General features: G+C 47.3%; 1 protein-coding gene across 2 annotated transcripts; it reads left to right on the top strand.

The window, feature by feature from the left end:
• Positions 1-16,422: 16,422 nt before the first annotated feature.
• GATA4 (GATA binding protein 4) lies at positions 16,423-69,509 on the top strand. Of its 2 annotated transcripts, none has more exons than XM_080797569.1 (7): positions 16,423-16,547; positions 20,280-21,391; positions 59,238-59,404; positions 60,606-60,731; positions 64,465-64,552; positions 66,087-66,235; positions 67,651-69,509. In XM_080797569.1, exons 2-7 carry the CDS (start codon positions 20,776-20,778, stop codon positions 67,831-67,833), a joined length of 1,329 nt encoding a protein of 442 aa, XP_080653695.1. In that variant the 5' UTR covers positions 16,423-16,547; positions 20,280-20,775; the 3' UTR covers positions 67,834-69,509. The 2 variants fall into 2 exon arrangements, with proteins under 2 accessions (XP_080653695.1, XP_080653694.1); XM_080797568.1 differs by having other exon boundaries at positions 59,235-59,404.
• Positions 69,510-70,991: the final 1,482 nt, after the last annotated feature.

The raw sequence follows: 70,991 nt of genomic DNA, 5'->3' as shown, positions 1-70,991 counted from the left end.
GCCTACCAAGCCCATTTTTATGGCTTATTTTAAGCAGGTTAATAAGTATACCAGACATAGCTTTAAACCCAACTGAGTAAATGCTGACACTAGTTTATAGATTTAGCAGATAAGTAGCAATAAGGAATTATTCATCTCTCATTTATCATCCAGCCTCTCCAAGGTGCAAGGTATAAAGTGAAGCAAATAGCACTTTAAGAGCCCCCACACACGTGAGATCAAAACAGTAAAAAATAAAGTGGTTTACAAAGCCATACGTTTACAATGTGGCTGTGCCTGAAATGTGGGGAAAAAAAAGAAAGAAATTGAGGCAAATTTTTGCATTTCACAAATAGGCAATTTCTTATATAGAACTCCAGATTCGGACTCTAGATTTCCTCAAGTATTAATTCCTTCCTTAAGCATGTACTGAGCACCTACTATGTGCAGGGCATTGTGGGAGATCTGGAGAATTACTATATACTATTCCAGCCATCAAGGACTTCTTAAGCTTAATGAAGTGACAAAATAAAGCACACACACACATATACACACGCACTTGAATTTCGAAGGGAAGAGTCGGTGGGTGTAAGGGGAATGTTTATATGGGAAAAGGAGGAAAGGGGAGACTGCTGACTGCTGGGGTAGCCACAACAAGGAGCACACTGAGGTGGCCTTGCCACAATCTTGTCCCCAACACCATTTCTTTATCATGAAAATGGGGTTGTGAAACGTCATGGGCAAGGAAAAAAAACAAAAAACAAAATATGAGACAGTGAATTGACTACCCCAATTAAGAACCAAATCAGAAAATCCTGTCTCTTCCCTTTAGCTGGATATTAAATACAAACAAACTGGTGGGGAGATGGAAGGAGGACTCACAGGGAGCCAAGAGCAATTATAATATTTGTAACATATGCCAAAAATAAATGAAATTAACATGATTTGTTCATTCGGGAAGTGAGCTCTAGTGAATTCTCACAAATTATTCAGAAGAGCTGGTTTATTTTATTATTTTTAGTCAATCCCAGTTTGTGGGAATGGTGAACCTGAAGCCCAAAGTTCAATGTCAACAACAGCAATCACCAATCCATACGTGACTTTGCTCTCAGCTGCCCAGACAAAAGAAGCTACAAGGGTTCTCTTGAGCTCCACATTCCTACAGTTGAAGCATTTTCCAGTGAAAAGAAAACAAAAGATATTTACTCAAAACCCTTTACTTTGTAGATGGGGAACTGAGGCTCAGAGAGTTCAAGTGACAAATTGATTATGCGTGCTACTAATAATTGCTCAGGATAGCAGGCATAAACTGGAACATAGGATCACTCTGTGAAATGATGAGACTCAAAACTTGATCGTTGGATCAAGTCCAGAACCCTGCCCATTACATGGCCTCCAACATTGCTGTCTTATTTTCTTTATTGTGAAGCCTGGAATATTTGTAAGTCCACAGGATATTTGGAAGATACTTAGTTTGGAAATGTAATATGTATTGAGTGCCCCTTTTGTCTTGGTTTATCCTCAGTCAAAAAGAGGCTTGGAATGACTGTAGTTTGAATGTCTATGATTCCTTGAGACCCTGGACCACATCCTCACATCCCCTCCTCTCCCCACTGGGGCTGGGCCAGACTCACTCCCCCTTCCTGCAAAGGGCAGACCCAGCAGTGCTACCCCAGAGCTCAGGGCTGCCTTATCGCTAATCCTCTCACCCACGTGATTATATCAGGATGAGGAAAGTGTGGCCTTCGGGTTCAGATTTATAGAAAGGGGAGATAGCAATTTCTACAGCAGCATGTTGAAATGGAAGAACAGGGCACACGACCTGCGTCTCAGAACTCCTGTTTCCAGCCCTGCCATGAAATAGCTGTGTGACTTTGGATGAGTCTGTAGCCCTTTCTGAGTCCTTACTGCCTCATATATTGAATGAGTGGTTTGGACCAGAATCCCTGAGGTCCCTTGCAACTCCAGCACACCACCTCAATGTCAGTGTCAGAGAGAGGCTGTCCTGTGACCAATAAGTGAGCCAAAGATACACATGTGGAGCCATAGTCATCCCACCAACAGGTACACCGGGCATCTCCTGCACTTTTCTATGCTTGCACTCAGTTGCTCTTCTTCGGTCATAAAGGAGAAGGATTTTACACTACGGAACAGCAAGTTGAAACTCCAATTCTCCCAGTTTAACTCAACAAACCTCTTAAAACATCAACTACCTGTTAGGAACTATGGAAAATACAAAGATATCAAATATAGGCTTTCTGTCCTCAAGGAGAGTGAAATTCGGGGGAGAGGGGGATGTGGAGGCAGACCAACATGTGGAGATAGTAAACTGAAATGCAGTGTGTTAAAGGTTGTGAAACCAGAGGGAAGAAAGGATTGATTCTGGGAATAGACGTTTAAACTACTTAGAAAAAAATTTTAAGAAGGATATATAAGGAGAAAGCCCTTGCTTTTTCCCTTCTGTGTCTCTCATAGTACCAGTGCCTTGTTCATGTTGACGGTGTTTGGATTCTGAAGGCAAATTACTTGCCTGTGAATCTTGGCTCTATTACCTATCAAGCTGGATGAATTAATAGCTTTGTGCCTCAGTTTCTTCATCTATAAAATGGGGGAAATAGAGTGATTGTGTGGGTAAAAGAGCTAATCAATCCATGCAACAGACTTGGCACCATGCCTGACATATAGTAACAGCCCAGTGTTAGCTGTTACTCAATAAATGTTTGCCTAGTAAATGGATTGAAGTTTTCCTCTGCAGTCCAAGTCTTTTATCATACACACTCAGACGGGTCTCATATTTTGGGTTCCTCACTCAACACGCTCATTATCTGTGGCTAAGATTAGGTTTAGCCTTAGAGGCCTGGCATACTCACCCTTCTCCTGTGCAGGATCAGGAATGAGCCTCTTGGTATCAAATCTTTGGGGGACACAGAAGGGCATGTTTTGGTGATCTCTACTTCAGGAGCCCCTTATGTTACAAATGTTGATGTAGGAAGGGCTTCAATCTCTTCATCTTACAGACAGGAAATTAAAGCTTGGACGAGTTATGTGATTTGCCTGCAGTCTGGCTGCTCACTGGGTGGCAGTTGCCCAATTTGAACCCAAGCCTCAGGACTCCCAGATCAATGAGCTTCCACTACCTGCTGCCTCGACCTTGCTTGACCTTCTTGGCCTAAGGGGCATACTCCACTGAGTTTTTTGGGCCACATCAACCTCTGCTCTCTCTACTGTCCCGCAGAGAAAAGACTACCAGTTTTCCAGTTCTTAGGTCACATCTAATCTAGAATTCGGGCCATTTACCTGTCAGGCTAGTCCCTGCCAAAAGTGGGGAAGACAACAACATGTGCCCCTTAGTTCTTCAGGTTAAGTTGTCTCCAGTGTTGACTTACTTTAATTCTCATTAGCTAATTAATTAGCTTTAATTCTCAAAGCTCAAGGTGCTTCGCAGGTAGCCTGTCCATGATCCTCACCTTCCTGTACCGACAGAGAAGGCGGCCTTGGGCGCTTTCACTGGAAGGCAGAGGGGCTAGGGCAACCTGCCCCTGTTCTGCAGCCTGTCAGGCGCCCACCCAAGAGCCGGGCAACCTTTCTTCTCGTTCTGAAAGGGCAGTGGGAAGAAAAGGAGGCAGAGCAAGACGGAATAAGGAGGAACTGGGAGAAATTAAGCTGTTGGCCTGAGAATGAACTAAGCTCCGTGGTATCACAAGGAGAGCCAGGGAAATGTCTTTGCTATTGTAAAAGAATACTTGCTCAATTAGAAAATAAGTGTACAAACATGGAGGGGGTGCCATGTGGGAACCTTACCATCTTTACATGTAGATGTACTTACTTTTATTTATCTCCGTATCTTCTTATCTATCACTGTATGAATGTCTAATGAACTCATGGAATGTTCGCCGGCGTCCTGACTTCTCTCCTCCCACGCACGGCTTCATTGCCATGAAACTGACTACTCGCCTCCTAAATTGTGTCGCCTTTGAGACGTGTGGCGGCGGCCGAGTCCCGCCTCGCTGGGCGCGGCCCCTCCGTTTAGGGAAAGCACTCCTCTCCCCCGGCCGCGCCGGCGGTAACCGCGGCCTCGAACGCCTGCACCGGCCTCGCCGCCCGGGGTAAGAGCGGAGGTCCGGGCGCGGGCCGGGCGGGAGAGGGGGCCCCGCCCGGGAGGTGCCGGCTCCCCGACGAGGCTGCGGCCGCGGCCCCGAGGGCAGGCGCGCGGGAGAGCAGGGGGCGGGAAGCGAGGCGACCGCGGGGAGGAAGCGGGCCCCGCGCACCGGGGCGCCAGGCCCCGGGAGGCGCTTCCGCACCCGCCGCCCCCTCCGCGGAGCCGGACCGGGGCGCGCCGGAGGGGCGGGCGCGGCCGGCCGGGGGCTGACCCCGAGCGCCGCCGAGTCTGCGGCCGCCGGCCGCCCCGCGCTCGCCTCCTGCCGCCTCGGGTTACGCGGCGGCCGTCAGCGCGCACCTCATCAATAAGGCCTGACAGGCCGCCGGCTCCGCGGCCATCCATCACGCCGGCCCCGCGCGGGCTGCGCGGGCGGAGGCGCAGGGCACCCCGCGCAGGGGGAGGAGGCGGGGAGGCGGTGCGCGGGGCCCGGGAGCTGGCGACCCCCTCGAAAGAGCGAGACCCGGGAGAAGCCTGCGTTCACCAGGGGGCCGGGTGACTCTGTGTGCGCCCCCGAACAGCCCCGCGTGGCTCGGAGGAAGCATTTTTCTATCAATCAACAAATATTTGACTTTATTCCACCTCTTAATCCTAGTGTTTTTTAAGGATGTGTTCATTTGTTTTTAAAGAGCCGCAAGGGAGCTTAGAAATGATCTAGCACAACATAGGACATTTCACAGATGAGGAAACCGAGAACCAGATGGGAAGTGTGGTGGTGGGGCTGGGCATGTCTGAGGTCACACTACCAGGTGGTGATGGAACCTAGAGCCCACATCTTGTGACCCCCGACTCCCAGCCCTTGCGCTGGGGACACTGGCACGGTGCAGGAACCATGTCGATACGCATGTTTGACGTCAAATGTATGGAATGGGTGAAGTCGTGCACCTTGGAAGTTTTGGATGTGCCTGTCAGTGCATGAACTGTGCTGGGTCCCCATAATTCCTACTCCCAATTTAGGCCACCGCGTCCCTAGGTCTGGGAAGACAATAGTTAATAAGGAAAAGTATGGGGGGGGAGGGGGGAGACACCTACACAGACAAATAATACAGCTCCTTGATTCATTCACTTCCTCCTCCCACCTCCTTTCCTCCCACCTACAAGGAGTTTACATGATTTCTCTTCATGCACTTATCTGTTTCAGAACTTTCTCCCTGTTGCCTGTTTGCTGGACTGTTTCTCACTGATCTGAATAGTTCGAATATAGAGGCTTGTGTTCATCCTTACATCTCTCCAAACTTCGCAGGGTGCCTGGCACAGTAAGTATTCAATAAATGTTTGCTCTATGAATTGCAACATTTGTAAGAAAATTCAAATAATTCAGGTTCAAAGACATCCAGGCTGAATGCACTATCAGATCATAGTGTCCAATTTCATTTCATAAGAGGAAGACTGTGACCCACAACCCTGTCCTTGATTTACCCAAGGCTTCCTAGGGGGTAAGGTCAGATCCTTGGTGGTCCCCAGGGTTCCTTTCCTTGTTTCCCAGGATGTTGCCTGCCCTCATGCTCTTCTAGTTGTGATCCCTGCATCCATTTCACATCTTTCTTTCCCTTCCCACCTTTTGGTTCTTCCACTGATTAATTAGCAAGCTCTGCAAGGATGGGGATGAAAGTAACAGGGTAATCGACAAAGCCAAACTGCTTTGTTTCTAACAGGAAACACAGTATTTTGTGGGGTTTTGTTCTGTTTTTGTTTATGATGGTATTTTGTTAGTGTTGGTATTTTGGTTTTTTAATTCAAGTGAAACGGATAAGATTAAAGCTAATGACCAATGGGTGCCTGTTAACCTTAACATTCATTTTCCTTCCATGACCATAGTGGTTTGGGAGTTAGAAACAATGATATTATCAACAACTCTGGGAAAGGGTAGAAATCAACACACACACACACACACACACACACACACACACACACACTCTTTCTCTCTGTCTCTGTCTCTGTCTCTGTCTCTCTCTCTCTTATATTGAGCAGGAAAGGTAGCAGAGCCATCCTATGGCCCAGGCAATCAGTGGCTTTTGGGATCCCCTGTGATGTTCACTAGACTATGATTTCTATAAAATACATGTCCAAAGTGTGGTTTTATCTGCTACAGGCCACACTGTCTTCCCATTACCACCCACTCAATGGTTGCCCATCCCTGTGCACTTCCTAAACTGCAGCTGGGTGTAATGACAATGGATGTAAGAATCAGAGTCAGTATCACTTACTCCGCAGAACTGTTGTGTGGGTTGGGTAGAATCGTGTACCAGAAAGGCCATGTTTCAGCAAATACTTTTCCTTTAGTCCATTCAGAAATATAGTCCTACTCTCAGGGGTAAATTCATTTTTTTCCAAGGCCATGCCTTGGCTTATTCTTGCCTCATGGGAACAGCTGGACAAAACCCAGTCTCCCTAGAAAGACTGAGTTCTGGCCAGCTGGGTCTTTTGCTCTCCATCCTCCACCGTCTGCAGGTTCCCCGGGGAATGGTGGTGTTGCTGAAAGTGACTTAGCAGTTTCTGAGCTTCTGATACCTAGCTCCAGGACTCTCCAGATGAGAGAACAGAATAACCCTCCCTCACATATCACCCTCCCTGCAGCCCATGGTGAAACATGAATGCTCGCGTGGGACATGTGTGAAACAGGCCCCAGAGCTGTGTCCAGGAGAGACTGCTGTAGAATTTCCTGCTGGCCTCCAGGAAGGATGAGCAATAGGGAGGACCAGCCTTGGAAACTGGATCCTTCTGAAAAAGATGCAAAGCTGTCTTTTGTATATAAATCACTCTTCTGAAGTATTTTATGTGGGAGTTGAACATGTACCAGGGATGCAGAGTCTTGCCAAGGACTGGGAATGGGTGCATGCACAAGGGTGGGGGTGGGGGGAGAGAGTATAGGGCTGAACAATCTTATCCTACCCCAGCAATACTCAATTTTGCCCCTGCTTTTGAAAAATCTGATTTATTGAGATGAACTTTCCTTACAGTAAATTCACCCTTTTTAGTGTACAGTTCCTTGAGTTTTGACAAACACGCAAATGATGTAACTACCACAACAATCCAAATACAGAATAGCTCCAGCATGCCCCCAAATTCCCTCCTCCTCCTTTGTAGTCACCCTTCCCCCCACCCTGCCCCTGGCAACAACCTCTGATCTGTTTTCCGTCCCTATGGTTTTACCTTTGTGGCAATGTCATATAAATAGATTCATTTAGTCTTTTGAGTCTGATCTCTTTTGCATAGCCCTAGTGTGTTTGAGATTCATGTGTGTTGCTATGTGCATTGGCATTTCATTATCTTCTGTTCCTGAGTAGTAATCTATTTCCCAGTTGAGGATTGAAGGTCCTGAGATCAGTCTCATATTTCCCAGTTGAGAATCGTTTGTGTGGTTTCAAGTTTGGGTCAGTTTTTGTAGGTTTTGAAGATACCAGCAATCCTCTTTTATAGATTAAAACACAACTTATGTTGAGCTTTTCTTATCTTGAAGAAAACTGCAAGGAATACATCTGCCGAGCAGCCACATTCAAAGGGTTTGGGGTGAAGATGTCGGAGTCCCTGACAACAGTCGTATATGGAGGTGTGAGGGGGGGGAGAGGAAAAAAAAGGTATGAATGAATGAATCTAGGGAAGAATGACTGTGTACTAGCTGCTGAACCAGAGAGGGTTGGAGAGAGAGAAAGGGGGGGGGGAGGAAATGATAACTTAGGGCTTTTGAAGTGGAGTAAAGACACTTCTCACATAGGGATTGAGAAATTGATCACTTTTGACTGATGAGGCTCTGTCTTATACTATCTGCTTTCAGCCCTCCAAGCAGAGTGTGGACTTCTCTGCAGACTTTCTGGAGGGTGAGTGGGAGATTCTTCCCCTCCCCAGGGAAAGGCTCCAGTTCTGGAGGCGAGGTGGCATGAGGTGGGCGGAGGGAGGGTAGGAGAAGGTTAGCAGAAACTCCTGGAGTTAGCTCTGCACCTCCAGGAGCGAAAAGCTCCCCTTTATCTAGGTGCTGATTATTCATTACATTTCATTCAGACCTTGGCTTCTTGCTTTGTCTCCCAGTACTTCCTTGCCCTGTGGCAATTTGCTGTTTATTAGCACCTCTGCAGAAGAGGCCCTGGGGTTGTGGAAGAAAGCAAACTTTAAAGGTAGAGCATCCCTGTCTTTCAAACACACAGATACCCAGCTGAAGGCGCAGGAAAGTTGAAACTGGTGGGAAAGAAATGGAATGCCAGGGATTTTTCGTTCTTCTTATTCTCTCAGGTCAGGGTTTAGAACATACCCTTGGAGAGAAATACGCCCGTCTAGTTGTTGCAAGCTCCATGCCCCCCTTTCCTTCAGTTGGTTCAAGAAACCAATTATTCCCAAACAATAAATACCTCCAAGCGGGGATGGGTGTTAGAATGAACAGGCCTGCTCTATGGGCACCTGCTACAACTGTGAGGTGTTGGCGTGTGAAGCGAACTTTCGTCTGTTACAGGGAAACCCAGGCCTGTGTGGAGTGGGTCCTCACAGGCGTTAAGGAACTCAAGGCCTCCAGCCGCCAGCACCCCTTGCCGTCCCTGCCCCCTCCCGGCACCCGCCCCCCTCCCCGCGCTGTTTTCGCACTTGGGCTTCTGCTTCCTTGACACTTTCCTGTCTCTCGCTCTGCCGCGCCAGGTCGCGGCGCCTGCCTGGGCGTCTTCTCCAGCTCCGGGTCACCTCGGGCTCCGTGGCCAGGGGAAGGGTGCCGGGGCTGGCGGAGGAGGGGGCAGCCTGGGCGGAAACGCGCGGAGCTGGCGATGGGAACATCATGTGTTCTGGTGGCCCCACAAGTCCCCCGATATGTGTATCGGGGTCTGACGACTGGAAGCGCTCCAGCCTCTGGTGTCCTCGTCACCACCACTGCCCGCCCCGGGAGCTGGGCGGGGTGGGGGTGGGGGAGCCCTCGACTCCGGATTGACCTCGTCCCTATCTGCTACCCCCCCCCCCACCTCCGATCGAGCTCTGGCGCTTTCCTTCCCTTTTCTCTTGCTGGCTTTCTCCTCTCCCTGGGGGTCTCGATCTCCTTCTGTTTCTGTTGCCACGTCTCCTGACTCCTATCCTGATTCTTTCTCTGAATTTGTGTTTTTCTCTCCTATCTTCCCCTCTCTCTTTTCTCTGGTCTCCGTCCCTAATTTCTCTCTCTGCATGTCCATTCCCTGCTGTGTTTTTCCCGTAAGACTTCACCATTTAACACTACAGATTTGACTTTTTTATTGTCTGGCTTCCTCTTATAGAATGTAAGCTCCTGGAGACAGAATTTTCTCTGTTTTGTTCCATGCCAAATCCAAGCTCCTGGAAAGTTCAGGGGCGCAGAGTAGGTGTTCAATAAATAGAGAAGGAACGAAGGAAGGAACACATGAATGATTCCGTCCCTCTCCGGCTTTCTCAGGCCTGTCTCACTCTCTACTTGCTCCTGAGGTTTTTCTCTCTCCTCCTTTCTGCCTGCCTTCCTCTGTCTCTCCCTTCTTCCCCTCCTTCCTCTTGTTTCTATCTCCTTCGTTTTTTCTCAGTCCTAGTGTTTGGCTGGCTTCCTCCATCTTTTCAGAATTTATGGGTCTGGGCTTTCCGTGCCTCGGGAGACGCCGCACCTGGCGTTCTTTGTCAGTCCTTGGTCTCTGTTCTGGGGAGCCCCGTGTCTCCCTTGCCAGCTGCCGCGGTCTCAGCGCCTAATCCGTGTTGTCTAGGCCAATTTAACTTCCAAAATCCTGACTGCATGCCCGCTCCCGGAAATCCCTTCTTCTGCACACTCCAGAGTCCAGGGACTCCGGGGTCTCCTTAGAGGTAACCTAGATTTGGTCAGGAGATTTGCAGTCCGCCACGGTGGGGCTGAGCCGTGCAGATAAACGCTCTCGAGTGGCCCAAATCTTGGTGTCTAGCCTGGGCCTCCGTGTCCTGGTGGTGACCCTGGGCACCTACTGTGTGCCAGGAGACATATTCCTCTTGGAGGGGAGTGTTCCATTCTCCCACTCCCCTCAGCCCTGAGAAATGCCGTTAGCAATCCCTTTTGTAATTTTAATCCTTCAACAAACATTTATTGAGTATCTACTAAGTGCCAGCCACAGTTGCTGCCCTTCTGGAGCTCACCTTCTGGGGTGTGTGTAGGGAGTGAAGTGTATAACCAACCACAGATAAACGAATTTATAATTCCAGGGAACATAAGGACTATGGATAAAGCAAATTAACATTTTATGGATGCCCAGAACATTTATGGAGTTCTTGCTCTAAACCCAGCATGGACAGAGCTGCAACTTCTAAAAGTCCCTGACAGGGAAGGAGGAGGGAGGACCCGAGTGAACATACTCGTCCCGAGTCACCAAGAGATATCCCCGAGGTGACAGTTTTCATCCCCAAAGAGTAGGTGCTCTCCTGACAGCTCAGAGAGTCTGCAGGCCAGGAGTTGGTCTCCCCACAGCTTGGAGAGCGGCGGCAGGAAGCTCCCGTTTGCTGCAGTTTTCTCAAGGTTCTTGGGTGAGGAGGGAGAGAGAGAGCCAGGCTGGGAAGGGGGAAAGGGGAATGCACGAGAGTGTCAGTATGGCCACAGCAAGCTGAAGTTTCCCTGCTCTGTACCCGCTGGCCCAAGTGCCCGGACTTGCGGGCGCCGGGCGCCGAGGCTGGGTTTCAGTTCTGTCCTCTGCTGCCCCGGGACTGAGCAACGCCCTCCCCATTTAAAAAGCCTCTGGCATCTTTCCCAAATTTAATGAAAATGTGGGGCCTTCTTTTCGCTTTTCTTTCCTTTCTCTTGGGCTCTTAGATTATGAGACACGACCTGCTTTATTTTAAATGGATTTTAATTTTTTTTTTAAATGGGGAACAGAATAGCTTTGGGATGTATGGGTTGTTTTTTTTTTTTTAAAGATTTTATTTATTTATTTGACAGAGAGAGATCCCAAGTAGGCAGAGAGGCAGGCAGAGAGAGAGGGAGAAGGAGGCTCCCTGCCTAGCAGAGAGCCCGATGCAGAGCTCCATCCCAGGACCCTGAGATCATGACCTGAGCCAAAGGCAGAGGCTTAAACCACGGAGCCACCCCGGCATCCCATGTACGGGCTTTAAAAAAAAAAAAAAGATTTTATTTATTTATTTGACAGAGAGAGAGACAACGAAAGACGGAACACTAGCAGTTCTGTCGGGCATCCTCATTAAAGGAAATTTAGAGATATTTGAAAAACAAAAGGCAGGTTTAAAAAAGTGTTTCGGGGGCACCTGGGTGGCTCAGTTGGTTAAGCTCTTGATCTCAGCTCAGGTCTTGCTGTCAAAGTCCTGAGTTCAAGCCTCTCATTGGGCTCCATGCTAGGCATGGAACCTACTTTTTTTTTTTTTTTTTAAGATTTTATTTATTTATTTGACAGACAGAGATCCCAAGTAGGTAAAGAGGCAGGCAGAGAGGCAGGCAGAGAGAGAAGGGGAAGCAGGCTCCCCGCTGAGCAGAGAGCCCGATACCGGGGCACGATCCCAGGACCCGAGATCATGACGTGAGCTGAAGGCAGATGCTTTAACTCACTGAGCCAGCTAGGCACCCCAGAACCTACTTTTAAAAAAATTAGAGAGGTGCCTGTGTGGCTCAGCCATTAAGCTTCTGCCTTTGGCTCAGTTCATGATCTCAGGGTCTTGGGATCCAGCCCCGAATCAGGCTCCCTGTCCCACTCTTCCTACTTGTGTTCCGGCTCTCACCATCTCTTTCTATGTCAAATAAATAAATAAAATCTTTAAAACAAAATAAAATTTAAAAAATAGAAAAGCATTTCATTATAGAAACTCAATATTAAATAAGAATGGAAAAAAGAACTAAGGCTCGGGTATCTAAATCTGAGACCTACTGTCCAATGCACTGGCTTTGCCACCTCAGAAAATTCTCTTAACCTCTCTGGGTCTCTCTGAATTCTTGTTCCTATGAGATGGTAACACCGTCTCTTCCTTCTTCTAGCTCCCCAATGTTGTTGTTTCCTCCAAAAAAATAAAATAAAATAAAATGTAGTTTGAGAGTGTCTGGTAATTTGGAAATGACTATAAAATATTAAGGGGTGTGCCAAAAACTCGGATCCTTAGGGCCAGAAGCACCGAGGAGGCTTTGAAGGAGGTCTGTGAGCAAGACTTTGGCTTCACTTTGCAACACCGAATAGTATTTTTAAATTATTTTATTTTATTTTTAGAGAGGGGGAGGGGCAGAGGGACGGGGAGCAAGAGAATCTTTAGTAGGCTCCGCGCCCAGCCCGAAGCGGAAGAGGACTCAATCCCAGGACCCCGTGATCAAGACCTGAGCCGAAATCAAGAGGCCCAGGCTTAACCAACTGAGCCCTATGGAATAGCATTTTTAAAAACAAGACAGAATAAAAAAGCGTTACTGCCTTCTCTCCTCACATCTGCCAGCGGGAAGCTGATAATCACTTCCTGGGGTGCTGAGCTCGTTTAGGTGGTAGGGGGAGGGTGTCTCTATGTCCTCGACACCCCCAACCCCACCCCACATAGAATTCTGGGTGTTGAAACGCCAGGCATAATGAGGGAAAAAAGGTCTACGTAGTCTAGCCGCTTAATTCATTCTCCAACTTTGCGTCAGCTGGGACTAGCCCGGCTCCGCAATTTGGTTCTCCCAGCTCCGCCCAAGGCGGGGGGTGGCACAGGGGGCAGGCTGGGTCACGCCAGTGAGGATTAGGAGTCGCAGAGAAGGAAATCTCGGGCCCGGTGGGGGAATTCAAGGGCCGTGTGGGGACCAGACCCAGCCTACGTTCAGCACGGGTCACTCTGCATGTCTGTCATGAGCCCTTGCGCCCAAGTCCGCAGAGAAGCGTCTACATCTCGGAGAATTCGTTACGAAAGATTTCCTAGTCCCTAGGAGGGTCTTCCTAGTCCCCTCTCTGGTTCTCTCTCTCTCTCTCTGGGGGTCTCTTGTTCCGATTATAAGACTTTGCGAGCCCCGTGTTTTTCCAGGCGTGGTTGGCTTTCTTAAGGCGGCCACGGAGGCTGATTTCCGCATGGTGCTGAATGGCTTTACCAACCCAAATCTGAGATTCTGACACCTAAGGTTGTGCTGCGTTTACAATAAGTTGGCTCGGGTCCCGCCAGGAAATCCGGTTACCCCGCGAGGGGAGACCCTGGCTGGTGTCTCCGTGGTTTCCATCGTACACAGTTTATTAACTCTTTTGTTCAGGGAACTAGAGTTCAGATTCCTCTGTACACCAAGTCCAGTCTACATTTGCGATTTTCCTATGGTATGGACCAGCTCAAGTCCCCGAGGCCTTAGGGAGCAAGAAAATGCAATTTATTCTTGTATCCTGGGGAGGTTTCTTTAAAAAAGTGTGCAATGCATCTAAGTAATTCTTATTTGTCTGAAATTTCATGCCATGACTCTTCATTAGACCAGGCCCTTAGTAAAAAGAGATCAAAGATTTTTACAGTATTAAATTTTCCCTGTTGACTATGGGAAAGAAAAGAGGAAAGAGGACGTGAGTGGGGTTGGGCCACCATCCCAGGCCAGCCCAGGGACATGTCCTTAAAAATAGCCAAGAATCCGAACCTCAAAGCTCCCCCCCCCCCCACTTCCCAGCGGCCTCCTTGAGAGAGAGAGAAGCCTGGGAACTTAGCGGCAGCCGATAAACCTCCTCCAGCCGGCGGGCCAGGGAGGCCTTGAAATGCTCCGTGCTCCTGGCAACAGCGCGGCAGACGCGGGGGCTACTGCCTTGCCCTAGCGAGGGAGGAGGCCGACAGAAAGACGGAGGGAGGGAGCGAGGAAAAATCAAACACCCGAAAAGAACAGACTGCTCGCCAATCACCTTCTGGACAGTCTTTGAGCTAAACGCTTTGGGAAGAAAGTTGGGGCGCTGGGCCCAGAGAAAAGAGCCACAAGAAAGAGACACAAATTCTCTATCCCAAGCGCATTCCTAGAAGGAGCGAATCTCTCAAGGCTCCCAGGCCTCAGCCCACCTGAACTGCTCCAGAGTGGGGCATGGATAAAAGGGCTCTGTCGGGTCCCTTGCCAGAAGAGGACTCCCGGTGAATCCGGGGTTCCTAGCAAGCGAGCGCGTAGAAAAACCAGGCTCTTCCATCTGGGGTCTCACAACAGCCACTTAGAGCAGGCAGGACCTGTTCTGCGCCCCCCCCTTCCCACCCCCCCTCCACGGAGGAGGAGACTGAAGTTCCGGGAGGCCTTGTGTGGGGGCAGTAGAGGGGGGAAGCTCGTCCCAGGGCACCCAGCTAAAGCGAACCTCAGCACACACGCTCTCGCGCCGCGGGCCATCCGGCACTGCTAGTAGAAGCCCGCCTGGGAGTGGTCTGTGTCCTTGGCTTTGGTGAGGATGCTTGGATGGCGGCTCCATCAGATGCTAAGCCCCAAGCCCTCGGCGTGTTGCTAAGAAAATCCTCAGGGCACAGGCTCAGTTCTGAGGGTCTAGGGTGGAAGGCGGATCTGAGACCTAGGGCTTCGCTGGAGCCACAAATCCCCACCGAAAACAGAGAGGCTAGAACATCTTGCCGCTTGTCCAAGCCCACACGTTTAATTCTCCAGAAAGTCCTCATAGGCCAATGGGGATGTCCTTTTAGACCAAGCAGGGGTCGCGTACCCTTAGCCGCCATTCCTCTGAAAGTGCGCCAGCTGAGTGTCCTCCACAAACCTCTCCAGCCTCCCGGGTCCCCAGGAACCCCTCCCTCTTAAGTTCCCAGACTTCTGGGATCTGCCAGCGCCAAAATCTGCAGAGGCGCTGGCGAGGAGGTGAAGGAAGCTGGAGCAGGGTCCCTAAACAGCCCGTCCCAAGTTTCCGGGGCGCGAAGGGGCCTAGGCGAGCAGGTGCCTGGGGGCCGGGTGGGGGCGGCGAGGGTGCGTCCAGCCCCGACGCAGACCTTCGGCAGCTCTGCGGGGTGCGCCTCAGTTTTCTCTCCTGCCCTCGGGCCCCTCTGATCCTCCTCACATTTCGCTCAGGAAAAAGAACTCCCCGCGCAGCCGCGATCAGTCCTTCCTCCGGGATTTTCCTGAGAATCCCCACGAGTTGGCCACGATCCCTTTGGGGTTTTCCTTCCAATCAGCCCCGCGTCCTAGTCTTGTCCTCTGCGCCCGGGTTGCCCTCGAGCAGGCCAGGAATCCACTGCTGATTACCAAGAGCGGAAGCTGGCGTAACCCCTTACCCTTCCTTCGAAGCGGCACGGGTTTCGTGTAGGGTGGTATCCCGGCCCCCTCCCGACCCCTCTAATCGGGTATGAAAGACCTGCTCTTGAGAGAAAATTCGGCTTTAGGGGAGGGAAAAAAAAGTTTAACCGAAAGCGTGAGAGCCACCGGCCGGCTGTTATCTGGGGCTGAAGGCTGCGGTAATCGATGGGTTATTTTTACGCGGTAATAGGGCCCTGTGATTGCTCTATTAACCTTTAGACCTGTCTGAGGGACTCTCCGGCTCGCAGCCCCGCTGCGCGGGGGCCTCTAGGCACTGACGCTGACTCCAGACTCAGGCCTACCACCCTCCCCGCCCCCAACTCTGGGTGTGTTGGGGCGGGGGGTGGGGGCTGAGCTGCCTGGAAGACTCCTGGTTTCCTGGGGGACTGCCAAGCTCCCCAAGCCCCTGCCACGTTCTTTGGATTGGTGCAGCCGCGCGGCAGGCTGCAGGGAAAACGGAAAGGTCTGAAACTGAGAGGCCGTACGAGATGGGAAGCGTCGACAGGAAAGGGTGCACGTTTTGCATAGATACATAAAATTGAAGGCTGGAGAGGCCGCCTCGCGGACTCCCCAGGCTGCTGAGAAGGCGAAAGGGAAGCTTCCGTCACTGCGTTCTGACTTGAGTGGGCCAGTCCCAGGTTTTGGGTCTTTTCCCCTAGCAGTCCGAGGCTAGCAGGATCCCCGCTGTCCACTACCTCCCGGAGACTCGTAGCCAGCCGGGCTCTCCTGGTGACCCGGTGCTCCACAGCCGATTAGGGGTCTCTCTCGAGAGGTCACCTTTCCTTCTATCAGCCCCGCCCCTTGTCCCGCGAGTCCAGGGCTGCGGCAAGACCCGGACCACCCGGAGGCGCCTGTGGGGGATGGGGTGGAGGGAGGAAGTAGAAGAAGGGAGCTCCTGAATAAAGCTGACCCTGGGCAAAACTGCTAACCGAATCGACCTCAGGCACGGCGGTGGGTGAAGCCCCGCGCCCCGGCAGTGGCGCTTTAGCATTTTCCGAGATCCGTGCGCCTGGACTTTGCCTGCTGGGGGAGTTTTTTGTACAGCCCCGCAGCCCGGCGCCGAGCAGAGGTGCAGCCTCTGCGGCGCACCCCCGCCCCCCGCCCTTGCACGTGACTCCCACAGGCCAGTCAGCGCCCGGGAACGCGAGCGCAGGGGCGAGGGGACCCGCGCTGGGAGCTGGGGGAAGCGGAGGCGGCCGGCACAGTGGCTGCGAGAAGCACCGCTGCTGCCGTAGCTCCCGGGGCGCCCATGGGAGCGCGCGCCCGCCCTCCAGGAAGCTCAAGTCCCGGCAGGTACGGCTTTTTCTTCAGTCGCCATGCTCTCTCCCGCAGTCCGCGAATCCAGGGCTCCTCTGCGCTGTTTGCCTGGGAGTAGAGAGGTAACTGGTGGATGGAAAGGAGACGTTGGTCACCCCCTCCGCCCCCCAGTTGGTCAAAGACTGCTCAACTTCGGGCATTGGCTTAATAGCGTCTTTAAATCAAAATAAGATTTGGAGGGAAAGCGAAGAGGGATATTCGAAGTGCTTTGGGGTGTGTGTGTGTGTGTGTGTGTGTGAACTTGAACGTTTTTAATCCCCGCCCCCGCGTGTATATTCTCCAGCCCTTGTTTCTGCACCTCCCAGCCGGGTCCTGGATGGGAGATGGCCGTGCGAAATCACACTGACCAACCGACCCGGGACAGGCCGCGCGGAGGGGCTCAGACGGAGCTGCGTGGCCCGTCGGGACTCCGGGACTCAAGAGCGGTGGTGGGAGGCAGCGCGACTGGGCCTCGGGCCCCAGGGAGGCGCTTCCAAGTCGGGAACGGCTACTGAGCCCCTGGACCTTTTATGCCCTTCTGGTCAGCCTCCTAGCCCTCCTGACTGGGGTCCGGGGAGTCAGACACCAACCACGAAGCTAACAACCCCACCCACTCACACTACTTCTGGGCGAAAGTAGCCGAGGGCCGGAACCCGGGAGGAAAGCGGTGACGTCCCTCCTCCAGCCACGGCTAGCTGCCGTGTCGCTTGGCTTTGAGCTAGGGGTCAGGGGGTCCTTCAGGGAGAGCAGGATGCCTGGGTGGTAAACTGCCACCAGCCTGAGGGAAAGAAGAGGCCTTTCGGTTGGGAAATGGTGGAGAGGGACCCAAGGCTGGTAGGATTTGGGGCAGCGCGGTGGCCCTGCGGGGAAGGTTGGGGAAGCGCCGCAGGAGAGTATTCCCTGGGTTCCTCAGAAAAGGAGTAGACAGCCAGGAGCAGGTTTCAGGCTTTTAAAGAAAGGTTCCATTGGGATAACCGCCCCCCCCCCCCCAACTTCTGAGTCTCCACCTTCCCCAGCAGTGGCCAATTTTATTATTGCTGGCGAGTGTGGTGCGTTCGTGTGTGACAGTTTTCTGCGCAGCAGGCCGAGAAGCGAGACGCGAGCTGAGCTGGAAGAGCTGGAGTGACTTGTGTATAGACGGGGACATTAGGGCAAGCTTTCAATCCTCCCGCAATCAGAAATAAATCGGAAAAGGGCTGTGAGCTAAATCACTAAGAAAGCATTTCCTGTTTGGTCTGTGAATTTGAGGTGAACTGGAATGCGTGGCATGGAAGGGAAGAAAAACCGGGGAGCAGGCCTGAGCCCCCAAGGCGAGGCCCGACCTGCCATTCTCAGTAGCTCCCGCTGCTACCTCCGCGGATGCCTGAACCGAGGCTTGATAATAGAAACAGGCAGAATGATTTCTTGTCTTTCCAGAAAGGTATTGAGGGGTATTTTCTCCACCTTCTGTTGTTCAGTAATCCAACGCCCAGGTAATGTACCAGCCATTTAAAAAGGCAGAGCATGTAATAAAGACAAATGCTAGATTTATGGCATTTTTAGCATTTACATTTTAAAGCTTGTAAATCAGCGTCTGTATGTATATTGGAAGCTGTCTTACAAAATTATAAATCTTCCTTTCCTGTAGTTATGTGAGAAAAAGGTATGATGTTATGTTTCAGAACTGCAGAAGTTGAATATTAGAGAAAATACAATGAAATAGAAAAACTATTTGATGTAAAAATTAAATACTGAATATTTTATCAAAATAAGCCTATGTGTTTACTTATTGAAGCCCAGAGATTCCTATGAGGTACTATTTTTTTACCTTCATTTTCAAAGAGTGAAGTTAGTGATCTCAGATCAAAATTTTTTTTAACATTTTAATTTTAAGTAATCACTACACCCAACCGTGGGGCTTGAACTCACAACCAGGAGATCAAGAGTCACAAGCTCCACGGACTAAGATGGGTACCCCTCAGATCAAATTTTTTTGTATCCACTGTCTAGCCAGACTTCTTACTGGAGAGAAATGTCCAACAAACCAATAATTTTTCGTGTAGTTTTGAAAGCAAATAACAAACCATCTCGGAGTTAACATGTGACTATAGAATACAGTGCTGTTAACTCCATTATCATTAGTGATGTTGCAAAAATGGTTAAAAACATTATATAGTATGTATTAGAAATTCCACTTTCAGAATTTTTTTACAATAATTAAGATGCCCATTTATTATAGTATGATTATATCTGAGGCACTGTCTTATGGCACACTAGAAATCAGTAATAATAATGGCCAACAATTGTATAGAACTTTGTGCCGTTATAACTTTTATAAAAACCCTGTTATAAGTGCTTTATATATATTAACTTATAATCCTCACAATCCTCAAGTGACTCTACAAGATAGATGTCTTTAACATTTGCATTTTTGCAAATGAGGAAACTGAGACAGAGGTTAAGTAATGTGTCTAAAGTCATCCATTCAGTAAGTGATGGAGCCTGGATTTAGTGTAATAAAGGTCAATTAATATCTTTAATTCTACTATTGCAATGCAAAAGAAACTACTGCTAAAAGTGACTACCTCATCTTAAGGAGAAAAGTGGGAGTGTAGCGGTCGGGCTCAAACCCTGGAGGCCCATAGATTCTGTCCCTCACCCCCCCTTAATTGTATTTTGATCTTTGACAAGTTTCAAAACTTTCCATTGATGCTTCAGTTCTATCTTTCGTAAATGGAGGCAACACACTTTTCCTTAGTGGAGCTGTGACAATAAGGACCTGGAACAAAGCAGGTGCTTCAGAACGTAAAGCCCTTATTTTATCAGAAGAAATGGCCTGGGAAAATAAAAACACAGGATATAAGGATATAACCAAGTCCCATGTATGGTTCTTCCCCCTCAAGCAGTGTCATTGGTGTTCTAATTCCCTACATGGGTGAACCAGAGATTCTATATGGAAAAACCCATTCAGTAAATCCAAATGGCCCAGGGAGTAGTTCTGTAAAGTGAACTTGGACATTCCTTTCACTTTTCTGGTTTTGAAACCCAATCTGCAACATTGCTAAAATATAATTATTTGCAGGAAAAATATCTCATCTGATTTGACTTCCACATGGTAAAGTGTGTGGATGGATAAGAATTTTCACAATCCATTTCACAGAAATTCACCAGACACTGTGCTCATGTATAAACATTTAGACTCTACCTCTACTTAAAAAAAGAAAAAAAAAGATTACAAACAAAATTTTCCTAGGTTGCTGGTTTTTATAGAGTTTGTCTTTGTCTTTCACGGGCACTCTAAAGTTTTTTCACAGCCTGGGACACTTGGGGTTAGGTGGGACAGAGACCAGTGATATTTCTTAGGTCCCAGGCACTGCCCTGGAAACCCGAAACCCTTGAACTTAGAAAATACTGTGACAAGAATATGCTTGAAAAATAAGGTAAAATTAAAGTCGTTCCTGACAAGCAATACAAAAAAAAAAAAAAAGAGCTGGGTCACTACCCATAATTACATGTCCAATAACCGTGAAGCCCCATGTTCTTAAAACTGCCCTCCCTAGGCTTCCACGAAGCAGCCAGACCCCCGGGCCTCCGCACGACAAAGACTGCAGCTTCCTTGGGAGCCGCAGGCTTCTCTTCGAGAGAGAGAGAGAGAGAGTGACGTTTTCTTGGGTTAGCAGTTCGAGAGAAGCAACCTCGAGCATAGAGAGGCTCCTGATGAACTTCCCCTTTTTGTTGTTCCCCTTTTAGGACCTGTAGAAGGACGCAGCCGTTCCCTCTGCATTGGAATCAGCCTATTGCACCCAACGCCGGAGTCTGCGGGTGTCCTGAGGACTGTGCGCGGCGACGGCCGCCGGCGTGACCCGAAGGCCGGTGCCCCACACAGGCGCCCAGGCACCACCCCGCGTCTTCTGCCACTCGTAGGCGCTCGGGACCTCTAGGCCCAGGGGTAGATTCAGCCCCTCCTCCAGCTCCTCCAGGAAGAACCAAAATTTCAATTTGGGATTTTCCTATAAACAAGAGCCTAGAGTCTTTTTTGCTCGATGCTGGATTTAATACGTGTATATTCTTGAGAGATTTGTTTTTCTTTACTTTTGATTTTTGATCTGCGTTTATGTGACAGGCTCTCACCTGTACATTATTATTATTTTTTCTATTATTATTATTATTATTGTTGTTGTCTCTCCCTGCATTGCGCCTTGACTCGCGAGTGACGGGACTCCGAAGCGGAGAGCTCGCGGGGGCGATGTACCAGAGCTTGGCCATGGCAGCCAACCACGGCCCCCCTCCCGGGGCCTACGAGGCGGGCGGCCCCGGCGCCTTCATGCACAGCGCGGGCGCTGCGTCCTCGCCAGTCTACGTGCCCACGCCGCGGGTGCCCTCGTCTGTGCTGGGCCTGTCTTATCTCCAGGGCGGAGGCGGGGGCGCCGCGTCCGGAGCCACCTCTGGCGGCAGCTCCGGTGGGGCCCCGTCGGGTGCCGGGCCCGGAACCCAGCAGGGCAGCCCGGGCTGGAGCCAGGCGGGAGCCGAGGGAGCCGCTTACACCCCCCCGCCGGTGTCGCCGCGCTTCTCCTTCCCGGGAACCACTGGGTCCCTGGCGGCCGCCGCCGCGGCGGCTGCGGCCCGGGAAGCCGCGGCCTACAGCAGTGGTGGCGGAGCGGCGGGTGCGGGCCTGACGGGCCGAGAGCAGTATGGGCGTGCGGGCTTCGCAGGCTCCTACTCCAGCCCCTACCCCGCCTACATGGCCGACGTGGGAGCGTCCTGGGCCGCGGCCGCCGCCGCCTCCGCCGGTCCCTTCGACAGCCCGGTCCTGCACAGCTTGCCCGGCAGGGCCAACCCCGCTGCCCGACACCCCAATCTCGGTGAGTACTGAGCGCAAGCACCCGGGCTGGGTACTGGAGCAGGCTGTCGTGAGCACTGTTGGGGACATTTAATTTTTCACAAGTGTGCGTGTAGGGTGGCCGGCGGTAGGGAACGAGTGAGTTTCCAAGGAAGACAAGCTGGAGGCTCCGACGCTGGCGGCAGTGAAACTCATAGCCCCCGAGAGCCCAGGTTCTGTTAAGCGGGAGCGAGCCTACTCTCTGGTGTTTTCTGAAAAAGAGAGGACTGCAGGGTGGCAGGGTCTGAGTGTGTCCCCGTTAAGCCCCAGACATCGGGTTTGTGTGACCCCGCCATGCCCATCTATAGGTGACTGCGGGAGAGTGACGGGCTCACTGGAGAGCTGGGAGGGGCAGCTCCGGGAGCGCTTGGTGGACCGCGTTAGCGATCACGGGGTTTCTGCCCCCATTTCCTCTCGGCCCTCCCTTGGTGTCCTCCGCAGGGAACTGATTACATTGGCGAGGGCCCAAGATCTTTTGGGCCATTTGGCGGCCCAGTTGGAGGATCCTTCCGAGTGGCAGATGATTCTCCTGTCAGGATTTCACACCTGGTACAAAGGAGGGACTGGAGCAGTGGAGATGGGTTGAACTGGGGCTGGCACCTTGTGGGTGCCCCGGGGCCAGAGCGCACTGCGACCTGCGCGGGTCTGCGGTGGCACGTGTGCGGGGTGTATTGAAAGCGCATACCTGGTCAGCGTTCAGGGGAGGCACGGGAAGCCCAGAGGGCTTCTCTATAATACCTGACTTAAATGGAGATTTTGCAGCAGTTTCCCTAAGTTGAGCGTCCTCTTGTCCTGAGGGCTGAGGTTAGAAATAACAATCCTAATGGGCACCATTGAATATTTCCTGTGAAATGGCAAAACTGGGAACGTATGGCAAACACGCGCACTCTGGCTCGGATTTACAGACTGAACAAAATGAAGTCTGAGAAAGGGTCTGCTTGCTTTGGAAAGGCAAAGTAAAGGAAGTGGGAACCACTAGTTCAAAATGCAGACGACCTATGGCCTGTGGAATTTCAGGAAGGGCCAGGATTGGGTTTGGTTGGAGATGGTTTTTGCCGGGGAGGGGAAGCCCAGACCTGAGAAACAAAGTTAACATTTATTGACTACCTACTAAGTGCTAAATCCTTTCACATTTGTTCTCACTTTGAAGAGTAAAGCTTGTCCCTCCCAGGTTTCCAGTCTTAGGCTGGCTCTGAGAAGGGCCCTGGCTTTGAAGAGCTTTTAAATTATCCTCTGACCCTGGGTGGCCAGGGAAGGTCCCCAGGGGGGTCCAGCCAAATACACATCCCAGGTAAACTGATTAACCATGGAAGTGGCGCCGGGGCTGGGTCTGTGGCTCCTAGTTTCCCCCTCCCCTTCTCAGGGGAGCCAGACGGCACCCCCCAGGGGAGGAGGGGCAACTGGCTCCGGAGCCTCTCCCGGGGCCTGAGCCAGATAGCTTGCTTGAAGCATCTCCATACAATGGCAGCTGGGAGTGGGTAGTTGGGTGTGTGGGGGGGGGGCGGGGCGTGAGCTTTGGCTCTGTTTTCTCAGAACTCTCCGTTGCCTCTAGAACTCTCTCTCTGGACATTATGTTTTAAAATAGGGAGAAATGGCCCTAGAATTCCACTTCTTTTAACTTGTGGTTATTGTGGTGGGAGTGGAAAGGTTGCTTCCTAACCCCTGTAACCTGGAATGAGAATTTGGTGTTTGGTTAGGGAAAAAAAAGTTCAAAGTCCAAAAATGGAGCATATGATTTTCTGGTCATCAGAATTACAACCACAACAATGTTTAAAAAAAAAAAAGTGCTGAGTGAGTGCACACAGTATTTAAATTCTAAAATCTAACCCATACTATTTAGGAGGATGCTGGAGTAAGTAATGTTTCCCAAATTTCAGGGTCAGCAGATGACAAGCTAACCTCCAAGGGGCACCTCCTTGCTGAGAAGTGTGGCCTGTCTTCCCAGTACTCTGCTCTGTTCCACTAGTTCAGGAAGTCCCACCTGGCGTAGTAGCTGGATTATCTCCTCTATACAGAGCCAAGTGTGTTAAATGGTCTTCATGAAAGCTTCCATGTTATCTTTGTGAGAGAACGTGAGACATGTGGAACCTGTTGGCATTCCCATCCTCAGCATGTTGTGTAGGTGGCACTTACCTAAAAGCAAGTTAATTTCAAAAACAGTGCATGTAAATAAATATATATTTTTTAATCTTTTCATCCTATCCCATGATCCCCTCCTATAAATGCCTGCTAACTTTATCAAGGACCAGCCCAGACATATTAGCTGACGCTGAGGGATGGAAACATGATGACAAGTGATTACTGATTCCATGATATTTATTGAGAGCCTGTTTGGAGTTGCCACTGGGCCCCCAGATGGCAAAACAGCATGGTAGTAAGACAGGCAAATGTTCATTCAATCCCGGTAACCCTGTGATCTTGGGCAAATTACTTACCTCTCAGTCTCTGCTCTTTTTCTGTGAAATGGGATAATCCTAACTACTTTCAGTGTTGTCTTATATTAGAAAAATAAGGCAGTGTTTGCGAAGTAGTTGGTTTTGGCCCATAAAAGATGGCTATTTTGTTAAGCAGCTACTCACGATCATGTAGAATGACCTATTTTTTCTGATTTTCTCAGGACTGAGGGGTTTCCCAGGACTTGGGATTTTTAGTGCTAAACCTAGGGTAGTCCCCAATACACAGGGTTGGTTGGTGACCCTAAACAGACATGAAAATGGGTAAATGACCCAGTAGCATGCTGCAGTAATGAGCCAAGAGGAAAAGAGAGAAAACAGAAGTGGTTCTTTCTTCTGTCTAGGAATCTGGAAGTCTTCACCTAAGTGGTGTCATCTGCATTTGGTCTGGAAGGGTAAGTAGCAGGGGTTGGCCAAGAAAAGCATAGCATCTACAATTAAAAAAGAAAGAAAGAAAGAAAAGGACAGGAAAAGTTAAACTCTCATTTGCCATCACATTTTGTGGTACTGTGAAATGGTACAACACAGCTTGGCTTTCGTGTAAATAATATATTTACAGTTATAGGTAAAACCACACAAACTAACACACTCTTCACCTCAGAAACTAGTTTCAATTTCAGTGAGAAGAAAGAAGAGAACAACTTTATTTTTTATGAAGTATTAACTGCTTTGTTTTAACAATAGTTAATATCTTGCCAGAGTTCTTATGTTGGTAATTGGAAAAGACAAAAATCAAAGTATGAGAAGCTAACAAGGGCCTCTGTAAGGCCGTGCACTTAGGTTGGAAGGAGTTATTCCACCTTGACCGCAATGTATATGAACTTAAGTTCATTCCCAGTTCAATATGAGCCTGACCCTGAAACAACCGTTGACATCATTAATTAGGCTGCATTAATGGAATTATGTGACCTTACTGAGGGCAGGTAGAGTCTTAGTCATATTTAAGTGCCAGGCACATGCTGGGCACTTGGCAAATATTTGAGTAGAGATCTAGGAGGTAATTGCCACAGTACTCTGCCCAGGTCAAAACACACAGAGTGGCTGCTTCAGAGGCCCACTGGGGAGCCTGGGGACAGAGGGAGCAGGGTGGGAGAGGGTTCTGGAAGCCTTGAGAAACCACCGAAGTTGTTTTAGGTCAGTTAAGAGGGAGAGAGAGAATGTGTAAAAATAACTGATGGGGCACCTGGGTGTCTCAGTAGGTTAAGCATCCGACTCTTGGTTTTGGCTCAGATCGTGGTATCAGGGTCATGAGATTGAGCCCCATGTCCAGCTCTGAGCTCAGTGGGGCATCTGATGGAAACTCCCTCTTCCTCTCCTTCTGCCCTTCTCTCTCAAATCGATCAATCAATCAATCAATCAATCTTTAAAAAAAAAAATCTGAAAGGCAAAAGCCTACTTCCTTTCAACGTTGTGTTCCTCCAGGTGAGCGAACATTAGGTTTGGCAAGAACGCTTTCTCATACATGATTGTAGTTGTTGAGATGGAATATAGAATATGGCTTCTCTTAATAATAACCTCCTGGGCACTGAGAGTGCTTAAGGGGATATGGGTTACCCTCTGCCTGAGGAGCCGGGCAGGGAATTCTTGCATTTCAAGGGCTAGAGACCATGTTTATATGCGCAGGAGATAGCTAGAGGAGGGTAGGAGAGCTGTGTCTCCTTGTGAAGGAACGAATAGGAGTGGTTACAAAGGTATATCAGTTTGTCAAAATTCATGGAAATGTACTTTTAAAACAGGAGTCTTTGACCGTATGTACGTTATAGCACAATAAAGTTGATTTTTGTTTTAATTAGTGCCTGCAAATACTTAAAGCAGAAAAGGAGGCCGTGGAAATGATGTATACATATGCCATGAAGGAAATAGTATTGTAACAGATGTGACTGGAAAAGCAAAGAAAATATGCTTTATGATGCAATAACAATTCTTGGGTAACAGAGAAACAAGCAATTATAATGCTGTCAAAGGATCTCAAATTTTTAAAATAATTTATAATAATTTAAGGGTTGATTAAAAAATAAACGCAAATACATGTATATTATCTAGTGTCAGCGGGGTGATCTCTTTAAAAGCTTTGCTTCATTCGTGGGGTCATGAGAGTTTGTTTATGGCACAGGTCAGTGGAAAACTCTCTCAAGTGTTTTCTGGATCTTTGGGGAAGTGCTTATCAATGAAGCCGTTTTCTTTCAGAGCCGGTTCATTTATATAGGGAACTTTGCGAGATCAGCTCTGAAGTAGCTTGTTTGGCTAGAGAATGATTTGTCAGTCTCCGAGAAAACCAAAGTTGTTTGACTTTCCGGTTACCACCCTGAGCAGGTCAGTCAGAGCTGGGGCTGGTCTGTGGTGCTAGATTGAGAACCAATGAAGTGGGGCAGGCGTGTGCGGGGTGGCCAGGGGTGTGTCACTGCTTCCAGTGAGATCTGTCACCAGCCCAATTGTGTCCCATCAAAAGGTCAGGCCACATTTGCTAGGCACTTTCTAAGCACTCAGGTAGAATGATGCACAGGAGACAGTTTTAGATAACATTTTCTTCTGTATCCCTTTCCATTTTTTTTTTTTCCCAACTTAAATGAGCTAAGAAAACAAACATACTCTGAGATGTGGGGAAACAGAAACTTTGATACCTGTTGGGGGGAGTGTAAATTATTACAAACTTTACAGACGGCCCTCGGTGATATCCAACAAATTATAAAGTGGCTACCCTTGATCCAGAAATTTAACTTCTAGGAATTAATTCTGGCCCAGTTGTGGCCCAGTTTGTAATAACAAAAATTGGGAATAATCTAAATGTTTATTATCAGGGGACTGTTTGTATACACTTCGGACATACAATAGGATGTCACGTAGGCTTAAAAAAATTGGGAAATTCAGGGGCTTCTGGGGAAATTCAGGGGCTCAGTCTTTAAGCATCTGCCTTCAGCTTAGGTCATGATCACAGGGTCCTGGGAATGAGTCCCTCATCAGGCTCTTTACTAAGTGGGGAGTCTGCTTCTCCCTCTCCCACTCCCCCTGCTTGTGTTCTTTCTGTGTCAAATAAAGAAATAAAATTCTTAGGAAATTCATTATATGATGCTATAGAGTCCTCTCCAAAGATACTTATAAGTACAGGATATGTATATTGCAAGTTACTTGTGTTAAAGGAAAGAAAGAAAGAAAGAAAGAAAGAAAGAAAGAAAGAAAGAAAGAAGAAAAGAAAAGAAAAATGAATGAGCAGGGCACTTGGGTGGCTCATTTGGTTAAGGGTGTGACTCTTGATCTCAGGGTCCCGAGTTCAAGTTCTGTGTTGGGCTGTATGCTGGAGCCTACTTAAAAAAAAAGAAGAAGAAGAAGAGAGAGAAGAGTATAGGTATTTGAAAATATTTAATTTATCTCTGGAAATAACAAGGAATTTGTATTGTCAGTTACCCATGGAGAGGATAACTGGGTAGGTGAGGATAAGGATGGGGAAAACACTTTTACTACATATGCCTTGGAAACTTTTGATTTTTTTTTTTTAAAGATTTATGTATTTTCATTTAGAGGGAGAGCAAACAGTGGGAGGGGCAGAGGCTGAGAGAGAATCTCAAAGGGGAGGGGCAGAGGGAGAGAGATTTCTTTTTTTTAAGATTTTATTTATTTATTTATGTATTTATTTGTCAGAGAGACAGAGAGCACACAAGCAGGCAGAGTGGCCGGCAGAGGCAGAGAGAGAAGCAGGCTCTCTGCCAAGCAAGGAGCCCGATTCGGGACTTGATCCCAGATCTCCGGGATAATGACCTGAGCTGAAGGCAGTGGCTTAACCGACTGAGCCACACAGGTGCCCTGGGAGACAGAATTTCAAGCAGACTTTATGCAGAGCTGGGAGCCTGCTGTGGTGCTTAATCCCATGATCCTGAGATCGTGACCTGAGCCAAAACCAAGAGTCAGACGCTCAACCGCCTATGCCACCCAGGTGGCCCCGTAGAACCTTTTGAATTTTTAAGCAACTCAGCATTTTTAATTTTTATTTTTTAAAAAGACTATTTATGTATTTATTTATTTGAGAGAGAGTGCAAGCACACGAGAGCACAGGCAGAGGAGAGGGAGAAGCAGGCTGCCCATCCAGTAGGGAGTCAGATGCGGGACTCAATCCCAGGACACTGGGATCATGACCCAAGCTGAAGGCAGCTGCTTAACGGACTGAGCCACCGAGGCGCCCCTTAACCATTTTTTCCCCCCTTAACCATTTTTTTAATAGTCACTTCTATGCTTCTTTATTAGCCCATTAAATCATAAAATACTTTTAAAATATAAGGAGGTTAAGGTTAAGTTTTATTCAATTTTACTTTACCATCTTAGCCATTTTTAAGTGTATAGTTCAATAGTGTTAAATATATTCATATCAGGGGCGCCTGGGTGGCTCAGTGGGTTAAGGCCTCTGCCTTTGGCTCAGGTCATGATCCCAGAGTCCTGCTCGGCAGGGAACCTGCTTCCCTTCCTCTCTCTCTGCCTGCCTCTCTGCCTACTTGTGATCTCTGTCTGTCAAATAAATAATAAATAAATATATATATATATTTTAAAGATTTTATGTATATAATATATATAAATCAAATACAATAAATAATAAATAATAATATATAGTATAATAAATAAATAAAATTTAAAAATATATATATTTTTCATATCGTTGTGAAACAGGTTTCCAGAACTTTTCATTTCACAAAACTGAAACTCTATACCGATCAAACAACAGCTCTCTATTTCCTCCTCCCCAACCCGTGGTAACTGCCATTTTAATTTCTGTCTGTGTGAATTTGACTACTTAGGTACCTCGTGTAGGTGAAATTGTATAGTAGTCATCTTTTCGTGACCCGCTTATTTCACTTAGTGTAATGTTCTCAAGGTTCATCCATATGAACCTTGAGGTAATATGTCATATGACTTCCTTCCTTTCTAACACTGAGTATTATTCCATTGTATGTATGTATCGTATTTTTTAAATCCGTGCATCCATCATGAATAGTTGAGTTGTTTCCACCTCTTGTGAATAATGCTGCTGGGAAAATTGGTGTGCAAAGGGAACCTTTTGAAATTTGAACCGTATGAATATATTACCAATTAAAAAAAACATATTACACCAATGAAGTTATTAAAGAGACATACAGCATTCATGAAGTAACTTCCTGAGAGTCTCCCTCCCTCTTTTTGTTTAGAACAGGGCTCTATATTTAGAGTTACGGTTGCAGAGGAAAAGTACTTTTAGTATAAATTGTTGTTTATTGAATTTAGCTTTTGGTTTTTGCTTATTTAACAGGAGATTGCTTTACCAAGGGGACAAAAACCCTTATTATGTGCTCAGTAATGTCTGTGGGTAGCACATCTCAGCAATTGTCAAATTGCTGGCGTTGGGGGCCACAGGTGCCCTTTCCTGGTGTGGCTGTTGTCCCTCAGGTTATACTGGGGCTAGAACCAGAAAAAAAGGCAGTGAAAGGATGATGTTAGAAAAACAAATTATCTTCCGCCAAGGCAAAGTAAGTCTTTTAACCAATTTTTTTCAGCCTGTCCTTTTGTTGTTGTTGTTTTGTTTTTTAAGATTCTATTTATTTATTTGAGAAGAGAGAGTGCGAGCAGGAGCAGTGGGGAGAGGGAGAAGCAGGCTCTCTCCACTGAGCAAGGAGCCCCATGTGGGGCTTAATGTGGGGTTGAATCCTGGGAGGATGAGATCAGGTCCTGAGCCAAAGGCGGCCGCTTAATCGACTGAGCCCCCCAGGAGCCCCTCAGCCTGTCCTTTTAAGGCAATTGAGTTGTACCGAATTTAGAGCTGAAGCCTGTTGCAAATGTGGCAGCTTTTGTTTGCATATGAAAGAGGAAGGACTGCGGGTTTTTCCATTGCCTCGCTCTAGAGGCAATTCTTGGAGGCTCCTGGATGCTGCTGCTTTAAGAACTTGAAGGAGCCTTTTTGCCATCTGAAAGTATTTGTCCGCTGGTGACTTTTTTGATCTGCACATCTTGAATAAGGTGCAAGTGATAAAGCCCTCTCATGGTTTGGGAATAGGTATCACTCCGTTCTACTGACTTTCTATGGTCCATGACATGGTCTCATGTAGCACAGTTCCTGAAGGATAATTGAAACATTTTATTGGCTATCTGTAGAGCTATTTCTTTGTCTCCTTCTAAAACACGTAGGGAAGATAATATGGATGGGATTATAATAGGAGTAACTTCTGATCTGTTTTAGTTTACGCAAAATATATTTACAAGTTTGGATACATTCGTGTTGGGAAACTAGCTAACAACTTTTTAGGGACAGAAGCTTCTATCTTGTGCTGTATATGTGCCTGTATCTTGTTCTCTGTAATGCAATTTATATATAGTAAGCTGGATCCTTTATCAAGGGTCAGTGGGGAAGTTGTCAGGTGATAGGGACTTTTAAGTCCTTCTGGAGAGGCAGATATGATCTCCATTTTGCAGGAGACGTAACTGAGCCTCAGAAAGATTAAGTAGTCTGCCCAAGTTCCCAGTAAGCAACAGCTCTGGCTTAGAACTCAGGTTAAGTTCAATTTCCAGGACTTCCATGCTTTTCTTTCATTTACCTCCTTTTGCCTTTGCCAAGCTTAAGATGAGAACGCTTATCCCTTCAGGACCATAAGGTGCAGGGTGTTTGAAAGACTCAAACTTTAGGATTTTTAAAAAAAATATTTTATTTATTTATTTGACAGACAGAGATCACAAGTAGGCAGAGAGGCAGGCAGAGAGAGAGGGAAGCAGACTCCCCGCTGAGCAGAGATTCCAATGTGGGGCTCCATCCTAGGACCACAAGATCATGACCTGAGCCCAAGGCAGAGGCTTAACCCACTAAGCCACCCAGGTGCCCCTAGGATTTTTTTTTTTTTTATTAAGATTTTATTTACTTGAGAGAGAGCATGGGGGAGAGGCAGAAGGAGAGGGAGAAGCGCACAGCCTGGTGAGCAGGGAGCCTGCTGCTGACTCCATCCCAGGACCTTGGGATCATGACCTGAGCCCAGGGCAGATGCTTAATGACTGAGCCACCCAGGTGCCCCTTAAGCTTTAGGATTTTCTATTACTTGGTCTCCACCTGCTCCTTCTCCCCAGTGTAGTTTTCCTTCTGCGTTCCTACTTCCCACCAATGCTTCTTCGGGTGCCCTATTTTCTCTAGTGGTCTTCCATCTCATTCTGATTTTGCCCTCCCTGCACTCCGTGAGTAGGACATTAGGAATCCCTGCCTTGCTTCAGCTTCCTTTTCAGCCTCCCGATTCTGCTGTGCAGAGAGTTAAAGAGAGGCTTCCAGAATTCAGACCCTCCAAGCTAGAGGATTCTTTCATTCTGGGGGGATTGCTGGCTACAAAAGAAGGGCAAAACCATATGGCTCTATCAAAAAATCCTTTTCCTAAAAGAAACCTAGAACCAGCTTTTCTCTATTCCTTTCCTCTGAAAATTCATATGTATCTGAGGCAGGAGCCTAGAAAGGAGGGGAGAAAAGCATTGTAGTAATTATGGTTTTAATGAAGGTGAGAATAGGGGTGTGGATGTGTGGATGAGGATAGTGACTGAGCCCCATGGAGCTGAGCTGAGCTGAACACAGAAGCCATGGATGGAAGCTTTCTTGTTTCTGGCAGGGGGCCTATGGTTTTATCTATTACTGCTCTGTAATCAGAATTGAGCCAGGATATTCAAGCCTCTTATCTGAATGAAGGGAATTTGGTTTTCTGGCCTTCAGCGTTTTGCAGAAGTCTCCAGATTGACTTCATGGCTCTAAGTATCTTTTTTTCCACCAAGGGAGGAATATAATCGAGACAGGTAAACCATTCCATTCCTTTAAAATCATGGAAAAGCCTCTGCGAGTGGAACGTGAGGCTGTCTTTCACTCTGCATCGAGTAGTCACAGATCTGCTTTGTTTCGGAGGATGAGAAATGAAGGAGATACCACCACAGTCTGGTGGATTATTTAAACCAGAGGCTTTGGGATTCCCTCATTGCAGATCTTGAAATGGAATTTGATTCTTAAATTACTTTTGTAGGCTTCCTTTTTCCCTTCCGGTTTAAAGCTCCATTTTTACTTCTAGAAATCCAGTCAAACTTTATCACCTCTATTCAGAATTGATCAATAGCAACTGGTGAGCAGGTTAATTATAATCGCAGAATAAACGCCGAAGTCTCAAAGTTCACCACTTCTGCAGTGTTTCCAAACCCCTCGGGGACCGTGCCAAGAGACTCTCATTGACCCATTCAGAGCAGGTGTGGGAGTTTGAACCAGGGGCAGACAATCGGATCTGATTCAAGACAACTCACTTTGGTTTCTTATCTGCAGCTTTTCCTATCTTACGATGTCTGTCATTTCAGATAAAAAAAAGTTCAGTCAATTGAGCTGGGAAATGGCAAGTTACGTGTTCTTCTGATAAAAGTTTTCAAGTTGTTGTTTTATCAGATTGGGTTGAAATTGTATGTTTCTGTCAAGGTCTGCAATGACCTTTTCAGATATTTTATCAGGTATTAGGTGGGGAGACCTTTTTTTTTTCGTTCTCTCTTCGACCTAGCAAAGAATGACCTGACTTCCAAGATCATAAATCAAACCAGGTAAAGAGAGGCAATAATACAAGTTACCCCTCGAAATTGACTAGGTGGGGGGAAAACAAACAACAAATAAAACCTTTCCCTAGCACATAGAAAGAACTTAACTTGACCCTAAATAAAGAATGTGGTTCTCACAGAGTACACACTTAATAGGAAAATACTGCTTATTTGAAAAAAGAAAATGTTTTCCAGGTCAAAGATGGCTTCAGAAAAGCAAATAGTTTTTTTTTTTTTTTTTTTCAAATAGTATCAGTAACACTTAATTATCCTTCTTTTATTAAACTCCACGTATGTTTAATATGGAAAAAATAAAACTCATATACACCAGTTCACAAATAGTTGGTAATCTTACCACCAAAGATAACCACAGTTAGGCATTAATCCTTGACTTCTTGGTTACCATACATATAGAGGCATGCGTATATGTATATATTTAAACAGTTGTAAAAGTTATTGTTTAGTTATTTCAGCACTGAAGAAAGTTTTTAAAGATCAGTGACCCAGGCTGGCTCCTGAAGTTAGATCCCTTAAGTAGAGCAATGATGGGGAATTGGCAGGAGGAACTGCCCATAATAAATAGCCAATCAGATGGGAGAGTTGTGTGTAAAAACTCAGTTTTCCTGCCTTTCAGTTTATTGTGTACATAGCCAATTTAAAGCTAGAACATATGTACATTTGACATGGTTCCCCCTCGAAGTGAGGCAACCAGTTGCAGGGTATGTTGGTTTGTGAGCCGTGAGCAGTAGCTTTCAGCCTACTTTTCAGAAAGGCAAGTCAATGAAGTGAAGGACCCTGTGCTCTCCTTTTCCTGCTGTATGACTTTGGACACCTTAGCATGCCTCTCTTGGGTCCAGGGCAAGCATTTGTAAGGTTCAAATGCCCATCCAGGAGCAGAAATGGTAAGAAGGGGGGGGCTGCTCCCCATAGGGCCCTTTGGGGTATTTAAAATCCAGGGTATTATACATCTTCCAGAATAATAGTTTATGTTGGCTTTGTCTTCCCTCATACCAAAGCTATCATAGTAACTTATAAGCTTTCTGGGCTTGCATGAGCATCAGACTCAAATTCGTGCAGTCTCTGTAACGTTGGTTTCCATGGCCACCTGCCTCATTTGAAGCAATGGTGTCTGTGAGATTTGGGGTTTGATGGGCAGTTTTATTTTTTATTAGACATAATAAATTACTTAGCTCCTAATATGTAAGAACAACTTTTGGAAACCATGGGTTGTGTTACCTCAGAGCTGATCTCAGTTTATTGTTCCTTTGGTTTTGGTTTTCTGTTATTACCAAATCCATTCGGTGTCTGAGTTTCTAGGAGCCCGTGGAGCTCCATTCCAAAAGCCAAACCCAGACACACCATTTGTTTTGTCAGTCAACCAGCCAACAGGTATTTTTGCCTGCCTCCTGTGAGCTGTGTACTTGTTAGGCTTTGGAGATAAAAAATGAACAAGATGGCCTCTTTATCCCAGCAGCTTACAGCGTGGGAGGGGAGATGAAAAGTGAATGTGCCCTCTTGGTGCAGGGAGGGCACTGGCAGGGTAAATCTGGGTTCCATGGGAGCCCTTAGCATACTTACACCGGCCTGCTACCCCAGACCAGGCTTTTTGGTGGAGGAGATTCCTATGTTGTGTCCACAAGGTGATGCCTGGCTCCCTGCTGTATTTTAACACCCATTTTCCCCAGTCAGAGAAAGAACTCTGATAGAAAGGAGGCCACATGCTAGAAGGTTTTTTGGGAGGAGTTAGCGTCTGTGTGTTAGCAATAAGGCACTACATAGCTGTGTGGTTTGCATCTAGGCTGAGGTGGAAAGAACAGGCAAAATTCTAGGCCAACCCTAGTTCCCAAACCAGATCTCTGCTAGGAAGAAGAGGGACCTGGTTAATCCAGGAGGTGGGGTCCTACCCTCTTTTGTAATCCCACCTGCTTCTGGCACTGCCTCTCAAGGTGAGGTGGGTGCCGGGAGTGGCCTTGATGAGGAATACAGATAATTATGGGGGGAATTATGGAGGGAAAATACTGTTTATGCAGGTGTGCATCCCTAGACCCAGAAGATGGATTAACCAGAGCATCTACCTCCCAGGAAGTTTAGAGGTGAAAATAAAGATTTTAAGTTCAATTCTCTTCATTCCCTAGCTTCAACAAATAGCAACTCATGACAAGCTGTTTTCATCTATATGCCCCCCTTCCGCCATACTATGTTCTTTTGAAGGAAATTCCAGAGAACTTATCATTTCATCTATAAATATTTCTATATGAAAAGATACAAGGACACTTAAAAATATAGCTTCAATGCCAATGTCACTCTGATACGAATTATCACTCGTTAGTATCATTAAATGTCCTCAGTGTTCAGATTTTCTACCTGTCTAATTTTCTTAGATTGTTTGTCCAAACCAGGTCCATATTTTGTCTCTGTGGAGTCATATTTGCCTCTGTTGATGTGTCTCTCAATTTTTTTTTAAATCTATAAGTTCCCTTTTTACCCTTCTTTTTTGTTGCAATATATTTGCTAAAGAAACTAGGCTTGTCCTGTAGACTTTTCCTCCCCTACAGCCTAGATTCTGTTGATTGCATTTCCTGTATGACATTTAACATGTTCTTCTGTCCTGTTTTTTTGTTTTTTAACGTAAATCTGTAATTGGAAAAATAGAATTAATCACATTGAGCAGTCATTGATGGACATTGCCCAGATCCATTATTCCATTAGGGGTTGCAAATGGTGATATTCTAATGATCTCATTTATTAGCTGAAATACATCCGTAACAATAAAAAATACTTCAGTTACCAAATATTTGGTTACCCTGAGATACAGTTTGTAAAGGAAAGGCAAGGTGAATGCTCGCTGCCTTCACCTTACTTTCCAAAATAATGAATTCCTTCCCTGACGTCCTTCAAATATTACCAATGACATTTTTTTAGTATCATTAAGAACTCAGAGATTTAAACATATATGATGTGTTATAATCCATGTAGCTATTATCCTGTTTGAAGCTCAGATTGTTCTGTCTTTGCCAGTAGGAACCTGTCCAAGTTGGCTCCTGCGTTCTTTTGACAAAAATCCAAGTCTGATCCTTTCCTGCTTTCCACGTGACAAAATATTCCAAGCTCTTCTTAGCATCTTCTCCTCCCAGCAGCTAACTCTGCTAGCTGTGCTTTTTGCTCTTGGGTTAGTCATTCCATGTAGAGTGAGGGAAAACTTCCCCATCCCACCCAAAGATAAGATAAAGGACTTCATGTGACGATACCACACTTCCCATTGAAATTTAGGACTCAAATGCTTTTACTTTCCTTTATGCATCTTTTTCTTTTAACTGTGCTAAGATATACACAACAGAAGATTGACCAAATAATTATTTTAAGTGTACAGCTCAATGGCATTGAGTGTGTCCGTATTATTGTACAACCATCACCCACCATCCCTCTCCAGAACTCCTTCCCCATCTGAAACTGGGTATCCATTCCCCCTCTCCCCAGCCCCTGTCAGCCACCCTTCTCCTCTCTGTCTCCATGAATTTGATACTATTTACTTCACATAAGTGAAGTCATACAGTATCTATCCTTTTGTGTCTGGATTATTTCATTTAGCATAGTGTTCTCCAGGTTCATCCGTGTTGTGGAGTGTGCCAGAATGTTTTTCCTGTAAAGGCTGAATAATATCCCATTGTATGTGTAGATCCATTTTGTTGATCCATTCATCTGTGATGGACCCTTGGGTTGCTTCTGCGTTTTGGCAATTGTAAACAAGGCTACTGTGAACAGGGGTCTCCACAAAATCTGTTTGAGCCCCTGCTTTTTGTTGTTTGGGGCATATACCTGGAAGTGGAAGTGGAACTGCTAGATCATACGGTAATTCTGTGTGGTTTTGAGGAACCACCTTACTGTTTTCCATGGAAGCTGCACCTTTTCACATCTTCCATGGATCTTTGCAGCTATAAATCTTTCATCCACACCCAAAATTACATTCTCAACAACCCCATCATAATTTCACATTTGCTATATGCCATAACATCCATAGAGTCTCCAAGAAACAACATCAACACTTTGATGAACAGTCTGTTACTGAAACCAGTTTTGTGTGTTTGTTTTGGTCATTCCTTGCCTTTTGATTTTGGGGTTACTGCCAGTGTTTCCAGCTTTTGGCTTTGTACTCCTCTTCTATGACATGAGCTGGGCTACTCCTGGTGGACAACCCCTGCCTCTTGCCTCTTGATTCGGTGCTCCCCCTCAGATGGCCACGTTGGTCATTTTGGACGTTATCACCCATTTCTCAAAACTTTTCCCAGCACACCAGCAGCCTGGTTCCATTTCAGGGATTGATAAAATTGACATGGCTGGGGACAGATATGCAGGGCCTTGAAATCGGGCAGAGGAGTTTGGGGCTTTATGAATAAAGGGCAAACATATTGAATCAGTAAATTGGGAATATGTACACCCAGAGAGGTAGGGGTGTGTGTGTGTGTGTGTTTTGGCTGGCTGGCATGGTGACAGAAAGCAGTGGCTCAGTGAAAGGCTGTCAGAAGTATTTTCTAGTCTGGAGAATGAGTAAATAAAGTAAAAGGCATGGAAGGAAAGGCAAGAGAAAATCACCAGGACAGATTGGCCAAAGAAGGGCATGGATGAAAACCATGGTCATTACCTTTCTTTTGAGTCTCTACAGCCTTCATTTGAGGACAAAGTGGTGTGGGAGGTATGTGGATGACTACTTTCATACACCTCTCATCCCCCCAGTTTACATAGGCCCAGGGGTGGTCATTTTGAAGCTGCCCACCTGGAAATTGCATTCAATTTGCTTCGTTTCTTTTGGATTTTCAGCTGTTCTTCCATGTTGTCATGGAGAGTGAGTCCTATTGTATAGCTCTCCTGCTTAGCTGATAATCTCCTGGTGGCAGTGGAGGTGGGAAGGAGGGGACACACAGTAGCAAATGGGATACAAGATCAAGGCAGGAACCCAGGGTTGGAGGCCTCACATCACTGTCCACTCATGTGGACCAAACCAAGTCATTTCTTCATTCTGTGGGATTCCACTTCCTATCAGGAGCTCATAAACCACCACCCCCCCTTTTTTTCTTTTTGGTCCACTACCTTAATTTCCTGGATTGAAAGAATCTGGAGTAACTTTTGAATACGGAATTGAGTACATTGGTAAGTACAGTTTCTCACCCCACATTCCCTCCATGGCCTGGGGACTAGGCAATCTGATTAATCACTTTCCCCTTCTGCCTGGCAGCCTCTGACTGCTGGGTCAGCCTGGAAAATAAATGGCACTTCTAGGAAGGGCACCAGGCAGGAACTGGGAGTCTCTTATTTGACTGCTTTCCTGTGGAGGGAAGAGCACATTCTGTATTTCTGGAAAGTCCCTTGGGTTTTACCATTGAGGCTCAGTGGGTCTTGGTCTTTGACAGGAAAGCCAGGGTAATTGAAGCTTCCGAATCTAGCTCTTGACTCCAGAGGGGTGAGTTGCTGCTGTCTGTTATGGTGGTGAGGAGCGTGGACCCCGGAACCCTGCACACTGAGTACCTCCTGATTATTACCCAGCAATTATTACCCAGCACCTTGGCAAACTATCTAATATCTGATGGTCTCAGTTTTTTTCTTTCTACCTTAATAATTCCATAATGGCCTTTTTATGCAGATAGCTTTTTTCTCTTGTTCTCGCTCACTTGACTATGGAAGAATTAGAAACAGACAAGGAAGAATCAAAGAATACATGATCACACTGCCTCTTGGTATCAAAGAGGGAGCAGAAGGTGGATCTTGTGAAAGCAGGAAAGTTGGAATGGGGTCTCTCATTGGAATCTCTGCAGTGGGCTTATCTCTGCAGGCAGCCTTTGACATAACTCCAGGCAGAACTCCTGAGAATCAAACAGGGCCAATGTTCTCACTATATCTTAAGGTACTATCTTTTTCTTTTAGTTCCAGTAGACTGGAAGTGTTTTCAGGGTATACCTCATTCATTTTGGGGTTTGAGATACACTTACATGGTAAATACTAAATAAATGTTCATTATCTGAAAAGATAAGGCCTGGAATTCATCCTAAAGTATATGTATGGGTCCTTGGGCTCCTGTACTCATACCTGCGGTCTGGCCCTACTGAGACATTGAGGGGGAGGAGAGGATGCATCCTTGTAAGAGGACGAACCAAGAGACAGAAGTCCAGGGATGACTGTGTCCCCATCCATGACTGGTTGTACAGGGAGACGGACCCAGCATGGATTGGGGGGAGAAATGAGGAGTTTGAGGGGTTGTAAGAATCTCGAAAAGGCAGCCTAGAAGGCAGGAGGAGAGAGAAGAGCATGGAAGACCTAGGGGTCTTCTCAAAGGTGACGACAAGGAAAAAGGCAGCTAAGGGTGAGGGATGTGCAGGTGAAGTTTCCAGGGCACAGGTGGCATGGGCTTGAGTCTGTAGGCTCATCACCCTGATAGAAGCCTTGGGAACAGGAGAGAGCCCCTGGTATATGGGGGAGAGTGATAGGGGCAGAGGAACTCCGCAGAGCTGGCCTCTGCTGAAGGTGGGGGGGTGGGTGTGGGGCAGTCTAGGTAATAGAAGCTGGGTAAGAGGAGCCAGGAGAGGAAGCTAAAAAAAAAATGGTTAGGTGACCTCCAAGTTCTACCTTGTGAAAATCACCTGGGCTCATTCCATGATCCTGTGGTGCTCTGCTGGGCCCTGATGGTGCCCCCTTGGGCTTCCTAAGCAGCCCCCTCAAAGTCTTCACATCCTATCCATGTTCCGGCCTCAGAGCCAGATCGATTATAATCTTTCCCTACTAGTTTACAAAAACTTGTGGAATTTTGCTCATCGAGTTTGTCCTTTCCTACCTATGGAGTGCCCGAATCCACTGTGTTCCTTCCTCCATACTTTGAACAGATTCCCAAGATCCGTCTTAGAGAGCCTCTTGAGGCACCAGGGAGAGTTTTGTGTATACGAGTTACTGCCTTTCAACCTCATCATAACAGACAGGCTCAGGAACTCCAAGAGTCTCTGTAGAAACAAACTCTCCCGTCAGACTCTATTTAAAGAGTGTAAGTGCCTTTTGATTTGGGTAGGAGGCTGGTCTCCCCCTGCCTGAAGTGCTTCACAGAGGTGACGACACTCTCCTTCAGGGAATGTTGATATTAAGTTTCCTCCCCTGTGTAAACACAGCTCCAGGAATGGCATTAATAAAGGGGACCCCTTCCCCAGGGCTAGGCAGAAGGGGCCGTCAGGGGGAGAGGGATGAAGAAGACGGATCTACTGGGGAGGGGAGAGCTGACCATCTCACCAGCTGTTCATGGTGAAGGCAGAGCGCATTAGCCAGATTTTCTTCCATCATTTTCAAAACTTTTGCTTCTGTTCCTTGTTGGGACCTCCAATTTTTTACTATCGGGCAGCCGATAGTCAGAGGCACAGAAGAATCTTGTGGTTGAGGTCTGGAGTCAGCACCTGATTTATAACTTCTAGCTCTTCTTGTGGTGTTCCCCCGTTACCATGTGCACATGGTTGACCAGAGCCTACTTCATAGCGTTAGTGTGAGTAATAGGAAATAACGTTCATCAACCATCGTATTTGACATGCTGGGAGTATCTTTAAATATTAGCCATTAGTCCCCTGTTGATAAATGTTTGCTATTACCATTAAAGGGATCAAATAGGATCTGTTTGGTCCCACTAATAAAGGGCTAGCTTGCACAGGGTTAGGTTGCTACCAAGTTGAATTGAATGAGGGTTTTAGAATTTGCCCTCATTCTCAGTATCAATCTACATTTAAGGACATAGAACCCACATCCAACTTAGTTGTGTCTATAATTCCTTCCACATAGGGGGCATTTTACATAAACATAGAGGCTAGTTGGGGTTGTAGATACCTGAAGAGTGACTTTTGTCATAACTTTAGAATATTTAAAAAATCCTCCTAAGGGGGTTGGAAGCAGTTGTCTGCCTCCAATGAGATTTAAACAAAATGAAAACAACAACAACATTGAGTTGTGCTCAGAAAGAAAAGGTTGTGTGGCTGCAGCCACGGAGGGAGTGTGTGTCCTCTGGGAAAGCCGTCATGGGGTCTGTCTCTGGGAATCTCCAAGAATATGTGAGGCTCCCACCCTTACACCGTGAACTGCCTCCTGGAGTCTCTTCTAGGGTCTGAATCAGATAGTACTATGGTTAACGTGATCATGGCGCTACCCTGTGTTTGCTGAGAAGCAGGGGGGCCAGTCGCTTGGATTGTGGATTTCTGCCAGGAAATGCATCGAACCCATGGGGGCTGCCAGACTGTGAGGGTTTGGAGAAAGATATGAAGAAAAGGAGGAGTTGCTTATTCTTTCATTCTGCAATTGCTCTAATAACCCAGTGTGAACCCCTGCCTGGGCATTCCTCTCTGACTGATACTATGGGCTGGAGTCGGGACCTCGGTCTCTTTGTGCCTTTGCCTCTCTGAGAGGAGTGATGTGGACTTGGTGTCCCATCCTGCCTGTCTTCCCAGGAGTGTTGGTGGAAGCTGCACACTGTCCACATGGACTTTCTGGGCTTCAGTTCTGTGGCAAAAATGAATGAATGGGAACAGGAGGGTGAAGACTTGTGGGAGTGTTTAATAACTCTGCTGAAAATAGTAGAAGGTGAAAAAGAGGAACAAGTGAATTACTTGTGCTGCAGTAATCAGGAGCAGGGCCTTTTGTCTGGCCCTCTGTTTTGGACCAAGGACAGCAACTGGTTAGACGCACAGGCAGCGAAGAGGAGCATGGAGCCTGGGTCTGCACTCACAGCCATGTCCAGCCTGGCTAGCCACCGGGCACTTTGGAGAGATTTGGTGGCAGCATCGAGGCCCGGCAGGCACTCTGAGAGCGTTCGGTGTCACTGCTCTCTTCTGGCATTGTTTCATTGTTTCATTATTCCCAATGCCTGTCCTGCGGGCAGGAGTTGCAGTGTCCCATTAGCAGGGGAGGAGATTGAGGCTGCAGGATGCCCAAGGCCACAAAAGGGCTGAGGCTGGTGGCCCTTGGGTCAGCCTGACTTCCGGGGCCACTGCCCATCCATTCCTGGTGGCGTTGGCTGCACTGATGGTGCACGCCCTCCCATTTCAAGGAATTGTCCATGCCGAAGCCACCACACATACTCCCAAGCCCCTCTAGCAGGGCTGGGCCACTTGGGTGGTCTTCCTTTCCTCAGGATCTCTCCACCACAGGATCTTCCTCTCATCCTGGCTTTTCTGTGGCTACTGCTGCCTCTGAGTTTCTTCCTGGAAGAGCCTTAGGGAGACCCTGCCATGAGGACTCTCTCTCCCCAGTGGGCTCCTCTTTTTTGTAAAGATGAATACATTATTGACTAAAAAGAGAGAGACACAGTAGCTAAAAGGTGGGAGCAACTCAGGTGTCCCTAGATGAGTGAATGGATGAACAGAACATGATATAGACATACAGTGGATTATTTGTTCAGAAAGGAAGAGGCTTCTGACATAGTCTACAACATAGATGAACCTTGAGAACACTATGCCAAGTGAAATAAGCCAGCCACAGAAAGACAAGTTTTGGGGCACCTGGGTGGCTCAGTTGGTTAAGCGTCTGATTCTTGATTTAGGCTCAGGTCATGATCCCAGGATCATGAGATTGAGCCCCATGTCGGACTCCACACTCAGCACCGAAGTCGGCATGAGATCGTCTCCCTCTGCCCCTCCCCACCCCAGCTCACACACTCTTTCTCTCTAAAATAAGAAAAAAAAAAAAAGACAAATTCCATATGATTCCACTTATATGAAGTGCCTAGAGTAGTCAAATCCATAGAGACAAGATGTAGAATGGGGGCTACTGGGGCTACTATGGGGAAGGAAGTTCTCTAACGGGTACAGTTTCAGTTTAGCAAGATTAAAGAGTTCTAGAGGTGGGTTGCACAGCAGTATGGATATACTTAACGCTATTGAACTGTACACTTAAAATGGTTAAATGGTACTTCTACGTGTATTTTATTGTAATTGAAAATAAAAAATAAAGAGACGATGTGAAAGCTTAGTGAATAAACTGTAGAACTTCTCTCTTCTCAAGACCACATTCTGTATCCTTCTCCAAAGGTGTGAGCAGTATGAATGTCATAGTTGGTAGTACTGTCTTTCCCAAGTTTGCTGTATCATACTGCTTTTCTGTAGCAGCTTTACACTTTTCCCTAGATGTCTGCCAAGTAAGCGAAAGTTGTGAAAGGATGCATTGAACAACTAGATCTTTGTCATCAAATGTGCTTCTGGAGCGCTGGGACTCAGCCGTGGTGTTTTGGATGGGAGGAAGAAAGGCCCAGAGCTGAGGTCTCCACAGCCTCCATGCAAGGAATCTCCACTTCTAGACTAGAGTGCAAAAGGAGAGAGAAGATAAAACTTACCCAGTAAACAAGGTGTGAAATATATCCTGATCTCTATGTGCTTATAATTTGGCTTAGGATCAAAATGTGGTTTGGTAGAAAAGAATAAAATAATGCTAAATGATCTAGATGATACTCCATGACAAGGATAAAATAGGTAATTCAGTATCAATGTGATTAATGGTCACGTAAACCCATGGAAGCCCTGGGTTAGTCTAGGAAGTCTAGTGAGTGGAAGGGATCCGGTGATAGATTTGAGAAGGATGTATTGTGAAAAAAGGGGTGGATACTTCCTGTGAAAGAAGCCGAGGAAAGGTTTGCTCTTCCCAGGCCTCCCTGAATACCAACAAATCAGGTTAAAAAACCAAACCAAACCAAACCCCCAAAAGTAAAAATTTCATCCCCAGTGAGAGTAGGAAACAACAACTGCCCCCATCTACAGAAATACTATCAAATACAATGGAAATTCAGACCCCATTGAGGATCCATACCTCTCAGCTCTCCAGGAGGTTGTAAATTTCCCAGGTAAGAAAATAAGTGGGATTGGAAAGAAAGAGCCAATGTTTTCATTATCTGCAAATGAGAGAATGGTCAGCTTTGGTAAACAAATCTGCAAAATTGCTATGGAGAAGGCTATCAAAACTTTGCTAAAGGATGTCAAAGAAGACATGACTGAATGGCAAAAGACACTATGTTCTTGGATGGAAAATATAGCAATTTTCTTTCTTCCAAATGCTGCAAGCAAATCCAAGAATTTAATGCAGTCTCAGCAAACATCCCAACAGGATTTGATTTCTTTCTTTCTTTCTTTCTTTCTCTCCTTCCTTCCTTCTTTGTTTTTTAAATTTTATGTATTTATTTGAGAGAGAGCAAGCACGAGCAGGAGGGAGGGGCAGAGGGAGAAGCAGACTCCTTGCGTAGCAGGACACCCTACCAGGGCTTGATCCCAGGACCCCAAGATCACGACCTGAGATCATAACCTGAGCCTAATGCAGCCGCTTAACCAACTGAGCCACCCAGGTGCTCCCCAGCAGGATTTCTTAAATGCAGCCTGTCAAGCTGATTGTCAAATTTATATGGAAGAGTTATTGTACAAGAATAGGCAAGATAACTTTTAAAAAAAGATTATTTATTTATTTATTTATTTGACAGAGATCACAAGTAGGCAGAGAGGCAGGCAGAGAGAGAGGAGAAAGCAGGCTCCCTGCCGAGCAGAGAGCCCGATGCGGGGCTCAATCCCAGGACCCTGGGACCATGACCCGAGCTGAAGGCAGAGGCGCCAACCAACTGAGCCACCCAGGTGCCCCTAGACAAAATAATTTTTATAAAAAAGACAAGAAGGGAGAAGTTGCCTTATCAGAAATCAACAGATGAATATATCCTGGGGCAGAAATTGATGCAGGGATGTTCATTACAGCCCTCTGTGTGCAGTAGTGAAAACTGCCTGCCAAAACAGGCCAAGGCTTAAGAAATGGGGAGACTGTGGCATAAAAAGACGGCCATTGATATCCTTTCAGATATCAAAAGTACAGCGAAACAACTGTGGGAAGTAGGGAATAGAATGTAAGTGGCATGTACCTTGTTTTGTTGTATTTTTTAAGTGAAGTCTACACCCAGCGTGGGGCTCTAACTCACAATCGCAAGATTAGGAGTTTCATGTGTCACCGACTGAGCCAGCCAGGTGCCCCGTAAGCATCATGCACTTTAAAATGTAGCTAATAAATCTTCTTAAAAGAGTGAGGTAGATCTGTACTGATATGGGAGGATGTCCAAATGTGCTTCCATGAGGAAACTAAGCTGCAGAAGAGTTCTTATGGTATGATCTCATTTGTGTTCAGGCAAATGGCACTCTTCTTTCCAGGAGCCCCTTCCTGGGGGAGGGTTATGTCCTCCACCCTGATCACACAAGCTTGCCTATGGTACCTGCTTTGATTAATGACATGGGACTAGAAGTCACTTGTACAGCATCCAAGCAGAGGTTTCAAAAGCCATCGTGACATGACTTTTTTGCCCCCTGCCATGAGGCTGGCAAGACCCAGATAGAGGTTGGACCTTTAGCCTGGATCTCAGGGTGAAGCACACACATCTGATAGAACTTCAGCCAATTTGCAGCTGACCTGTCCTGTGGAACAGCAAAATGTAAATCTTTAATATAGTAAGCCAGTGAGATTTGCAGGGTAATTTGTTTTAGCATAACTTACCAAAAGCTGACAGATATGTTGTTAAACAGAACCAAAACCAAACATAAGTGTTTTGTAAATGTATTTTTGAGCATGTCTGTAGCATGTCTAATATATTCTAGAGAAACTTTTCTTAAGTACATAAACAGATATGAACAGGGATGCCTACTGCAGCATTTACTAAAGCGAAAATTGAAATCAACCTGAATATACATCAATAAGGAAATGAAAAATTAAATGATATGTTAATATAGTGGAGAACTATAAAAGCAACTCAAAGTACTTCCATGTTTATCAACATAATTAAAACTCAGAAACATAATAATAAGCAAAAATAAAACTTGCATGTTATTTCTATGAAGTTTAAAACAACAAAAATATTACATATTGTTTGAAAAATACATATATTGCAAGAGTAAAAACATTCACATGAATCATAAACATGACATTCAAAATAGAGGTTATTTCCACTGAAGGAAGGAAGAGGCTGGGATGATGGGATGCACAGAGGAATGAACTGTATTTGCCATTTTTTTTCCTTTAAAAATATCTGAAGCAAATGTGGTAAAATATTAAGATTGACAAAGCTAGGTGGTGAGTTTAAGAGTGTTTTATAATTTTTTTCTCAATTACTGACACACTTCATATTTTTTAAAAAGTGAATTTGTAAATGTGATGGACAAGTGTGAAGGCATTCAAGTAAACTTAAAAAACACAAAATCAGACTTATGATGTTCAGAGATGCAGATACATGTGTGTAAAAATACAAAAATGAATTGGAAGGATATAGTCTAAGTTCAAAATAGTGACTGGATAAGAGATGGTGACAGGGAATGCAAGGGATAATTATTTTATTCTTGGTACTTTTATGTAATTTATAAATTTCTAAAATACAAATTATAATTAATAAGATACAAAATGTCTGAAAAGATAGAAAAATTATTAGCCACCATTGTCTATAAGGGAGTGTGATATTTGGGTGCCTGGGTGGCTCAGTGGGTTAAAGTCTCTGCCTTCGGCTCAGGTCATGATCCCAAGGTTCTGGGATCCAGCCCCACATTGGGCTCTCTGCTCAGCAGGGAGCCTGCTTCTCCCTCTCTGCCTGCCTCTCTGCCTACTTGTGATCTCTGTCAAATAAATAAATAAAATCTTAAAAAAAAGGGGGGGGGAGTGTGATATTGATAATGGGGACAGTTTTTATTTTTCATGTGACATCCTTCTGTACTGCTTCAATTTTCATAGCAGTTAAACTTAAATTAAGGGGGAAATTTTTTTAAATACATAAATGAGAAGGGTTACAGTGTAGTGCCAAATTGGATGATTTCAAAAGTAAGGAGCTAGACATCATCTTTTGCAAATACTCCTCTTTTGAGTTGTGGAGACCAGAGCAAGAGAGGTAGAATTACTGTTGGTAAACATTTCCACCCCTGCGCGCTTGTGGAATTCGTTCTCACTGTTCCCAGCCTTTGTAGTTGGTAAATGTGATGTTGAAGAAATGGTTAGATCCCAGTCACATCACTGGTAAGAGTCCTGAGTGACGCTCCAGCAGCTATGCTCCTGCGCCCTCTAGTGGTAGGAGGACTTTCCTCCGGGCCATTAGGTGTGTGAGTAACAGTATGTAGAGGGGGGTTTGAGAAGAGTCTGGGACTTCCTTTCACCTCATTCGCTGTATTCTTCCGTTTTATGTCAGGCTTCCTCAAATAAAATTTTCTTTGAAGAAAGGGTTCCACAGCTCAAAAAAGCAACGGACAGAAAAATCACTGGAGCAGAGTAATTCATACATTTGGTCTGACATTAATCTGGGTAATTTTCAAACTAGGAAGGACCTAGATTATCTGGTCTCACACCCTCATTTACAAAGCCGATCCTAGGCATAGACAGGTAAAATGAAGGTAGCCCAGGTCCGTTGCTAGGGAGGCACAGTTTCCTAGCATGGCTGTACGCGGTCTTCACCCTGGTTTTCTGTTGTTAACTGAATTCAAAGCAGATCCCTCCTGATGCTCCTTAGACTCCACGCTTCATGCAAAAAGCTTGTAGGAAAACTAGGTGGATTAGCAGAAGATGTAAAGTGGGGGTGACTAAATTGAACTTTGGTTTGATCAAGTAATCCTCAAGAAACCCCCAGAGGGGAAAATAGCCCTCTGTATATGTTTCTACACCTTGGCTCCCCTCCCCTTCTAAAAGGCGTAAATCTCCCCTGAAATGCCTCCCTAGCATTCAGAGCAATAAAGAGGTCACATTATAACTCCATAAATCTCCCTGGCTGGCTGGCTGGCTGGCTGCTGCCATTCCAGGAGGCGAAAGGGAAGTTGTTTCCTCTTGACAGCCGCTGGGCTGGAAGGAAAAGCCTTTTCCCTCCAGACCCATTGTCTTGGTCCCTGAGGGAGCTCGTCTGGCAATTTGTTCAGTGTTTCCTTTTTATCCTGCCAGCGTATAACAAGCCAGAGAGGGGTTTCAGAGTCCACCGGGCCCAGACTGGCCTGGTTTAAGTCTACTCAAATGGCCCTGAGAGAGGGTCTGGCCAAAGCCCCTGCTCAGTCTTCCTAATTGTAATAAAAGGAACGAGGTCTAAATGGGCAGTGTACATGTGTATAATTGAGCTTTAGAAGCCAAGCCGGATCCAGTGGGGCCTGGAGGCTGAGCCTGCCTGTGGAAGCCTGTCTGGGGACCCCCTGAGACAGGAACCAGGGCATGGTGTGGGAAGACAGTGGGCGGTGAGACTGAGAACCCACTCGGAACATGGGAGGCAGTAAGATGCTTTTATGGGAAATCAGAAAATGGAATCTGGCCTGAATAGAACCTGCTCTAAATTAAAAATAATGCTTCATGAAACAGTGGTGATATTACGGCATATTTATTTACTTATCGATTTTACATACAAAAGTATTATTTATTGCAAATAGGAAATAAATGAACATAGTTCAGTATTCAAAAGAGTCACAAGAATGTAAGAACAAAAGCATCCCTAAGCCACCTGGAGGTTCCCCTGAAAGTATTATCAGGGAAGTATTATCAACATTATCAGTTTTTTTGTCTGTCCTTCTACAGGTATTATTATATATGCAAACAGTGTGTGTATAGACTCCTCTTTTGTAAGAGGGTATCATATGTACTGTTCTGTACCTTGCCTATCATATTTCAAAGTGTATTTTGGAAAAGATTCCATATTAATACATGACAGATCTTTGTTCCTTATGGCTACATAGTGTACTTTGAGTAAAACAGTTCCATATTGATTAACATATAAGTTGTTTCCCAATTCTCTGCTATTGCAAAAACAAAACAAAACAAAACAAAAAAACCCACAATAGATATATATGAGCCATTTTACACAAGTGCAAGTGCATCTGTAGGATAAATTCTGAATGAATATCCATCTGAAAATGGAGTTTCTAGATCACATGGCCCATGCTTTTGCTAAGATATTATCCAGTTGCTACTTTCCCTGCCCCCCCCCCCAAAACCAGGCTGTACCATGTCACACTCACCATCAATGCGGGGACTGCTTGTTTCCCTACAACCCCACTCCCAGGGCACATTTCAATGACTGACTGACTGACACAAGTTGGCAGGAGGCCTAGAGAGGGACGTCGACGCACCCCAGTAACCTGGAGGATGCAAGACCAGTGTTGGCCAGGCAGCTTTTGATTAGCTCCTCATATACATCCCTGCACTTCCTGGTCCTGTACCTTGGAAAGAGCCTTTCCCTTTCCTTCTGTGGGGTGGGAAGAATAGCTGGTGCCGGACTGAACACTTGAGCCCAGAGGGGGCTGACCCTGTTGGGGGGGAGGCACTTGGGCCCAAGATAGAGAAGGTGTTTTGTCTTCGGAATGAGAGGATCCCAGGAAATTGAAGACATTAAGTAGACATCTCCAATCCTCCCATTCCTATGCAGAGATGCTTTTTTAAATTTTAATTTAAATTTTTGTTAGTCACTTTGTAGGCACTTTGTGTTCTGTAAAGTTCACTCATTTAAAGTGTATTCTTCGAGGGGGCCTGCCTGGCTCAGTAGGCAGAGCCTGCGACTCTCTCTCTCTCTTTTTAAAAAGATTTTATTTATTTGTTTGACAGAGAAAGACAGGCAGAGAGGGAACACAAGCAGGGGAGAGGGTAGGGAGAAGCAGGCCTGCTTCCTGAGCAGGGAGCCCTATGCAGGGCTCGATCTCAGGACCCCAGGATCATGCCCTGAGCCAAAGGCAGACGCTTAATGGCTGAGCCACCTAGGCGCCCCTGAGCATGTGACTCTCGATTGCGGGGTCATGGGTTCAAGCCCCATATTGGGCATGGAGCGTACTTAAAAAATAAAATGAAAAGTATACTATGCAGGGGATTTTAGTATATTCAAGGGTTGTGCATTTATCTCCCAAGCAATTGTAGACCATTTTCAACATTCCAAAGAGAACCTCGTACCTAGTAACAGTCACTGCCATTCCCTCTTCCCCCTGACCCTGGCAACCACTATCTATGTCCTGTGTGTGGATTTGCCCATTCTGGATATTTCGTAGAAATGGAACCACACACTCAGTGGTCTCTTGGTGTTATTGTTAACTGTCCATTTCCCCCCAGGCTCTGGACCTTTGCCCTGCTGTTCCCAGTGCCTCCTGTGCTCCTCCCTAGATACACAGATGCTTATTTATTAATTGCTTCATTAATGGATTTAAACTGTGTTACGGGAAGAGAAAATCTTATGTAATTGTCATTTTAAAAATCAACTCAAATTTTCCTATTTTTTTTCTTTTTACTGCATCTCAGTTTTCTTACTCATTTCCCTATCCATGGACCTTGGGGTTGTTTCCAGTATTTTGCCATGAGCATCTTAAAAATAAACATTACCCCCTGTCTTTTGCGGGGGGGAGGGGGGGGCTTTGATGTGATCCAGGGTATTATTAGAACAGTTTCATCACTGCGTCATGGAGTTCTTTTCTGTATCTACCATCCATCTGTTACATAATTATATAGACACACATTATATACATATGAGAACCTCTGACCCTGTGTATTTACCTCAGTTGAGTTATTACGTGTGTCCAGGAGTACGGCCAGGCTGTCAAGCAGAGCCTCAGATTTACAGCATTATTGCTGTCTTGTTAGAGACTTCAGGATGCTGGATTTTCTTGAAATCTGATCGGTCAATGTGCACTGGTTTCTGCTGTATGCCCCGTGCTGCAGATAGAGTGAATCAGCATAAGAGCGGTATGGTGCTGGGGAGGGCAAGGATCAGGTCACAGAATGTTCTGGAATCTCAATCTCACGTGAGTCACTCACCTTCTCTGGACCTTGGTTTCTTCCCTTGAGTGTTCATGGAATCACCCAAACTTCACTTCCAGTTTTTAAGACCCTGGGCCACCTGCCCTCCAGGAGACTTAGAGTTTAATGGAGATGAGTCAGCCCAGGGGGACCAATGATTAGGGGATGTTCAGAGCTAACTGATGGCCATAGCCAATAAAGAAGGGAAGGGAGGGTACAGTTTGGGCTCAGTACCCAGATTCCAAAAAGTGGCAGACGTTTTCAATTGCTGATGCCCACTCAGCCCACTCTGGGCTGGAGCTGAGCCTAAAGCCAGACCCAGGGAGCTGAAGCAAACCAGAACCCTCGGAGCTGTGAGATATCAACAGCCAACTAGGGAGCCCAGCATTTTGAGTGATTTTGCACACCTCTTTCCTTGCATTCTGCATGCACCCTGTGTGGGAGGCAGTAAATCAGCCCAGTGATAAGTCACTTGGTGACACTGGGGAGAAATGAGTACAGGGACTACAGAGGGAATAAGTGAGATGGTCTCACAGCCAGCAATCTGCTGAGAGGGGCCACACATCCTGATTTTAAATTTGTTGTCCCAGAGTAATTACTTATCAGCTCCTCTCCCTCAGAAGTGTCCCATTCTGGAGGACGAATGATGTGGCATCCTAGTCAGACCTGGCAGAAAAGAGGCAAGCCAGTGGTTCCAGATTTAAGAGGATTGGTATGTGGGGGCGGGCATCAGGACTGGGTACCCACTGGACACAGCAGCCTGTGGAGACGCAGGCTCTTGCACGCTAACTGGTCTTAGCTCACACTCCGTGGGCCTCTTCCCGAGGTCCCACAGGGAGGACTCTAGACTTCTCATCCACTGGGTGGCAATGGGCAGGAAGCGGGGAGAGTGAACCCCAGAGAGAGAAGCCCAGAGGAGACAACTGGGCGAAACAGTGTTAGAAGGACAAAGTAACAACATTAGGGAAAGTTTTACAAATAGGAATTACAACACAATCTTTGAGTATTCCCTTCTTTGCTTTGTTCATTGGGCTCCTTTAAAGATGGTATCCCACCTCATGGATCACAGTGGGAAGGGGCCATGGAGACCCTCTCCTGGGAGTGTATGAGGGTTTAATTTCCAGATCTGGCCAATGAAGTCATATGTCAGTCCCTAACACCATAGAACTTTTAATAGCAATGTGGCAGTCTCTGTCATGAATGGATTTAATTTTGTACAATGCCAAAGGCCCAGGACCCAGTCATCACTGAGGATCAACTTCAAATAGTACAACACCAAGAAATTTCTCCTGGGGCTAGAGAGTGACGCTGCACTTTGTGGGGAAATCTTTATGCTGTAATTCTAGTCTCACATGTAGGGATTCTTGAAGGTCTCAAAATCTAATTACAAAAATGAAGGCTAGGGATCATTTCTTAGTTTGGTGTGCTGAAGAGCATTGATACAGATGTGCCTTCAGATGCTTCTGTGATCAGATGAGTTGGGAAAACAGAGCACCTGGTCCTGGACTTTTTGAGCCCCTGCTGCTAGCATGTGATATTGTGACCTTTAACTATCTTCCACATTCTGATTTTTGGACTGTTCATGTTGACACCTGCTGCTGGGGAAAAGGATTGGGTCCCCAATAGGATGGTGAAGTCAGGAGCTGGAGCTCATGGGATTCTGGGCCCACGGTTAAGAGACCGGTCAGTGAGTGTGGGTTTGCAATCCCAGCTGTGCTTTTGATTCACCAAGATCTTCTCTGAGCCACGTTAACCACATTAACGTTCTTCATTGCCTGCTCTCTGGCCCAGCCTCCCACTCTGCCCCTGCAGGAGTGGGGACAGATATTCGGGGGCTTAGTAGATCTGCAAGGGAGGGGCAGTTGGTCACAGAAACGAAAGACAAATGGTTGACTCATTCCATAGTCCCTTCAGTGATGGGGCTGTAGTCACAGATTGGAGCCTTCATCTCATCTTTCCCTTGTAATTTGTCAGTTCTCTTAGCATATTAGGGGCTATCAGTTCTTGGCAAGGGGTTGTAAATGTTTCTCTCCAGTCTCATTTGTTCTTTTACTTCCTCCTTTTGCTTTCTTTTTCTTTCTCTCTTCCTCCCTTCTTGGTTTTGGTGCTTTTTCCTTCCTCTCAGAATGTTCTTGCTTCTTTGTGGGTGTTTTGTTTTGTTTTGTTTTTTAACCTGAGTCGCATGCTTTAACTTTCCTTCCAAGCTTGAAGCCGGGCTCCTAGATGAACGCCAGTATTTTTTGTTTGTGTGCATGCGTGTGTGTGTGTGTGTGTGCGTGCAAATGTGTGTGTAAAGGTGAAAGTTTATTTCCATTCCAATGACAATATTCACCTGGAGAAAAGTTTAAAGGTCTCTCATATTATTCAGTGACTATTAAGAAATGTAGCATGCTACATGTTTCGTATAGATCATTCTCTGTTTCTTGATTGTAAGATGCTAAAAATGTTCTGCATCTCATGGCACCGCGATCAGAATGGAATGGATAATCTCCATGAGGCGCTGCCATTTTGTCCCTTAGCACCCGGAAGCAGAGGCCCTGGGCTCCGGGCTGGGCCACTCTGGCCAGGCCTGGCAGGAGCCGCTGCTGTTCAGTGGCTGCAAGAGCTTTCAGATTAGGTGCACGGATCCTTGCCAGCCCAGACGCTGCCTGAGCTGTGTCCGCCTTCCCCTTGGCAGCCCCTGTCACAGGCCAGGCCTGACAAAGCCCAGAAGACCAACGGCTCAGGCTGCCAGAAAAACCTCAGGATTTGTTTGCTCCTTGTGCCCCAGCCCCAGGCGCCGGCCCGAGGACAGAGCCAGGGTTGTCAGGAAATCCACGCACAATCTCTGGTGAACTTTGGATGGGACATGGGGCTGGGGTTCAGCAAGGGACATATGGGTGGGGCTCGGGACTTTGATCCTGAAGCCCCTTTGGCTCTGGGGAGGTCTCTGGGCAGGTACCTCCCCTTTCACTGCCCAGGCCGTGCATCCCCTCTGGCCTCTGTTTCATAGCATTGAATAGCTGCCCAGAGCATGGGCAGTTTCCATTGTGTTTATGTGTCTTCTCTCCCCAGATAGATCGTAGCATGGTCTCGGACAGCGGAAGATGTGCAGCCAAGGGTGGAGGAGTGGGGGTGCGTGGTAGACCCCAGGAGCCATTGCTGCTGTCACATTTCATGTAATTCTTTGTTTTGAGTTGTGTATCCCTAGCTAGACCAAAACAACTTGGAGCAGGGATGTTTGCCCAGTTTTGTCTGATACATCTCTATGCCCAGCCCTTGCTACAGGGGCAAGGAGAGCAGACACATGACAGATGTTGGGGCTTCCGTGCCCCCACAGAAATAGTGAAGGGCCTGAGGCTAGGTAGTGTCAGGAGGGTGAAGGGTGAAGGTGGAGGACAGGGCTCGACTGGGCTCCGGCTCAAGACCCAGCTTTCCCTAGTGAGAGCAAGCCCCTCAGAAGACAGAAGGCCCGAGGGGCGCCTCCACGACTGAGCAGAACTGGGCTCTGTGACACCCACCTGGTGGGCTGGCACTCATGCTGGCAAGGTCCAGCGGTGGAGAGACAAATCCAGCTTTCAGGCAGTGCCCAGCAGATGTTGCTAAGCATGACCCTGGCCTCTGACTCCTTTCCCTTCTCTCTCCTCCCTTTCTCCTCTCCCTCTTCCTCCTTTCCTTCTCCCAGTATAGCCGGGGCGCAGGGGTGCTCTTGCACCCCTGCTCTGGGGCCCCCACACAGACCAGGTTTGGCCACACCCCACAGACAGAATCCAAAGGCAGAGAGATGGAGTGGTGGTGGAGCAGAGGGGCATTTATTTCGGTGAGGCTGACAGCAGGGAACGGTGGACTAGCGTCTCAAAGACTGTCTCAAAGGCTCAGAAAATACTCTCAGGTTTAGGTAAGGAAAATGGGGAGGGGGCAGACATGGGTGGGTGCGTGCAAGTGGGCAGTGAGAGTCAAAGCCATCACTGTCCCGGAGTCCATCAGGGGCAGGATCTTGCTGGCCCAGGGTGGTCTTCCTTAAGAAAGGGGGTAGTTTTGATTCCCAGCATGGGATGCTTTGCCCTTTGGGTCTTCCGTCTGAGCCCAAAGACAAGCTGGAGAGAAGAACCCACCTGAAAAGTTTGAGGTCAAAATGGAGGCAGCCGAACTCCTCCTTCACCCGCCGTGGCTTGCTTGTTAGCCCTGCCTGTGGGTGGGTTCCCCAAGATGGATGGAGCAGGTCAGGGGAGAGGTCGGAGTCTTGCCTTTGATTGCGTCACTTCTCTCTGGGGAAGTCAGGGGTGGGATCCTTCAACCTCCTGGCCCACATTTTTCTTTTCAGGCACTTGGGTAGAAGTAATCTGCCATAATTCTTAGGAACATCCCTACGAAATTGGATGCCTCAGAAATCAGGCTGTGTTTGCTTCCCTCTTTAAAAACAATGTTTTCCTAAGTGGGTGATGGATGGAGGTGAGGCGTTTGATCCCCATTCTCGGGGTTAGGGCCCAGTTCACTTTGTGTGTCTGATTGCTAAATGTCATACATTACAATTCCCCATGAGCAGCAGCCTTGTGGCCTCACAGGGATACACCATCAGCCGTGTGCTGCCATTCCTTCTCTGCCTGCAAGTCTCCAAGTTGGCCAGGTCTGAGAGTGGTACACAATTTACAATTCTGAGCCCACATGGCCCCCACCCCTGTGCTTTGCTTTGCGGAAAGGTCAGATTCCCAAATCTCCTAGCTCTTTTATCTATCCCCTCCCCCTGCAAAAACCCAGCACCAAGATTTGTCCTGGGTCTTCCAACTCCCTCTCCACCCCTCCAAACCTAACAATAATCCATCACTGTTATCTCATTTGGTGTTTACAAAGCACTTTACAGCCATTGTTGCGAGTTTTTCCTCTTATTTGCAAAGTACTTTACAACTATTATTACAAGTCTTTCCTCGGAGGTGGGGTAATGCTGACCCATTTCCGAGAGAGTTGGATTCCCACTGCCTTCTAAGTGGTTGGACCCATTCCTATGATACCCAGCACTGGAGAGGTAGGGCTTTCATAAGTGAAGGTCACAGCTGCCCCTTTAGAAATCAGGCAGAGAAACTGGTTTTGGGGCCCCTGCCCACTTGCCCTTTGGGAAGTTCCACCCAGCGCATTTCTAATGAAGGCGTAAGAGATGATGGTTACCAGGGTTCACACCAGGGGATGTTCCTGCCGCTGGGGCTCGCTGCCTATTACCTCCCACTTCTGGCAGCCTGGCTGCTAAGCAGCAGGGTTTGAACTTCGCTCTCCCCTTTCTTCTGTCCAAGGTAGGGGTGTGTGTGTGTGATGCAAGAGAGGAAAATAGTCCCCCCATAGTGGACGGGGAGCTTCTTAAGGTGATCAAAAGTCTTTCTGTTTTTGTTTTAATTTTTTATCAGATTTTTTTTTTAAGAGGCAACTATGGCATTCCAGAATGGCATTTTTAAGAAAGAAAAGTCCACTTTTTAATAGCTAGTCTACCAAAAACTCCCTCCTCCCTGGGGGCCTTAGCTGCCATGAGGGTGGTCCTAGCAGTTTATGTATTGCCCTTTTCATTTAAGGTGAGGGCTAAACATTTTCCTCGATTTTTACCTGTTACCGTGTCTTCGTAATAATCATTTAAACTTCTGTAACATGTTGTTGAGTAGGTTGGATGGCAAGCCTTTCTGGTAGAAAACATGGAAACTTCTGTAGATTTGGAGGGATAGTAGACTGTAGAGAGACTGGGTACATCTGACAGGGTGCCTTGAGTAACCATGGCCTTGACCTCCTATCCCGTTTTTTCCTTTGGCTACTGTCATTAACACCAGACCCTTTAATATGGGCCTGACTTCTGCACTTGCCACCCTAGACAAGAAATATCTGCCATACAAATCCCAGCTTGGTTAAGGTGTGTTCTGAAAATGAGTTGAGCATTATTAACCCATTATTGGTATTTTGGCCCAATTTGCCCAACTCGGTTATTAGCCTTCTGAGAATAAGTTTCCCTCTTAGCTTTTGGAACATCTATCAGAGTGCTTAAATAGCAGATGCTCAGTAAATATTTGTTAGTGACAAATACATATTTGCCAACCTCCAGGGCCTTTTCCTGGCCAGTAAAATAATTGCCTTGAATGTAACCTATTCTGTGAGGCAAACGTGAAGGAATTTCTAAGGCAAACCTTTGTGACAGGGTTTCAATAAGGCCAGTAAGTAACAGAGAAACCTGTAATTGCCAGGATGGCCTCTTCGATGAGTTTCTGCCCCTGCATATAAAACCAGAAGTGTAAAGAGAAGAGGAGATCTCCCCTCCAAAAGAGGACCAGATTATGAGGTTTTTGTTTCTAGGGTCTTGAGATAAACTAGAACATGGGAAAGAAGCCGGTTTGTCTAACTTTTTTTTTTTTTAGGTATTTTCAAAAAGGTTTTATTAATTTATTTGAGACTTAAGAGAGCGCATGAGCAGGGAGGAGGGGCAGAGGGAGAAGCAGACTCCCCACTGAGCAGGGAGCCCCGTGCAGAACTCATCCCAGGACCCCGAGAGGCAGATGCGTGACCGGCTGAGCCACCCAGCGACCCCTGGTTTGCTATCTTTAAAAGGAGGAGAGTGTGATTCTTTATCTGTGAGACCTACATACTGGAATATTTATGAATGAAATGGTAGAGTGTCTGGGATTTCCTTCCATTATTCAGGATGGAGGAGAGAGGGTGGAGAGATCCATGGGAAAAGACTGGCCACAAATTGTTGGAGACTGGATGATGATTCAATAAGAGTTCATCCTGTCCACTTTTGAGTGTGTTTAAACCTTTCCATAATTAAAAACAAAAACAAAAACAAAACAACAACAAAAAGCCAACGGAACAGGAGGGGTTGCATTAGCTTTGGCCTGGGAAAATGATCTGAAACAGTCCTCCATTCCCAAGCACGATTTAGGCTCGAAGACCATGTATTAGTTCAATTTTGAGGCTGGAGTGCCATCTAGTGTTCATTGCAAACACCCGCCCAAAAGACGACATTGCAAGTGCCTCTCCTTGCTCCAAGGTCCTTCTGTGAACTCCCCGTGAACAGGGTTGACTGGCTCCGGGCAAGGGCAGCACTTGCGGGTTTGGAGGTGGAGGTGGCTATGATGGTGGCGAGGGTGGTGTGCGGGCTCATTCCTGGCCTCACCCTGGCTCAGAGAAGCAAACTGGGACGGGAGTTGTCGTTTTGTATGCGACTCTGAAAGCAGGTGACCTTGCTGGAGGGTTCTCAGTGTGACCCAGGTGCAAAAATAGCCTCTCTTGTGACCGGTGTGTGCTCAGCTCCCTGGCCTGAGCAAATAGCCCCTCACACCTGCACATTGTTGACTCGGTGTGGACACACAGCTACTTGTTTGCAGGTGCAAATGACTGTTTGTGTACCCAGAGTTGAGGGAGGGCCCCCCACCATCCTCTTCTTCAGCCCACGTTCCCTTACAGCAAGTAACTGGGCCACAGTCCTAGCAGAATGTGTGACCTTAAAACCCAGTGCTAGGTCCTGGTGGAGGGAGAGCTCTTAAAACCCCTCCTCTCCAAGTATCCCCCACCCTGTTATGAGAGAGGAATCCACTCTTGCCTCTGGTAGTAGGACAAGAACAGTCCAAATACCAGGGTAGCTGCATTTAGGGACAGAAAATCTGGGTGGAATATAAAATATTTTTCAAAATAGGAAGCGGTGTATATGGAGTCAGGGAGATTTCTGGAAGTTTTGAGCCAGGCTTTATACAGATCATACAGAATAAGAAACCTGGCCCAGCCTATCTCAGCAGGGCAACTGCAATGGGCATGAGTGAAATTTGTCAATTGTAAAATTCTATAGACCTGGACAATAGAGGTGGGGGGGTGAGTGAGTGTAGGAGACTGAGAGTGGTGACAGTGTGCCCGGGGAAGTGAGTGACCCTAAGTCACTGTTGCTTGCAATATGGACCTGTATTTTATGGACCAATAAGCAGGAAAAACTGTCAAACTCTGATACGGCATATCATACAGATACGCTGAAATGACAAAAATGAGCGAAAATGAATCACAGCCCTTTTTGCAGGGCAGTTTGAAAATTTCAAAAAGTTTTTCCAAAAATATAGTCCCTTTGGTTCAGTAATTCTACTCCTAGGGGAGTATCCTAAGGAATAGGCAGAAATGCTAAGAATTGTGCACAAAATGAGCAGAAACTGGGTAGAGATTAAAAGTTTAATGATAATGAAGGATGGCACATTGATATGATGGGATTCCGTACTATGCTAAAATGAGTTGATGAAAAATTTCTAATTTGGGGAAAATGCCTTGGTATCATGTGAAAAAAATGGGCTCAAAATTATGTAGCTTGACCTCGATTAGGCAAAGTATGTGTCAAGACATGAAGTATTGCAAAAGTTAGAATAGAACAAAAGGTTAATAACACTGGTGATCTTGGAATCAGAGGATTACATATAATTTATATTTTCTTTGTTTTTATTTGACAGAGAGAAACACAGCAAGAGAGGGAACACAAGCAGGGGGAGTGGGAGAGGGAGAAGCAGGCTTCCCGCTGAGCAGAGAGCCTGATGCAGGGCTCCATCCCAGGACCCTGGGATCATGACCTGAGCCCAAGGCAGATGCTTAATGCCTGAGCCACCCAGGCGCCCCCATTTGTATTTTCTTTACGCATTTTATTTTCTAAATTTTCTGGAGTAAATCTTTTGGTTGTTTTCATATTTTTATTGAAAGCGAAAAGGAATCTCAATTTTGAAGGGAAAAAAGAGAGGAGAAAGGTCTGGGCGGAATTCAGTGTTGGGTGAGAACCTCAGGGCTGGGGGCTCTGAAGGAGCGAGAGGGACGAAAATGCAGGCTGCTGGCGGTCGCTGGCCGAGTCTTCCTTTCCTCGTGACCAGGGAGAGCCTTGCTGCGACTGCCTGCGATGCCCAGGAGTACGACTGTCTACTTCCCCTGACAGTCCTGTGAGCTGAGCCTCCAGTGCTTGAGGTCCGAGCCCGGAAAAGGGAGGCCCCCCGAGCTGATCCACCTTGTACTCCTTGCAAGGAGAGAGCATCATGTCCTCGGCCTCTGGATTCTCTGATGTTAAGGTTTCTGGGCACAGACAGGAAGAAGTAATCCTCCGTCTTCTTTTCCACCCAGTAGATATGTTTGATGACTTCTCGGAAGGCAGGGAGTGTGTCAACTGTGGGGCCATGTCCACCCCGCTCTGGAGGCGCGACGGGACGGGGCATTACCTGTGCAACGCCTGCGGCCTCTACCACAAGATGAACGGCATCAACCGGCCCCTGATCAAACCCCAGCGCCGGCTGGTAAGCACGGACCCCAACTGCTCAAGTCCGCCAGTCTCTCCCTCTCTCGGCACCTGGCATCGGGGCTCACGCTTGGTGGGTCTGAATTTTGGACTTCAGGTCATCTTTTTTATTATTTTTTTAAGTTTTTAAAAAATATTTTATTTATTTATTTGAGAGAGATTGAGCACAAGCAAGGGGTGGGGCAGAGGGAGAGAGAGGAGCAGACACCCCGCTGAGCAGGGAGCCCCACAAGGTGGAGCTCGATCTTGGGACTCCGGGATCCTGACCTGAGCCATAGGCAGAGACTTAACCGACTGAGCCCCCCAGGCATCCCTCAAGTCATCTTTCAAAAAGAAGGTGTGGGTGGGTGGCAACGCAGTAATTTCTGATACCTTTAGAGTTAGCTCCAGCTGCAAGGATGTTCCAGACCGTCTAGTTTAAGCCCTTCGTTATGCAGACGTGAAAAGTGAGGCTCAGCACAGCCAACAGCCTTGCCCACAGTCACAGGGACACCGAGTCTCCCATCTGGAACCAGAGTCCGGGCTTCCTGGTTCCCAGTCCAGTCTTGCCTTGGACATCTCCTGTTTTCACATCAACCCCACGAGGAAGGGGAACTCTTCCTTACCCTGTTTTCAGCTGATGGGTTAATAAAACCCAAAGCCCAGGGGGAGATTAAGCAGGGTGTGCTGGGCCCTATGGCTGGGAAGGTTTGTAATGGGGTTTTTGGTTCTTGGCTCTGTGGTCTTTTCTAGTATAATTTGATTTGGGCCAACACGAACTAGGCTTCATGTGTATTAGGGAGGGAGGAACAGAGAGGTTAAGCCCTGACGGTTAACTTTCCTGGGGTCCCGAGGCCCATCCAGCCCCTGATGACACTTGAATGCAGCAATTCTTCCTCACATTTATTCTACTTTTGAGGAAAGCTTTTCTGCCCCCAGGGCCCTGTCTGAGGAATGACTGATATGCCACTAATGTCAGTGAGGGTTAGAATTCACTGTCCTCCTGCCGCTGAAGTCCCTGTTCTCCCCCCCTCCCAGCCAGGAGGGGCTAACGTGAGGGGAGAATCTGGCTCTTCAGCCGCTGGGAGGTTCTCCTTCAGGGCTCTGCCAGATGACCTTGCCACCCACTCAGGGCAGGCCAGCCCCTCGGGGCTCCCCCTGACCTAAAAGCAGCAGCGGGCCTTCCGCTTGGACATGAAGGGTCTGCTTCTCTGTTGCAGTCGGCTTCTCGCCGGGTGGGCCTGTCCTGTGCCAACTGCCAGACCACCACCACCACGCTGTGGCGCCGCAACGCTGAGGGTGAGCCGGTGTGCAATGCCTGCGGCCTCTACATGAAGCTCCATGGCGTGAGTAGCCCACCCCGCCCCCGCCCCCCAGCCGCACTGGCGTTCCCATCCCCTAGCTCTCACTGGTCCTCCCACTTGCAGACTTGACATCATCGTTGCCCTCTCTGCAAAGACACTGAGATTTGGAAGGAACATTACAGGCTGTGTTGGACCGTGTGGGCTGCCATAAAGCACCGCAGACCCAGTGGCTTGTATACAACAGACATTTATTTCCACATTCCTAGAGGCTGGGAGTCCGAGCTCTGGAGCCGGCGTGGTCAAAGGCTGGTGTAGATTTGGGGGAATGCTCTCTTATGGTATTGATTGGCATGTGACTTACTGCAAGTGTTCATTGGGAAATTTCCCTTGCAGTACTTTTTTTTTTTTTTTTTTTAAAGATTTTGTTTATTTGACACACACACACACACACAGAGAACACTCAAGCAGGGGGAGTGGCAGATGGAGGGAGAGGGAGAAGCAGACTTCCCTGCTGAGCAAGGAGCCCAATGTGGTGCTTGATCCCAGGACCCTGAGATCATGACCTGAGCAGAAATCAGGAGTCTGATGCCCAATGAACTGAGCCACCCGGGTGTCCCTGGCAGTACTTATTAAGGATAAAAAACACACATGTCTTTTGACCAGCAGCTCTGCTTTTGGGAAACTAGCCTGTAAAACAATAAAAGAATCAGTATGTAATGATGTTTGAACTGTTTATTGCTGCAGTATTTGTACTGGCAAAAACTAGAAACCATCCTAAAGCCTCACAAAGGAATGGTTGATTAAATTGTGGCAATACTATGATGGGGAATATTGTGCAGAAATTTAAAGAAATACCAAATTAGAGCCATGTGTCTTGACTTGGAGTAACAAAAAAACACATTGCGAAGTAATATACGTACTATGCCCCCATACTATGGGGGTGTGGGTGTGTTAAACACAGACAGATACAGATGGATGGATGGATGAGCACACATGTGCATACATGTGTAGATCTGTATGTGTGCACACATGTTGGCAGATGTTTTCAAGTGTAAGAAACGTAAGAGGCCGGTCCTCCAGTTGCCCCATAGGACAGGACTGATGATGGAGGGATGGAGGGGGCATTACTACCTTAGCCTTCATGAATCTTTTCGTGTTTTCTTTCTTTTTTTAAATTAGTTTTTTAGTTTTAATTCCAGTGTAGTTAACATACGGTATTATTTTAGTTTCAGGTGTGCAATATAGTGATTCAACAGGTTGTGTTTTTTTTGTTTTTTTTTTTTAGTTTATTTGAGTGAGGGGAGGGGTAGAGGGAAAGGGAGAGAGAATATTAAGCAGACCCTGTGCTGAGCAGGGAGCCTGCGCCAACATAGGGCTTGATCTCATGACCCTGAGGTCATGACTTGAGCCAAAACCAAGAGTCAGACACTTAACCCACTGTGCCACCGAGGCGCCCCAGTGATCCAACAATTCTGTCAGTTATTCAGTGCTCATCATGAGACGTGTACCATGTTTTCTTGTTAGTGAGAAAGAAAAAAATAGCCAAAATATAGTTAAGACCAGTCATAAGAAAATATACTTCTTTCTGCAGAAAAGTTTATCAAGGATGTTTGTTGAGTCACTGTGATAGAGAGAATGGAGGGAAAAAAATCCTTCAGTAGGAAATGGTTGAAGAAACTCATGTTCTTCAATAGGGGAATGGTAGAAGAAATGGGGAAAGGAATATTATGCAGGTATTAAAAAGATTTTGTCTTTAAAAAATTAAAAAATAGAATTAGCATATGACCCTGCAATCCCACTTCTGGGTATAGATCCAAAAAGAATGGAAAGCAGAGCCTTGGACAGGTATGCGTGTCCTCATGTCCACAGTAGCATTATTCAAAATAGCCAAAGGTGAAAGCAACCCAAGTGTCCACGGTTGGGTAAGCAAAATGTGGTCTGTCCATGCAAATGATTACCAGTCAGCCTTTAAAAGGCTGACTGACATATGTCCAGACACACAGTACCAGGTGGATGAACCTTGAAGTCATCATGCTAAGTGAAAGAAGTCAGTCACAAAAGGACAAGTTTCATGTGATTCTACTTATACGAGGTACCCAGACTAATCAAACTCATAGAGACAGAAAGTAGAATAGGGGCTGCCAGGGACTGGCAGACGGGGAAATAGGGAGTTTGTGTTTAATGAAGACAGAGTTTCAGTTTTCAAGATGAGAAGTGATCTGGAGACAGATGGTGGTGATGGTTGCATGACATCGTGAATATCCTTAACACTACTAGAAAGGCTTGAGATGATAGATTTTATGTTATATGTATTTTACAGAATTTTTTTTAAAGTATTGTGGTTGGTGGCTATATTCTTCTGAGGTCAGGATGGACTTCAGGTGGGCCAAAGTCAGGGTGGGGGGCTAGAGAGAGGAGAGGACACTTTCCTCCAAAGGTGGGAATACTGTTGGATCCAACTGTCAGTTGACCAGAAGGCAGGTTCAAGTTCACCTAACTGGCTGCATTTCTCTTAACCATTCCATGGTTTGGGGTTTTTTGTTGTTGTTGTTTTGTTTTTTTAAGATTTTATTTATTTATTTGACAGAGATCACAAGTAGGCAGAGAGGCAGGCAGAGAGAGAGGGGAGGAAGCAGACTCCCCACTGAGCAGAGAGCCCGATGTGGGGCTCAATCCCAGGACCCTGGGATCATGACCTGAGCTGAAGGCAGAGGCTTTAACCCACTGAGCCACCCAGGTACCCCTTAACCATTCCATGTTTAATTTCTGAAGTGGGTAATTACTTTTCTTTCAATATTTCAAGCATGGCCTTTATGAGTCCCATCCAGGAGACAAGCACAGACCAGGAGTTAAAAGATTTGGTTGGCCTGGCCTAAGAACCAAATGTGGGGAAGGCATGCTATTTAAAAATACTTGAAAGATGATCTAGCAAGCCTCTTCCCCAGACTGTTGTCTAGGCACTTGTGCGTGGTTCAAGAGCATGACACTTGACAGTCACTGCTTGTTTATGAGAAGTCAGTGCAATAGAAGTGTTGTCCATGGACAGTTTATCTCAGAACCTGGCCACAGGGCAGTCTCCCCAACATGATCTCTTGTTGCTCACCACCACCCACGGAAAGACCACGTTTGGCTCCAACCAGACTTAACGCAGTGCTGAACTGCTCTAAGTAGAGTGACTTGAACTCTCAATTCACTGGGGCTGGCCCAGTGTCTGCCTATTTTCTTGGCATAATTATTAATAGCACCCCCTTTTCCTTTTCATCGTGTCCTGATTTTGCTGATAAACTAAAGGTTTTTGCAAATACTGTTCCTGCTGCCTGAAATGCCTGCCCCTTGTCTACTTGCCGACCTCCCATAACTTCGGCATCACCTCCTGAGTGAAGCCTTCATTGATATGGTCATGTACCACTTCCCCTCCTCCCCAGCTGGGGACACAGTTTAGTGTTTCTTCTCCATTCTCCCACATCACCTATGAGTTTGGTTGTTTCCTGCTTGTCTGTCTTTCCCAGTCAACTGAAACTCTGGAGGGAAGGAATGGTGTGTTTATGCCTCTGTTTCTCTAGGGTGAGTGTAACACAGCATGTAGTATAGGAGCTCAATACATATTTGATTTCTTTCTCCAGGTGTGCCAGGGGCTGACTCACCTAGTCCTAGCCCCCAGGTTTGTAGAGGAATTGCTTAGATGTTGCCTTCTCATAGTGTGTGTGCATGTTTAAATACTGTAGCAGATCATGTATTAGTGGAAAAACATATATATTGACTTGTAACCCTCTAGGTCCCAAGGCCTCTTGCAATGCGGAAAGAGGGGATTCAGACCAGAAAACGGAAGCCCAAGAACCTTAATAAATCTAAGACACCGGCAGGTGAGGAAAAGAATTGTGTGTAATTGTATGACTAACTCCGGGGCCCTCGGTGTATGTGAAAACCAGGTTTTCTTGGCTGGGTGGGCCAGCCCAGGCTAGTGAGGCATGAGAGCATTGTGCAGCCCCCACTACTCAGGACAGAATGATAACCCAGGGAGAAGTAGCACCACCATGCAACATCTGGGGAGCTTTTAAAGAAGGCTCAATTCAAGGTGCATGATGACTGCCAGTTACAAAGGCACTAGTGGGCCAGCTGGACCGGTTGGGGGCCGGAAACAGAAAAGAACACTACTTGTCCCTCCGTCTTCTGTGCTGCGGCCGGCCATTCAAGAGCTCCGTTCCTTTATGTTCTCCTTGAGATAACTGGGATCTAGGAAGACAGGACCCCATTAGTAAGCCTTGATTTGTAAGCCAATGCACAGTTAACATCTTGTAGTACCTAGCATTTTAGAAAGCTGTTTTACCATTAGTAGTTCATCGGTCCTTAAATCTCCCCATATGACTCATTATCCCCATTTTAGTCCTGAGCAAACTGAGGCGCAGAGAGGTTAGTAACTTAGCTAGAGTCACACAGCCGTGAGTGGGTAGACCTGGAATTAAACCCCAAGTTTTTACACTTCCGGGTCCGTCTTCCGTCGCAGGTGCCACTTTACCGTCTCAGTTTCTATGTGAAGAGTGAGGACTACTCATGTTCCTATCAAGAGTGCTCCCTCCTCAACACCGCTACCCAATTAAAGATTTCACGGGAAATACTGCCATTGCACAGAAAATAAATCAGCTGATCCGATGGGAACTTTATCTTTTAATCTAAGGCATGACAAACAGACAGATTTCCCCTTTCCACTGCTGAAACCATAGCCAAAGTTATCCTTTCCCAGATTCCACAATGCTTTCCCCTTCGGGCAGTAAGTCTTGCTAGAATTTTCCATGTCTCACCCCAGTGGCCCTCTGCCTCTCTGCCTGTGTCCACACTGTTGTAGAAGTACAGCACCGTGTCCTGGGGAACGTGATCACCTTATATGCCGCAGGGACAGGGAGAGCAAGCATTTAGTTCAGGGGAACAGCCCCATCTCTGAAATTCCGGATCCAGGGAGCCAGGTGAGGCAGCAAAACCTCATGTGAACAGATTCCACTATTTATAGCCTTTATTTATCTCATGTGTTGAGATTCACATGTTTTGCTGCAGAACCATGAATGTATTTCATTAAGGGGTGTTGCCTCAGGCACCACTGGAAGTATTCTATAACATACAGTATTAAAATCCAGACACTTTTGAATCCTCAGACACATGTGGTCTCAAGGGTTTGGAATCCGGGGTGGTGAGCCCATCCCTTGAGAAAGTTCCCTTGAAATTCCGGTATTTTCATGTGTCCCATTTTGAGAACCGCTGCCCAGCACTCATGAAGGACCCTGCCTCCCTCCCCGGCAACTATAAATAACGCCGTTAGCATGGACCTACCCTGGCTGTCTCCAAGGACTGCCATCCGTTTGCCCCTGCCCCTGGTCTGGGTGTCCTGACTCTGCCTTATTCTAGGTCCCTCGGGTGGTGAGAGCCTTCCTCCGGCCAGCAGTGCCTCCAGCAACTCCAGCAACGCTGCCACCAGCAGCAGCGAAGAGATGCGTCCCATCAAGACAGAGCCCGGGCTGTCGTCCCACTACGGGCACAGCAGCTCCATGTCCCAGGTACCCCCCTCCCCAGGTGGGGGGATAGGACCGCTAGTGGGACAGTGGTACACCGCCAAGGACCAGGTGGCTGGGTCAGGACTGGAACACGGGAGCTGTAGGTGGGCCCCAGCAGGTGGCAGCAGGAGCTGCTTGGTGGCCTTGAGGCCCCACTGAGGCTAGGGGTTGTCTGCATAAGGGTTTATTTTAACACATCTGATCAAGTTAGGATGATTTGGGCACAAAGCTGTGACACACAAATGTTGAGTAGCTCCTTCATGCTGGGACGTTTGGACACATGGAATGCGAAGGGACACATTGGGACACAACCCACAACCTGAGTCAGGCTGTGTGCCTTGAGGGATGGCCGTATGACTGTAGCGGGCTATACAATGTGGCACATGGGCTTTCTGGGCAAGCCTGTCTCCTAAGTGAGAGGTGGTTTGGCCTTCACCTTGAAGGATGGATGGATGTTTTTTTAAGATTTTATTTATTTATTTGAGAGAGAGAGAACAAGCGCAAGAGAGAGCACAAGTCTGGGGGAGGGGCAGAGGGAGAAGCAGACTCCCCACTGAGCAGGAAGCCCAATACGGATGCCGGGACTCGATTCCAGGACTCTGGGATCATGACCTGAGTGGAAGGCGGACGCTTAACGACTGAGCCACCCAGGGGCCTCAGGATAGATAGATTTTAACAGGGGGAGGGGAAGGAAGATGACCCTGCTGGCACGGGCAAAGGTGTGGAAACTACAAGGGGCAGGGTGGGTGGGCACGGAGGGTTGGTGTGGAGGTCATGGGCAGGGTGCCATTTAATGAGGGTCAGCTACAGCTTTGGCCTCAAACGTGTGTCCTGAAGATGGGTCAGCAATACTGTCATTTCGCTCTCTCGAATGTGACGGCATTCCTACCCTCCCCAACCCCTTCCCCCTTTGGTTCCCCTGTTTGGGATGAGGATAGTCCCACACTTGGTTACTGTTTCCCGTTACTCCTGATCTGTTGTCCACGTGCACTTGAGGGAGGCTATATCCTAAAAAGCTTTTTACTGTCAAGGTAAAGAAGCTGGTCTCATAGAACCAGGAGAGCCAGGAGCCCCTTCTGGGCATGGAGATCCGATGGTGATAAAACCATGTAACTATCAGAGCCTTCTGAGAAACCACAATATCCACAACCCTACTGGGTCCCAGTGCTCAGAAGCAGCAAATGAATCACACAGACCCTTCACATCCCATGGCACAGGATTTGGAAAAACGAGACACGTGCTGCTTGGTTTCTTATCCTGACCTTGTCCTCGGGTCCTCTCCTCTCATCCCTTTCCTGGCGGGGGAGCCAGCCTGGGGACATCTGTGTCATGGGGCTCCCCTCCGCAGCCCAGACCCTCCCCATCCTGAGTCCTGAGGAATGATTCCATTGAGCTCATCTTGTACTTTTTGCTTACAGACGTTCTCAGTCAGTGCGATGTCCAGCCACGGGCCCTCCATCCACCCGGTCCTCTCGGCCCTGAAGCTCTCCCCACAAGGCTACGCGGCTTCTGTCAGCCAGTCACCGCAGCCCAGCTCCAAGCAGGACCCTTGGAACAGTCTGGCCTTGGCTGACAGTCATGGGGACATAATCACTGCATAATGTCACCTCCTTCCCTCCTCAGATTCCTGCACGGACTTGGGACTTGGAGGACGGCAGAGAGGAGGCTCTGGGGCCCCAGGAGCCAGCCCGTTCTGTTGGGGAATGACTCCAGAAGAACAACTGGGAAGAAACTTGAAATTGACAGTTTGGTTAGGGGAAGTGGGTGTTGGATTTTATCAGATGCCTTTTCAAGGGTGGGCTCCTGGGAAGAGCCCAGACTCTGACCTGGAAGAACCCACTCTTCACCATGAGCACATTTAAGCCCCTTCTGTGGATTAAGAAACTTCTCTCTTGTTTTCCGCCCACCTCTCCCCCGCAAGAGACTCACTGTCCTCTTGCCCTACCCTTCTACCACCGTGGCCTGAGATGGTGGTTTTTCCATGGTGTTCCCAGCACTGGGTTTCTGAGGGTGGGTGGAAGGGGCTAGGCGCTGGGACCTCTGGTCCAGCCTGAACCATGTGTGTGGATGCAACAAGCCCCTCCAGGCCGCTGCTGCCTCTGTCCAGCACTCCCCCTTCAGGCTTGGCACACCCCTGCATTTCTCAGTACTGAATCTTGACCCCGGAAGCGTCGGGTGTGGCCCCGATGCCACTGAATGCTTCATGGGGACAGGGAGGAGAGGGCTGCTTCACCCACTGCGAGGTGTGCCTTGGCCAGGTCACACCTTGGCAACTTTGCCTCTCCCAAGTTCCTTTCCCTGGCTCTCGGCTCAAACCTCCAGTCCTTTCTCCTCACCCCCCAAGGCCTCTGAAAATAAAAATCCCTCCACTGCTGAGCGATTCAGCTCTGCCTTCAGCTTGAACAGGTATCTTGCTCTGCGAAACAGGAGCTCGGCAGTCTAGCCACAGCAGCCTCCCCCTCAGCTGTGCCCCAAATCCTTCTTCCACCCTGTCACCCACAGTCAGGGTCTGAGGAAGTATAAAAAGGTTCTGCTGCTAAAGCAAGTTTGACAAACACTCATCTAAGACTTGAGATCCTTCCGGGGAGCATGTCTGGTAGATACCGTCTCCCCGGGGCTGGGGCCGGCCCCTGGGCCGGGTGGGGGCTTTCCGTGGATTCTGGCTCTCTTGTACTTGGATGTCGCCGACACTGCTCTGGTTCTGTGGAGACGTGCCTCTTGGTCAGACAGCAGGCCAAGTTCATCCAAGGGGTGTGGAGCTCCAGCACCCGCTTCCTTTCCTCAGCAGGAAGTCTGAGTCTCTTGTCCGGGAATCAAACGGCTCGGCTCGGGATGTTGCAACATCAAAGCAAACAAACACAACAAAGCCGAACTGAGATGGAAAGATGATGACAGAGAAGACACCGAGGGTGGGCCCTGAGGGAGCCTCCGGCCCTGTGCTCTTCTGGAATTGGCCTTCTGTCCATGTTGCTGTCCCTGCCCGTGATGCTGGGGCTCACAGAGACTCCTCTTTCCTGGGCCTCAGCAGCAGAGCTATAGCTGACTGTGGCCTTCCTACATTCTCCCCCAAGAGGCCCAGCTCCCAACCCCCAAATCCTCCTGGCTGTAGCAGAGAATATTTTTAAACCAAGATTCTGTTTTAATCATCATTTACGTCGCTTTCTTCCATGAAGGCCACCCTCGTGTACCTTCCTAACCCACAAACCTGTTAACATTGTCTTAAGGTGAAATGGCTGTAAAATCAGTATTTAACTAATAAATTCATCTGTACTCCTCTTTTCCTTCTCCTCCCTCAGAGGTCATTACTGGGAGGCTCGATGACGCCCTTTGCGAGGTAGTCCCGAGTCACGGAGGCCCCTTCACCGATCTGCCCACAGACTGCACAAAATTGTGTTCTCCCTTCACTCATTTATGGCGATTGGCCGGGACTTCTGTATGAGACGGTGCCTAGTGTAAAGAACCCTCGTCCCAGGCCTGCTACTGACTAGTTTGTCACCTTGCCCGGTAACCTCTAGGCTTTGGTTTCCTAATAGAGGGTTGGGCCAGCCATTAACTAAAGTTCCTTTGGCCGAACAGTTGCTGTCTAATGAAGGGGGCCATTTCTAGAGCTTTCCTCAGGGCCAGCGGGGGTGGGGGGGTGGAAGGTGGGACGTGAGGCAGAGCTCAGGGCGGTGGTCTGTCCAGCCCACCTGGCTTAAGATCACCCTAACTTGTTCTTGCCCTCGCCCACTTCTTCTTTATGGTTTGATCCAAACCAGCTTCTAGAGAGGAAATGAAAACTTGTCCCTTATCCATTTGTCTTCACTTGCTTAGGCAACAGAATGGCTTAATCACTTCATTGTAAAAGTGGGCTAGGAGTGGGGGCAGTGGGCCTGAGGCCACCCTCTGACTCAGTACCTGTGGGATGGGACCCACACAAGCAAACCTGCCCCCATTCAGAGCTATTTGTAGTGGCCACCTGCTGCTCTCACCTGGCTTTTGCCAAACCCACGGGCAACTGTGGCCTTGGCTTTTCAGAGCACCCCCATTGTTTCTGAGCAGGTAAGGGGAAAAAAACTTAGGACAACCAGTATTTTATGTAAAATTAGAAAAGCTTTTAAATTTGCTAAGGAACAGTTAAACCTACTAAGTAAACATAGGCATAATCCAGAAGAACGTGTAGTGGATGACTGACAACTACGAGTAACAAGAGATTCAAAAACATAAACCCTAACAGGATTTATGCTGGTTTTGGGAAGCACACGTTTTCTGATGACTAAGTCTTTGCTGAAGACATCTGCCACTTCTCTTTAGGAATGGCTTTTTTTTTTTTCTTTTTTAAAGATTTTATTTATTTCTTTGACAGAGACACATCAAGAGAGGGAACAAGCAGGGGGAGTGGGTGAGGGAGAAGCAGGCTTCTGGCCGAGCAGAGAGCCCGATGCAGGGGGCTCAATCCAGACCCTGGGATCATGACCTGAGCCAAAGGCAGATGCTTAATGACTGAGCCACCCAAGGGCCCCTAGGAATGGCTTTCAGAACAACCTCATTCCTTATAGAGTCATAACTTGCTCTTCAGCTTAGATGGTATCAGCAAGCTGGATTCAGCTTCCCTACTTACCAGCAACTTGGTTGCTTCTCCATATCACATCCATCCCCAGAGGAGGTCAAGTTGCTATCAATCAGAATATTCTAAAGGATGCAATCCCCGAGGGGCGGGAAGTGGCTGGTGTGGAAGGACTGGAGGTTGGGGGAGGGGGGGCTCTCTCAACGATGGCAT

Source organism: Martes martes (assembly GCF_963455335.1).
Source record: "Martes martes genome assembly, chromosome: 2".
Lineage (NCBI taxonomy): Eukaryota > Metazoa > Chordata > Mammalia > Carnivora > Mustelidae > Martes > Martes martes.
The sequence above is the reverse complement of the archived record's forward strand: the minus strand, read 5'-3'. Positions and strand labels throughout refer to the sequence as shown.

Excerpts from the sequence above, each read along its gene's own strand:
- GATA4 (XM_080797568.1), top strand. The coding sequence starts at position 20,776 with ATGTACCAGAGCTTGGCCATGGCAGCCAACCACGGCCCCCCTCCCGGG. Across the intron at positions 64,553-66,086 it reads TAAATCTAAGACACCGGCAG|GTCCCTCGGGTGGTGAGAGC; the intron begins GTGAGGAAAAGA and ends GCCTTATTCTAG. Across the intron at positions 66,236-67,650 it reads ACAGCAGCTCCATGTCCCAG|ACGTTCTCAGTCAGTGCGAT; the intron begins GTACCCCCCTCC and ends TTTTGCTTACAG.